The sequence below is a fragment of the Rhipicephalus microplus genome, chromosome 2, assembly GCF_043290135.1.
Source record: "Rhipicephalus microplus isolate Deutch F79 chromosome 2, USDA_Rmic, whole genome shotgun sequence".
Classification (NCBI taxonomy): domain Eukaryota; kingdom Metazoa; phylum Arthropoda; class Arachnida; order Ixodida; family Ixodidae; genus Rhipicephalus; species Rhipicephalus microplus.
This window is the reverse complement of record NC_134701.1, coordinates 271,700,208-271,772,296: the sequence shown is the minus strand read 5'-3', so window position 1 is coordinate 271,772,296 and position 72,089 is coordinate 271,700,208. Positions and strand designations below refer to the sequence as shown.

Below are 72,089 nucleotides of genomic sequence, written 5' to 3'. Positions count from 1 at the left end.
AAACGTAACACATGCTACGCACTACTACGAGGGATGCACGGGTGCCGCTTTAAAAAGCTTCGCCCCTGAAAATGGCTCCAAGGACTAATTCAAGGGCCTCCATTAAAGTTGTGCCAGAGTATGATGAAGATTTCCTTCAAAAAACTTCATTCAGTTCCGCTTCGCGAACATCGATGAATCAGCGAATCTGGTGGCGTTCCCTTCATCGGGCTATGGCATTTTTTATGCTTTGCATGTGTGTTTAGAAACAGTTTAACGATTCAGAGTACTTGGTACTCTACTATGGGAGAGCACTAGGCCATCCCGTGGGCCTCTCGTGAAGATATATTGTATGCTGTTTTTTGTTGCCGTGAGCTTTCTCCACCAAGGCAGATTAACTGTCGAGATAATGCTTCTACAACGTTGCAAGGAGCGCTGCCGTTCCATGATATATTCCTGGCGCCTTTTCGAATACTGCAACAAGTTATTCAATGTATTCCGCGGAAAGACGGTGTGCATTTAGCAATGGTACACTGTTCTTTATTAAACACTTTTTTTTGTTAAGCTTTGAGGCGCCAGTCTAGATTTACAGCATCTTGATCACTCCACTTTACTGCACAGGTTCACACGAAGCCTTCACTTAACATGTGTTGTATTGCTTCTTTTTATCAAAGAGTCTTTGTTAAGCTTTGAGGTGACAGTAAAGCCACCATCTTTTGTAACCGCAAGTTATCATGAGAGTTTGTTCTTTTTTTGTGGAAGTCGTGTGTGGAATATACGAAACTATAAAGCGGGTGGTAGGCCGCACATATTTTTGTGACACATAACCACATGTGTGGGGCAAACTGCTGCTTCCTTCATTGAACCGGTGGTGAGTTGTGGCACTTACCCAATGTCTGTAGAGCATATCCGTCTATGATGTCCACAAATACGGATCCTGTGCGTGAGAAGCTTGACCAAGAACACACACGCTACGTAGTGTTCCATTGCACTATTGCTAATACTATTATCTTTACGGCTACAAAAATAATTGTACACATGACAGCAGTTCCTAGCCACGCGTACAATGAGAATGGGTGGTGTTAAAGACTAGAGAGAGAAATTATTTACAGAAAAGCAGGGAGGTCGACCTGAGACACTTCCCTGTTGCCTGCTACTTTACGCTAGGAACAGTCGCTATGCTGTTAAAAACTAAGCAGCGATTCCAACACTCTGGTGCTGAGAAACACCAGTCACCAAAACTATATTTACCAATTTTTATTGATGAAACTTCTCGCACCGTCTGCTGCAACTTTCATTATGCAGCAAAAGGTCTGCAAATATAGAAAATTGTATTTGCTCTTATCTAACGTAAGATCTCACTTCTTCAACGTGAGCGTGCTATAGCGTAAAAATAACGAAACATACTATTCACACTAATGAAGATGCTATATTTTCAAAGAACTAATTAATAATTATATACACGACTGCAAACGACAAGCTTGAATACATAGAGAGAAGCAGTTTTTATAACTTTAATAGTTGAAGTTTGCTGAATATCGAAATTCTGACATTTCTCGGTGTTCGTGTTCGGCACAATCACAACTCTCGTACAAAAAAAGTTCTTTTTTCTGTTCTGTTTTTGTTTTGCAGAGTTTGATGTAAATCTGCATGAGTAAATAAATGCAAAACATGTGCAAATAGTGTTCATCTCTCTAGCGGAAATATGTACAAATAGATACTGTCTTTCCATGGGGTACCTTTAATAAGTTGTTGCAGTATTCGGAAAAGGCACCAGGAATATATCGCGGTACAACAGTACCCCTAGCAACACTATAGCAGCATTATCTCGACAGTTAGTCTGCCTTGGTGAATAAAGCTGACGGCAACAAAGAACAGAATACAGCAAAATATGTATAGCAATAAACGGATGCTGCATGAAGACATTTTACAAAGACAGACTTAAAGTCCCCGCTGGTGACAGGTGTAGAGGCTGCGTCGAAAGATAGTCCCAGACATCGCCATGGAGTTACCTAAAGGAAAGTCGACAGGCATTAAGTCTGCTAGAAGCTACCTTGCACGTCTAAGTCGTGTGAAAATTCTAGCGAGTCTGCTGTCAATTTAGGTTGCCGTCCTTTTCGTTTGAAAACCTCGTGCTGACAGTTTCACGTGTCTTGTTTGCTGAATGTATAACGCACTGATATATACTGCCAGCATTTCAACATTAGAATTTGCTATAACTTCGGCTGAAGTTGTCTGGCGGCTCGCCAAATAAATATGCGAAAGAAAACAAGCCGATACAGAAGAGACTGGAGTGCCGCATTCATTTGAATAATATACCTCAGCGGTTAAACTTTATCTTTATTTCAATCGTTTTAGTGGTCAAATATGAAGAGTTTCGAGCAATGTTTTTAAAGCAAGCTATTCCGAAACGCTGACCTAATATTGTGAAGAGAATGTAATAATGCCAGTATTCAAAACGTCGAAATCAAGTGATGAATATTTACAAATCAAGAAAAATATTATTAGAAAAAAGGAGTGCCAGATCTAAATACTCACTATGGGAACAGGCGCATCTACTAACACAAACACACAAAAACACACACAAAACAGACACGAACACACACACGTACAATCACATAAGTACAGACGTGAGTGACTTTGTGTGTGTGTATTGTCAGAGAAGCATACTTCTCTTTTTCTAATGACGCCTTATAAATGATATTACTTCAAGGCTCACTCAATACTTACGCTAATAATTCTTCGCTAAGAACACGGTGTAATACACGTCTATGTCTTGATCCGTAGCAAAGGGTAACAAAAACTGTATCGAAATACAAGTTTCTTGAATGATAGTCTCCTTGAACCTTCCATCCTCGTAATGGGACGAGTAAACCATTTTCTACGTCTGCGTTGCCAAGCAAAGCCTCTCAGCACGTAATACCGGAGTTGGTAGATACGCATTCTTGTTATTTCCGGAAGCAGGGGCTGGACAGTCAGAGAAACTTTGCATACACTGAGCCCAGTGCTGGTTGGCGGTAAGCCACAGTGTGCCAAAGAGCAAAGAAAACGGAGCATGAACGAAGTGCACGCAGGACTTGCGTGGGAGAAAGTCACCGTAAGCGTTTCTGGAGCGGCATTCATGAAGACCCGCCTGTCGTCGCTTTCTCTCTCTCTCTCTCTCTCTCTCTATATATATATATATATATATATTGCCGCAACATATTGCCTGCATTCAAACAACGCGCCCATCACCGCGCGCACAGGGACATACAAGCGCGCCGTCTAGTGTTGCACAGAGATGATGATGATAGCACGAGAACTCATCTGGCCCCGGCTGATGTGCGCCACGCGCTTGGGTCTCCTCTTGAAGAAGTAGAAGAAGGAGACATCTTTGGTGTTCTGCTGTAACGTGCTACGACCATAGTCCCTTTGAGTTGTGGGCACAGGTTCGCCCTTTAATAAATACGTTTTATTACACCCCGAGTCCTTCAACATCGTTACATTTCTGGTGGACGTGCTGGGTAATGAATCAAAGCCCTACGAACACAAGACAGCGTAGCCCCGACCACCAGCGAGTTGATCTTGGGGAGCTGACACCTGTGCATCAGTCCACTCCACTTCACGCCAAGGGGAACTCAGTGAATGGACGCCACCACCATGACAAGTCATGTAACACCGGCCCAAGTGGTGATAAATCAGCCTCATCAGCCACCAGTATTTCATGGCGACTCGTATGAAGACGTAGAAGATTGGCTCAACCTCTTTGAGAGAGTGGCAAGCTTGAACGGTTGGGACGAGAGAGAGAAGCTCCGCCGCGTATACTTTGCTTTGGAGGACTTCGCAAAGACGTGGTATTAGAACCATGAAACCTCCTTCACGATCTGGGATGAATTTCGGCGACAAGCTCTGGCGACTTATGCCAACGCGGATCGCAAAGAAAAGGCGCAGGCTGCGTTCGAATCCAGAAACCAACTCACCAACGAAAGTGTCGCAATGTATATCGAGGACATGATCCGCCTGTTCAAGCACGCAGATCCCCATATCACTGAAGACAAGAAGCTACGCCACCTTATGCGTGAGGTGAAGCAAGAGCTATTCGCTATTCTCGTCCGCAACCCACCCCGAACAGTTGCGGAGTGTCATACGGAAGCGACAGCCATCGAGAAAGCGCTAGAACAGCGGGCTCGACAGTACAATTGAGACATAAACTACGCACCTGCCAATGTCTTCTCTGGAGGCCAGCGAAGTGACATGGACGCCCTGCGAGAACTCATCAGGTCGGTGATCAGGGAAGAGCTCAGCAAGTTGCAAGCACCTCACACTACAGCTACACTGTCTGTCGTCGACGTAGTACGAGATGAACTGAGGCAGATAATACGTGAGCCGGAGCGTGCGCCACAGCCGATCCAACGCATCCCAACGTACTCTGAAATACTCAGACAACTCGCGGCGCACACCAATGCAGCGGTAGCGATGGCCTCTCCTTGCCCACAGACGGTACGCAGCGCACCTCGTCCACTGGAACCGACGGCTACCTTCCTGCCACGAGCCCGTGGTGTAGCTCGCTACATGGATCAAAGGCCCCGTAAAAGTGACATCTGGCATGACCGTGAGCGCAGGCCTTTGTGTTTCCATTGCGGGGAAGCAGGTCACCTGTATAGGTTCTGCCCTTACCGACAGGCAGGATTAAGGGGCTTTCCGTTGTACGCACCATGCCCTCGAAACGGTGAACGGCCAACGGAGATCGAAGAGTACTTGTCCACGCGGCAGAGCCCACTCACTCCACGCCAACATCAGCCAAGATCGCCGTCGCCCAGGCGTTACCGATCACCCAACCCACGTGCTTCTTCCGCACAGTATGGTCACCGTTCTACAAGCCCACACCCGGAAAACTGAAGCAAGCGACCTATGGAGGTGAGGCCGCTGATAACTACAGTTGCGAAGATCCTCCATTACGGTTTCCAGGCGACGATGCTATGTTTACAGAGGATAAGCGCAGCAGTGCGAAGATTACTTCAGATTTGCGGTTGAAGATAGACGGATACGAGCTAAATGCTTTAGTTGACACTGGCACTGATTATTCGGTAATGAGTCACAAATTGGCAAAGAAACTTAAAAAGGTTGTGACGAAATGAAGTGGGGCACAGATACGCACGGCAGGTGGCCACACTATTACACCGCTTGGCAGATGCACCTCAAGGCTCGAAATAAGAGGCTTTACTTACGCTACTGACTTCATCATACTGCCGGACTGTTCAAGGGAGCTTATACTAGGAATGGATTTTCTGCAAGGCAATGGAGCCACAATTAATCTGCGCAGATCCAGTGTAACGTTTTCGACCGAACAAGCTATGTCGGTGGAGGAATCGGAAAAGCGACGTCTTACTGCTCTGCGCGTTGTTGATGGCGTCACAGTGCCACCACGCTGTAGTGTAATGGTGCTAGTTGAAAATAAGGCATTTTGTGACCACGAAGGAATAGCGGATGGAAACGTAGAGCTCTTTTTAAACAAAAGAATTTGCGTGGCGAGGGGTGTTGTTCACTTAAGAAATGGCCGCTCAGTTGTCCTCCTTACGAATTTTGGGAATGAATGTCAGCACATCGCGCAACCTATGGCTATCGCCTATTTCCACGAGTTCTGCATGGCGACTGAACTATGCAGTTTAGTGACAACGCCAACCACTCCACAAGAGACCTGCAACGTCGACGCATCAGTTAAAGTAAACCATAGGCTCCCAGAATATCAAAAGAAATGATTGTTTACCCTTATAAAAGAATTTTCGGACTGCTTTTCAACGTCCTCTAAGGTGCGACGCACGGCTATTGCAAAACACAGGACTATCACAGAAGAAGCCACGAGACCGATTTACCAACACCCATATCGAGTATCACAAAAGGAAAGAGATGTCATCAAGAAACAAGTGGAGGAGATGCTTTCAGATGACGTGATCCAGCCTTCCAGCAATCCATGGGCGTCTCCCGTAGTGCTTGTTAAAAAGAAAGATAACAGCCTTCGATTCTGCGTCGATTATCGGAAACTGAACAGCGTAACGAAACGGGATGTATACCCTCTGCCACGTATCGATGATACACTCGATCGACTACGGAGTGCGAAATACTTCTGCTCCCTTGATCTCAAGAGCGGATATTAGCAAATCGAGGTGGATGAGCGCGACCGTGAAAAGACGGCATTCATAACCCCAGACGGCTTCTACGAATTTAAAGCGCTTCCATTCGGCCTGTGCACAGCGCCAGCTACGTTTCAGAGAATGATGGACGCTGTCCTCGCGGGACTGAAATGGCAGTTCTGCTTGGTGTACTTGGATGACGTTGTCGTATTTTCCGCTACGTTCGACCAACATCTAGAGCGACTTCGCACAGTATTAGAAGCCATTCGTTCAGCAGACTTGACCATCAAGCCAGAAAAATGCCACTTCGCTTTTGAAGAGCTTGGATTCCTCGGACACGTCGTCAGCTCCGACGGCGTTCGGCCAGATCTCGAAAAGACAGCTGCCATCGCGAAGTTCCCGACACCCAAAGAGAAGAAGTCAGTACGTCGCTTCCTGGGTTTATGCGCGTACTATCGGCGATTTGTGGAAATTTTTTTGAACATTGCTGAACCACTTACTAATCTAACAAAAGACGAGGTGCCCTTTATGTGGGAAAGTGAACAACAGGAAGCATTTGATGAGTTAAGAACTGCCTGCAAGCCTCTCCAATCCTCGCCCACTTCGATGAGACTGCCGAAACTGAAGTTCACACTGATGCGAGTAACGTCGGCCTCGGTGCCATTCTAGTCCAACGGCAAAATGGCCAAGAAAAAGTGCTAGCGTATGCGAGCCGCAAGCTTTCGAAGGCTGAGACAAATAAATCTGCAACCGAAAAAGAGTGTCTCGCGGTCATCTGGGCCATAAGTAAATTTCGGCCGTACCTCTACGGTAGACCATTCCGAGCAGTCAGTGACCACCATTGCCTGTGTTGGCTGGCGAATCTTAAGGATCCCTCTGGCCGACTAGCAAGATGGAGCCTTAGATTACAAGAGTACGATGTTACTGTGGTATACAAATCTGGGAAAAAGCACAGCGAGGCCGACTGCCTGTCACGCACACCAGTGGAGACGAGTGAGCCGGAGGAAGAAGACTTCCCGTTTCTAGGCGTCGTCCAGGCATCAGAAATTGCTCAACAACAACAAAATGATCCCGATTTACTGCCGCTTATACAGCGTCTCCAAGGACTTAACGTTAAAGTCCCGCGAACGTTATCCAGAGGGCTCCCTTCGTTCTGTCTTCGAGAAGGGGTCCTTTACAAGAGCAACTTCAAGCCTCATGGTGACAAGTTTTTACTCGTTGTACCTGCACCTTTTACGAAACGAGATTCTGCACGCATGTCATGACGAGCCAACATCTGGACACATGGGTGTCAGCCGTACATTCGCCAGAATTCACCTAAAATACTCCTGGCCAAAACTGTTATCATCAGTTCAGCGCTATGTGAAAACTTGCCGTGAGTGTCAAAGACGCAAAACTCCATCCGTGAAACCTGCAGGCCTCCTCCAGCCAATAGAAACATCGCATGCCCCATTCCAACAAGTCGGTATGGATCTCCTAGGCTCGTTTCCGGCATCGACTGCGCGCAAGAAGTTGATAGTCGTAGCCACGGACTATCTCACTCGTTCCGCGAGACTGACTCGCTGTACAATGCAACAGCTCTCGAAGTTGCCAAGTTCTTCATCAACAACATAGTCCTCAGACATGGTGCACCCAGCGTCGTAATTTCAGATCGTGGCCCAGCTTTTACTGCAGACCTAATGAAATGTCTGATGCGAAAGACCCATACAGACCAGAGAAGAACTACAGCATACCATCCTCAAACAAATGACCTAACAGAGCGCCTGAACAGAACTCTGACTGATATGCTTTCAATGTATGTCGACGTCGAACATAAATTGTGGGATGAAATATTGCCCCACATCACGTTCGCATATAATACAGCCGTTCAAGAAACAACGCGAGTGACACCATTTGAACTTGTATTCGGCCGAACAGTCGCCACTCCACTGGATGCCATGTTACCACTGAATGATGAAAGCAGCAATCCACCTGGCCCAGAGGACTTCCTGCCAAGAGCCGAGGAAGCACGACAGATGGCGAGATACAGAATACGCCGCCAACAGCGTGTCGACTCCTATCGGTACAATCAGCGTCGTACCGAAGCGCATTTTCAACCAGGTGACAAAGTATGGATATGGACCCCAGTGCGTCGCCGTGCACTTTCTGAAAAAGTTTTTAGCCGCTACTTCGGGCCTTACGAAGTACTCCATCGTGTAAGCGATGTAACTTACCAAGTCGGATCGGCTATACACGGGAGCTCAAAACGCCGCAACCCTACAGAGGTTGTACATGTAGTCCGGATGAAGCCTTACTATGAAAGATCACTGGAAGACCAGTGACGCCTACCACGAATCTATTCATTGCCTGACGCATTGGGACGATGCGTATGAGGAGGGGGATTATGCCGCGACATTTTGCCTGCATTCAAACAACGCGCCCATCACCGCGCGCACAGGGACATACAAGCGCGCCGTCTAGTGTTGCGCAGAGACGATTATGATAGCACGAGAACCCATCTGGCCCCGGCTGATGTGCGCCACGCGCTTGGGTCTCCTCCTGAAGAAGTAGAAGAAGGAGACATCTTTGGTGTTCTGCTGTAACGTGCTACGACCATAGTCCCTTCGAGTTGTGGGCACAGGTTCGCCCTTTAATAAATACGTTTTATTACACCCCGAGTCCTTCAACATCGTTACAATATATATATAAATATAAATATATATATATATATATATATATATATATATATATATAGAGAGAGAGAGAGAGAGAGAAAGAGAGAGAGAGAGAGCACTATTCATACTGCTAGCATTATTCATATTATTCGCCTTCTCACCTGTATATACAGGTCATCGCCGCTTAGATCTCGGCAAAGAGGCTTTGATTCAAGTGTGAATAAATAAGAGTTTCACCCAGTCCTTTCGCTCTTCCGCAGCAGCGCCCACGACGTCTGCCCCGACAGCACCTCCTTCCTGCTTGATCACCACGCCGCAGACGGACCCCCCGGTATTCGCCGGCCTTCGTGGTGACGACATCTACGACTGGTTGCAGGAGTACGACCGTGCGAGTGCTCTAAACCACAGGGATGACTATGCGAAGCTCACGCGCGCCTTCTTCTACCTGTCGCAAAAACTTGGTTCTTTAATTGTGAGCTGGACTTTATGGGTTGGGCCTCATTTGAACACCATGCAGCTACGAAAGATTTTTGCGAACGCTTTCATTCGCTCAGACATTGCGAATAAGAAGCTAGAGGAGCGTGTCTAGCAAAACGGTGAGCCATACACGTCCTATATTGAAGATGTCCTCGACTTTTGTCGTCGAGTGAACAACTCAATGACTGAGACCGACAAGGTGCGCCATCTGCTCGAAGGCATTGGTGCTGCGGAATTCAACACGTTTGCAGTACAGAACCCCGCTACTGTCTCCCGAATTGGCACAACATGTCAGCACCTTGATGAGCTCCATCTTCTACGTCTGATATCTGACACGCTTCATCTGAGCTCTGTAAAGGATAGGAGGAAGTTGATGATGGAATCCCACCGCTGCCGCCAGCTGTTAAGGGCTCGGAGGTCGATGGTAGGTAAGGCGGGTTCTCTTCAGGGTAGCTGGCTCCCCACCATCGTACGCATAGCTGACTTCGCCAGTGATGAGACGCGTTCGTAAGAGAGGTAGAACGAAGGTTTATTTACATTATAGAAGAAAGATATGAACTGTACAGGGATTCAGAAGATCCCTAAATATGTACAACAGAGATTCAGTTCATGATAACACACATGATTGCGCTCATGATTCAGAAATGATTTACAAAATGCTTCGGCTTTTTTAGCCTGCCGTCTCCTTTGCACCGAGATCCGAAAAAGGCGGTGAGCACTCTCGCCACAAATCAGGTGACGAAGTCGCAATGGTCCAATAGGAGCACGAGCGCACCACACAATGACGCACCCGGCCCCCGCCTTGAAGGCGCTGCAGGGCGATGAGGTAGAGTCCGGAGAGGGAAGGTTGAGCTCTTCCGGGGAGATGGCCGCTAACCCGAACATCAGCACTGGTCCATACTGCTTTCAGCTTCAGGCAGTCCAAACGCTCGATCCCTATGAACGGCTTCTTCGACGCGTTCCCACGCTTCCGGGCTGTCGGTGCGTCGAGATGGACTCGCGTAGATGGCTAAAGCCGAGAAAAGAGGTTGACTTAATGAGACCCACCACAGTGGCGCCATTCCCCCCCCCCCCCCCCTGTTTGATCCCGTTCAACAAAAGGCTTTTGTCACGAAGCTTTCGTTGAGACCCGACTGCTTCCTGGAACATCTACAGGGCAGTGTCTTGCAGAGTGGGCGCCGAGGGGGTTCAACCCCATCGGAGCCTCCCTAGTAGACCAGCTTACGCACAATGGCGTCTGTCCAGACGGATTGCCTGGTCAAACGTAACAGCACATCCTCTGACAGCGAGTTACGTGAATTGATCCACACCATCATACGAGAGGAACTTCAGACACAAGTTGTGCCTTCCCCTCTTAAGCTCCGCACGCCATCGCCTGGCAGCAGCCTCCTCAACATCATCAGGGAAGAACTTGTTGCCACGGGGTTTACCGAAGTCCCCAGACATGACCCTGTACCGACGCCAACTTAAGCACAGTTTGCGGCGCTGGCGCCTTTTTCTCAGGCACCACCCCATCCAACTTAAGCACAGGTTGCGGCGCTGGCGCCTTCTTCTCAGGCACCACCCCACCCAATTTACGCACAGGTTGCGGCGCTGGCACCTTCTTCTCATACACTACCCCACAATTCTCGAACTCACGGGTCGATGACTGCTCTCTCACCGTGACCATCAAACTCCTGGCGGCCACCTCGACCGGTATGCTATTATTGCAAAATCTGTGGTCATATTTCCCGCTTTTGCCGATGCCGCCAACAGTATGAGAGGCGGGGTTACGACTACTATGAAGGAGACAAGTAGCCTGATCCAATATCACTAAACAGTCGACCCCTACCGACGGTACGAACACCACTCGCCATCCCCGCAGAGCTTCGAAAGAGCCGATCCTTCTCGTTTTCCGCGTCGCCGCTCACCGTCAGCGATTCACCAATCCTCTTCGCCTTTACGACCAGCTACCTTGAGCCCGGGCCACCACCCGGAAAACTAAGAAGTGCCGCTTTGGGAAAGAAAACTGCATGTTTCGGGACAAGCCAAAGTCCTTCGCATCGGCCCTCAAATGTCTTGTTAGTATGTATTCAAGGTGTATGGACTGAAGCCTTGGTAGACACAGGTGTGGCGCTTCCCGTCATTAGTACTGAACCGTGTTCTCGGTTGCGCGAAGTGAATACGCCGTATACTGAACCTCCTCTTCGGTATGCCAATGCAATACTTCTTCGGCCCGTTGGTGTGGGCACAGCGAGAGTTTTTATCGATGGCATCCTTCATCATATTTCGTTTCCAGTGCTGTCGTGATGTCCACACGCACTTATATTGGAATGGGACTTCCTTTCCTCAGTGTCAGCCGTAATATCTTGCCATCAGCGGGTAGTTAATATGAGGCCTACGGAGTTTTCATCTGGTGACGATGCTCGCAATTGCATTTTGTCACGGCGGCTGATTATCCAATTCCACCTGACAACGAGAACGTATTGACGTTAACGTCCGATACTATCATTAATGGGGATGTGTTTCCCGCTCCATGTGATCGCTCGATATATGATGGGATCGTTATTGCACCTAGCTTGGTCAGGTTTAGGGACAGCCAAGCGTTGATCACTGCCCGTAACCCTACATCTTCGCCACTTCTGCCTCAAGGTACCCGGTTGGCCTACTTTGCTGACACCGAACCTCTTATCCTAATACCTCTTTACAACGATGTACCAGTGTCGCCTGTGTAAAATGAAGACCATGGGACAACTACTGCTTTAATTGCTACCATAAATATTGATCTCTCTGTGGTGCGAAAGTGGTATCTCTTGGCGCTACTTCAAAAACACCGTGCTTCTTTCGACGTCCACGCCAACCTTCTCGGGCACACGTCTATCGCAGAGCACCTTATAGAAGCAGATAGTAATTTCATTGCACGCCGCCGACCATATCACGTGTCTGCCGCGGAGCGCAAGATCATCGAGGACAACGTCACTAACATGCTGAAACATGACATAATTCGCCCATCGTCAAGTTCTCAGTCGTCGCCCAGTGTGCTTGTCCGGAAAAAGGACGGCTCGGTACGATTTTGCTGTGATTATCGAGCACTAAATAATATCACGCGCAAAGATGTATGTGCAATGCCACGAATTGACGATGTGCTTGACTCCCTCCAGGGCACTGATTATTTCTCAAGCCTCGATCTCCGCTCGCGGTATTGGCAAATACCTATGCAAGAAGCGGACAAAGACAAGACAATACTTGCAACACCAGATGGCCTCCTTGTGTTCAACGTAATGCTCTACGGTTTATTCAACGCTCCGGCAACGTTTCAGTGTGTGATAAACGCCGTTCTTCGTGGCCTTAAGTGGAGAACCTGTTTATGTTATCTGGATGATATCGTCAATTTTTCTTTCACTTTTTGACAGCATCTTGAGCGGCTAGACGAAGTTCTGAAGTGTCTTTCTAACGCTGTGCTGCAACTTAATACAAAAAAGTGCCTTTTCACCCACAAAAACATTATCGTCTTAAGTCACCTTGTTAGTAAAGATGGCTTTCGACCGGATCCTGACAAGTTGAAGGCTGTGACACATTTCCCTCGGCCTGACAATCCAAAGCAACCAAGAAGTTTTCTGGGTCTCGCCTTTTATTTCCGCCGCTTCATTCGCGGCTTCGCCTCCATTGCATCGCCACTAGACAAGCTTCTCACGTCCTGAACAACCTTCTCTTGGACAACCGATTGTGACATAGCTTTTAACACTCTTAAGGCAGCGCTGACATCTGACCCCGTCCTCTGTCACTTCGACAAGCATGCCCCTACCTGCCCGCACACCGATGCTATAGTGGCCATGGCATCGGTGCCGTCTTCGTACAGCGGGACACAACTGGTCGAGAAAGTGTAATCGCCTACGCCAGCCGCGCACTCACGGACCCGAACAAAACTACTCGATCACAAAACAGGAATATCTGGCAGTAGTTTGGGCAGTACAGAAAATGCGTCCATGGCTTTACGGACGCCATTTTACCGTGATAACGAACCACCACGCATTGTGCTAGTTGTCATCGTTAAAGAACCTGTCCGGACGCCTCGGTGGCTGGGTCCTTCGGCTACAAGAATGCACATTTGATGTCGTGTACAAATCAACAAAAAAAAACACACACACCAAGATGCCGCCGTCCTTTCTCATTGCCCTCTCCCGCTACCATCTAGCCCGAGCAAGGCTCTTCATGCCTCGTCACATCATGATGAGGCATCGCGTCAACTAACGTTATCGAAAGTGACCCTTGATGGGCCACTGTCTTCCACTCGATGCACTCTGTTGGGCTCCTGTCAACAGCAAGATTTCTGCTGCAAGCGCATTTTTGAAGGCCTGTGCGGCAAGTCTACACCAGCTCATGCGAGGCTGTGCCGACAGCTCAACCGATTCGATTGAAAGCAACGTCCTACACGGATACGTTTTCAATTATGATGGGCACCGCTGGCTTCTCGTTCTTCCACGTTTGCTTCGTGTGCAGGTCTTTGAGGCCTTTCACGACAGCCCAACAGCTGGCCACTTGGGATTTAACCAAACGTACAGCCGCATTAAGAACGGCTTTTTATGGCCTAGCCTCTCCACCTCTGTGGTAAGGTACGTCTCCTCTTGCGCACTTTGCTAACGACGCAAGCGACCAACTTCCCCTCCTTTCTGCTTGCTTGTTACGACCAATGCCACGTCCAGAAGAACCTTTTGATGTTGTTGGAATAGACCTAGTTAGACTTGTTCCAGTAACAGCTGCATGATATCGATGGGTAGTGAAAGCCGTTGACCACGTCACGCGGCACGCAAAGACCACTCCTCTACGCTCCAGTTCAGCGTCTGACGTGGCAACCTTCTTTATTGAAATCATTATCTTGCGTCACGGTGCAACCCGTGTCTTCTTAAGCGATCGCGGAAAGACTTTTCTATCCGCAGTAGTTGAAGGGAGGCTTAAAAATTGCGGTACAGTTCACAAGACCGCATCGGCATACCATCCTCATACGAACGGTATCACAGAACGCTTCGACCGCACACTAATATAAATGATATCCATGTATATTGGGCCAGCCCACGACAATTGGGACAACATTTACCCATTTGTGACGTTCGCTTTAACACCGCCATCCAACGCAATACTGGGTACTCACCCTTCAACCTTGTTTACGGTCGTCCGGCAACATTCACGATCGACGCTTCCTTCTTCTGCACACCAACCGTCACTTCGACTCCACTTCGACTCCAACCGCCACTTCGAGCTCGGGTGTAGTCTTCAAAAGTGTCGGCAGAGTCTTCAAAATTGTCGGTAACTTGATCCGCTTAGTACCGAAGCCAGTCAATATGATCGCAAGCAGCAGTACGACATCTCTCATCGTGACGTCTCTTTCCGTCCTGGCGATGAAGCCCTCCTTTGAACGCCTACTCGTGTTCCACGATGGTGTGAAAAGTTTCAGTCGCGATTCCTTGGACCCTACATAATTAACGAACAAACATCCTCTTTGAACTATCATATCACTCCCGTAGACATTTCTCCAGATCGTCGCTAACGTGGTTCAGAGATTGTCCATGTTTCCCGTCTAAAGCCTTTGGCGTGACGTCTCTCACAAGTCTAAATCGTGGCCAGGTTGGCCGCTTTGTCACGCGGGCCAATTAGTGTGAGCACTATTCATACTGTTAGCACCATTATATTATTCCCCTTCTCACCTGTAAATACTGATCATTGCCGCTTGGGTATAGGCAGAGGGGCTTTGGCCCTCTCATATATATATATATATATATATATATATATATATATATATATATATATATATATATATATATATATATATGATTGATCAGGCTTGAGCATTCTACTTCATACAGAGCGGAACTTCTTGATGCATCGAAGTAAAAACATGCACGCTAAGTAAGTCAATGCTACCAAAAGTCGTTATGCAGATCAAGATGTCAACATTGCATAAACTAATGAGCTTCTTGGTTAAACAACGCAAACGGGACGACGACAAGAAAAAAGAAACACAGACAGGCGCTGACTCGCTACTAAAATTTATTTGAGAAAGAACAGGATATATATATAGGTGAAGTGCAGCCTAACAGAAAACATACACACACGAAAAAATTTGAACAGCAAAACACCCAAACACGCCTCAAGTAAAGAAATAAACAGGTAAAAACATACATTGATATCATCTTCTGCGGGTACAGAAAGATACATCAAATCTGCGTAGTTCAACGAATTGCTGATTCACTTATCTTTCCTTTAGATGACTCACGTGTTCCCAGGAGCATCGACTACCAATCGCTCGTGTTTTCTGAGCACACTTGAACAGTGCTGCAAGGTCTATGTAACATCCATCATAAACCACTGTACAAGTTATAAACAATAAACCTCGCAGTTAAAATAACAAAGCAATAAAAAAGAAACAAAGTGATGTAACAGCGGCAGCAATCCTACTATGGCCCTGCTCTCAATAGAGCTTTCACCAAGGAAAAGATTGTTTGTTTACGTAAGGTGCGGAAGTAATTCCTTGCAGTTTTGAGGTGATGTTCGCGGCAGTTGATATGTCCACAGTAATTGAGAGTATCACAATACATTGCTTTGAGTTGAACTTTCGTAACTTTTGCCAAGGCTTGCTGAGCTATGGCTGAGAAGATAAACACTGCCATTCTTGTTAAGAAAGAGAAAGAAGATGACCACCTGCTTGTGACACAAAGTGACAAGGAAATCCGTGTGGATTTCTCAGAAAGAAAAGCCTCTTAGTTGCCGAAAACTTCCGCCTGGTGTGTCGTTTTTTTTTTTCAGCAAGAGATTTTTTCTGCAACTAAGCGGCTTTTCTTTCTGAGGAATCCGTTCAGATTTCTTTGTGACTTTGCTTTGTTCTACAAACGGGTGGTTTGTCTTCTTTCTTTTTCTTAACCCTTCTGCCATTTAGCGTGTTTCCGCAGAACTCATTTCAGGACAAAATTCAGAAAAAGAAAATAGGCATGCATGACACACACACACACACACGCACACACACACACACACACACACACACGCACACGCACACACGCACACACACACACGCACACACACACGCACGCACGTACGCACACACACACACAGAGAGAGAGAGACATGAGCACACACGTGCTTACATTGATTAAAATGTTCCTAAGTAAAAAATTATGGAACTAAAATGTCACCTTAATATCGGAAAGGAAAGTCAGAGCGGCTGTGTAAACTATTACAGCTGAAGAGAAAGGATAATTCTCTCAAGTAGCTGGCAAAGAGGAGCTGGCGAAAAGCTGGCAAAGACGAGGCCTGCGCACGTTACCCTGCTTTTTGTTGGTTGTTTCTAGTCATACGAAAAGCGCTGTAGAGCATATTGAGACGTCATCGATATTGAAAAAGCCAGTCGTTGTCAGTTATAATCATCATCACCGGCGTCATCGTCATCCTCATGGCGTATACGTGGGTACCCCGCATGTGGCATGCTGTGATGGCAGAAAGAGAGTGTGGGGTCTGGAACGTGCTTGTTCTTCATCGTCATCTGCATCATCGTCATCGTCAGTGGCAGCTACGGTGCACAATGCCGACAACAAACAAGCCCCGATCTTGGGGAGCTTCACCTTTAAAATGTGAAAGTAGGCTGTCAGCATGGGTGTGACATTGTTTGCGATTTGAATGCAGTAGCTGCCCATCTTTTGACCATAAATGCTGGCCTTTTATAGTAGTCAACGTCGGGCCCTTTAAAAGAGGCGGAAAGTTTAGGAGCAAGGTCTATAGTGTCTCAGTCGCGTGTGATGTAGGGGTAATTTTCCAACGGGTTTCTGCCAGTAGACGCGTGAATGGTTCGCTCTTGTAAGAGCCAATTGCTCTAGGAGAATGAGTTGGAAGGTTTGACAGTAAAATTTTCAACTGTCCCTCTGTTCACATATCTGTCTATACAACCCTGTTATTTAAGAGAAGCGGGAGGGTGAGTGGAAAAGGGACTATACCGCAGCATCAGTAAACTTTAGGTAAGGGTCAGCATAAGAAACTTGTTTAGAGAGAGTGGTTGGGGAATGAAGATAATAAGGATGCTATTTTCTGCCTCCCATCGTGGGGCATGGCTCAGTGTCTTAAGATATGCGGAAGGGAAAGCAAAGATAGGAAGGAGCTTCTAAGGAACGTATAAACTGAAACAAACTTTTTTTAAAAGAGGAAGGGCGTGAGGGCGTGAATGGGGCACTGAGGCTTTGGCTTGTCCTTGTTGAAATTGTCATATTTTGTGAGGCTTGCGCCTGTCCTTGTTGAAATCGTCATATTTTCTGTTCTGTGGTGCCGCAATTTTAGGAACTAATAATACACTTACTTCTGCTGAAATACACCAGACAGGAATATATAATCGGGGTAACTAAAATAATCATTTTTAACACGGGAGTGTTGTGCTTCATGCTGCAGTGCACCAAGGATTCACTGGCGCAATTGTTATGATGTTTAGAAGGTCGGTAAAGTGAACACGAACAGATGACGAATGAAAAAAAAGCAGAAGAAAAAGTTTCGATGACGCGAATGTCCTAAAAGTGGAAACCACCACGATTCTGTCTACTGCGGTAACTGCCGGGTACTCTGCCCACTATGATACCGACACACATGTACACAACGATAAACAAACGTGGCTTATATTTCCCACACGTTCTTGCTTTGAGTGCTTTGGTGGGCGGGATCGAGAACAGTCACCGCCTAGCAGTGGTTAAGGAAGAGGCGTCATAGACTTTAAACATGTTACGTTTTTTGCGCCCCCGTGTAGTTATGAATCCCGCAGTAAGTATTTACCACTGGTAATCCACTGGAGGGACGTACAAATATCTGTAATACTGAGTAGTATGGCCAGTGCCGAGCGCAATTCAGAGCGGGCAGTGAGGGAGAGGTCAATCATGTTGTTTTTGGTAATGCTCAAATAACAGTAAAAACCTCTGCCGTTGTTGACGGCTGAACCTGAGCACTATATAGGACCAATGCGATGTTCTACAAGCTGGGCTACGAGCATTGATGGGCTACTATATTAGATTTTGGCGCAACTGAATCGTTGTTTCTCTGGCCAGTCGTAGTGGTCATGGATTCTTTTTGAAACATCTTTGTTACTACATTCATGAAACTGCAACAGGTTTACAAACAACTGGCGAAAAAAAACTTCGAATGCCATCTTCAAGGCATAAAGTAGTTACTGCCTGTGTGCAAAGTATAAACAAACTAAAAAAAGCCAAATACAGGACAATGAATGAAGGATGTGCGTGACACCCGGAACAGCAAAGAAATGTACCACCAAAGCAATTTACGAAAAGAGCTCGCATTCGTATCGATACCTTGCATCAGTCAGACACTCAGTTATGCAATCCGCAACTTGTTACTTCGGGTGCGCCAACACTGTTGTCTAAAAAACGCCTAAAGAAAATCCTTCCCTCAGCGTTGTCTCGAATGAAGCTGGGAATGTTGACCTTGGGGTAAGGAATGAAGGAACACGATGGAAAAGAAAGGCAGGAATGTTCACCAGTCTAGGAGGACTGGTGAACCCTACACAGGTGGAAAATGGAAGAGCTTTGAAGATGCAGAAACGGAGAGAGGAGAGAGCACGCACACAAAATCACACTTCATGGTGATCATAACACATTAAGTTTATAATCGAGGGCGTGAAGGACCCCCATAGGCCCCTACTCTTCCCAGAGAAGTTCGAAATTTGTTTCCTGTCCTGTACTTTTATTTATATTTCTTGCATGTGTGAGTGATATATACAGTGGTGCATTAGTGCATTTTGCCCCTACCGCAAATAAGCACCTTTCTACAGTTCGAAAACGCCCGAGGGAACACAAGAACCGGAACAAGGCTTACCAAACCTACGCTGTGTGTGGTGGCTCCTGCCACGAGCAATATTTCTTCGAGCGGGCACAAAGGACCTTCCCCGCCGACATAACGCTTAATTCAATAACATGCGGCCAACGTTTTCAGGTTTTTTTTTTTCGGCGATATTGCTTAAACAACCAGCGGTTTCAAGGGCACTTACGACGCCAAGGCCAATTCAGGAAGACCATTAGAAATCTTGATCTGGCCAGCATACTGTACGAATGTTCCTTCGTCCCTGTTCATTCCTACCCCTCAGGCCTATCTGGACGATAAGAGGTATATAAAATTACCTTAAAACAAATTTTCACATATATGTGACTTTTGACTATGTAGCCTTGACACTTATGGTATCTGTTTATGTGATAATTCATAAACATAATGCATGGCTGGAGAACTTCACATGAAGGGGACATTATTCTTTGCATACTATAGTTTTGATATTTGAGACGTTATTATGGCAGGGTGTTCTTCAAGGTGTACATTGTATGTGCTGTGGATTTGTTACGCCAGAGGAAGCTCAATGAGCCCATAAAGAGGCCCGGCTGGTCAAATGTACTCAGTTTTATTTTGCCTTAGAATTGCCTTAGCGACAATGTGGGGACCTTTAGAAGTTCTTGGCTGAACAATACTGTTTACATTTTTTTTAGCAGGAAGAGGTTTCTAAATGAGCTCTATGAAAAATTCAGGCAGGTGTTAGGACGCGTTTTTCTTAGTTTTTCAGAGCACAGTATACTGTAGATATTACTGTAGTGTTATCCCCAAACAGCGATAAAAACAAGGTTAAACTCTGGGATGAAGTGTGGTGCTAGCATAATGTTCTTTGTCAATGTAAGGATTATAACTTATGTTGATGCGTATATTTCTCGACTAAATTATATTTAGTTTTGTTGTGTATTTATAAAATAAAAGGTTCAACTGCGTTTTTTTTACCGTCGGAGTTTTTTCCCGAGTGATTTCTTGTTAGGTTCTGTTCTGAGAAAGCAAAAAAAAAAAACATTTCGACTTGAAATGATCGCACGCAGTGAAACTGCCATGGCGCCGTTTTTACAAGCAAGATGGCCTCCCTAAAAACTTTGCCGAGACCTTGGTGTTACGCATGGCTCAACATTGTCGTAGGTCAACCTTCTAAAGCGTTGTACAAGGTTGCAGTCGTCGTGACTCGGTACAGACATAGCGCTCACTAAAAAAAAGGAAAACAAAACATACTTTTTAATACAATTATCTATTAATGGTGCACTTAATCATACATTTTTAATGAAGTCTCTATAGTGGCTTGAATGTGGACGATTTCTTCAATAATTGGCCACAGAGACAAAACCACTTGGCCACAGAGACAAAGGTACGCTTTATGGCAAAGGAAAAGACAGTTATTATATTCTAGTTTTTTTTTAGTTCAGCCTTGCACGTATACGACTCTTCAAAGAGACTTTTATGGTTTATACGACTCTCCTGAGAGAGCATAAGGATCTTTAAAAAAGAGTTCCCGCGTTTCTCTAAGGAGAGTAAAAAAAGTGGCAAGCTAGCACTCACATACAAATTTCACATTTTTTTTATTTATTTCTTTTTAAATCGCAGGAGTTGGCAGAGATGCAGAATTGATTTTTAATTATTGACACTTACGTGCACAGCAAAAAAAAAGCTTTAATAAACAAACTTAACAGGTTACCAATTTCGTCACGAAAGCTTGGCGCCTGGGTTCAGCGAGTTAGAAGCCCAACACATTGAGTAGGAATGTGACGTATTCAAATGCGTACGCAGATTTTTCGCACAAACGCTCCACGTGTTCCTGGCTTTTTTTTATTTTTTTATATCTCAAAGAATAACTTGCGATGCGTACAGAATGTACAAGCCTCACTCCGCCAACCCGATGCGAGCCTGGTCTGTTTGATATGCAAATCAGTACGCTTTCTTTGAGCTAGAGCATAAGATTTTTTTTTAAATCTCTATACGTGCGCACCGCCTTTTAACAAAGACGTGACAAACTTCGTCTTTTCAAGCTCCGGTCTAAGCAGATGGAGCGAAAGCCCGCAGAGAGAACGACACAATCGGCGACGCCGTTTCTTGGGAATTGGTAACACGAGATTGCTTGCACCGTACGGTAGAGGTTGGATTTCTGAAAGGCGGGAACAAGAAATATAAATGGTGCACACGTGCCGAGTAACGCTTGAAATAGGAAACTATAAATTTGAAAGGCTTAATCAGTGTAAATTATTTTATTCAGGGACAATAACAGACGTTGTCGAAGTCGGGATTTTATATATTTCCTTGCGTGATTTCGTAATTTTGCACAATCATACACACACACACACACACTTATATATCTATATCTATCTATATCTATATCTATCTATATCTATACCTATCTATATCTATATCTATCTATATTTATATCTATCTATATCTATACCTATCTATATCTATATCTATCTATATCTATATCTATCTATATCTATATCTGTCTATATCTATATCTATCTCTCTGTCTGTCCCTCTGTCTGTCTCTCGCTGTCTGTATCTCTGTCTGTCTGTCTGTCTCTCTCTGTCTCTGTCTGTCTGTCTCTCTCGCTGTCTGTCTCTCTGTCTGTCTGTCTGTCTGTCTGTCTCTCTCTCTCTCTGTCTGTCTCTCTCTCTCTGTCTCCCTCTCTCTCTCTCCGTATCTCCCCCTCTCTCTCCCCCTCTCTCTGTCTGTCTCTCTCTCCCTATATCCCCCTCTCTCTCCCCCTCTCTCAGTCAGTCAGTCCAATCAGTCAGTCAGTCAGTCAGTCAGTCAGTCAGTCTCTCTGTCCGTCCGTCTATCTATCTATCTATCTATCTATCTATCTATCTATCTATCTATCTATCTATCTATCTATCTATCTATCTGTATATCTATCTATCTATCTATCTATCTGTCTATCTATCTATCTATCTATCTGTCTATCTATCTATCTATCTATCTATCTATCTATCTATCTGTCTGTCTGTCTGTCTATCTGTCTGTCTGTCTGTCTGTCTGTCTATCTATCTATCTATCTATCTATCTATCTATCTTTATGAATATGGTAATCAGAAAATGCGAAATCTAAAATGGCATATTCGACTCATATTTAAACTCTGGCGTTTTACCCTCCCCCCTTCCTCATCATTTATATGTACGTGTGTTTAGGCGCACATGTAAAAACACACACAATTCTAACGAGAGATTGTACAACACCTTCAATCCTTCCCATTCATCCTTTCTATTCTCGAGCAAAAACCATTGAAATTTTGTTTAATACAAGCTTTTTCTACAGTCCTTCAAGTCTCCCTCAATTTTTTTTTTCAGTTTTGTTACTACGTTACTCCTCTGTAAGGTAAGACGCATCTTCGAAAGCTCTGTCAACATAAAGTGCACAGCTGCAGCGAAAAAAATACTTAAAATAGTACAGCAATAGAGAGCAGTGAGAGACTGCACTGCTAAGCGCAGACCAAGAAGTGCTACTCGAAGTCCTTCGGCAAGCCGAGGATGCCGCCAGAGCGCAAGAACTCATGGCCGCCACCTAGAGGAAGAATACGATTCTTCCACATCTTGCCGTTTTTTTTAAATAAAGTTATTCCCGCCTTCAAAATACAAACATCCGAAACGACAAAATTGTGAAAAGCATTGAAAATGAAGATATCCGCATGAGCTGTTTTCTGTTTGCCGCCTCTGCTTGGAACTGTGGATCGTGCCTGCCTCTGGTTATAGGTCATAGGTCTTCTACAAAATAGTTTTCTTTCTAGAGATGCGTTGTGGCATTCATGTTTGTCATGCGCTACAACTTTTAAGTAGCGCATGACATGAGGACAAAACAGAAATGGTAAGTTGTGCGATTTGGTAATGATCCACAATGTAACTGCGTGAAAACGAAAGGAAACAGGAAAGGCGAGAAAAGGAAAGCCTAGCGCAGTCTGTACTTTTCTCTCCTTTTTCGTTTCCACCCGTTTTTCGCGCAGTTACACATATGGACAAAAGGGACACGACATTACCTGAATGTTCATGTCCTCGTTACAGTAGTTGAGTTACGCGGTATGATGATCACTCGCTAACTCTCCCAGCTTTAAACACTATCGAACTTGCAAATAAAAGTTAACTTCAGTAATATCACGTCCGTGTCCTTTGCTCGGCATCTAACCGCTATTAATAAATAAATAAATAAATAAATAAATAAATAAATAAATATATAAAGAGATTTGCCACCGTATCACGTTTTTTTTTTTCTTGGAGTCTTGGATTGCCTAAGTAAACGCAACTCGTGCCAACTATTCCGCATATCTCAACGACGCAGTGTCACATTCCGAGACATTTCAAGACGCCGAACTGCACGCATAAGCCTGCGTTGAAGCTCGCATTATTGCACGTTCGTGCTAAGCTGTGCGTACACCGCGCGCCTTATCTTGTTTTTGCAATGGCAATGCATTTAGAGATAGATGTAAAGCGAGGAGCGTTCGCCGGAGAGCGGACCACACGATAGTGAGCGATGATGCGCTAGTCGTCTCCGAAGCTGAAGAGAATTAACAAGGGGGACAAGAAGAAGAAGAACAGGAAAAAGAAGAACCAGAACGAGAAGAGCAAGAAGTATACAAGGGAGCAAAGCGGGTGCGGTTGGTGTGAAGAGGTCGACGGGAAGGCGCAGTACATTAGGGAACATTTCTGGGCTGACTGGAATACTGAACTTTGATGCATTCCCAACGCTTAAGCGAAATAAAAACAAAAATAAGCACGTGCAAGATACGGAAATAAAAAGGCACAGTAAGAGGGCAGGCGGCTGGCGTGGCGCCACCGGTAAGGGACGACTCGACCGTGTGGAAAGCTTTCGGTCTTTCTTAATGTCCCTCTCTCTTCCTCTTCCTCCTCCTTTTCATCCTCCCTTCTCCTCCTCCTCTCCAAGTGTCCCGATCGGCGCAGCGTGGCGTTTGAGCTCCGGAGACTCGGTGGTGCACTCTCGCGGAACTTCGCACTTGAGTCGCACTCGCAGCGAGCGGACGCGTGCGTTTAGCGTGCGAGGCCGACGACGCGTCATGCTGCGCGCGGGGCGCTGTCCTGCGAGATCCGTGTCGCACTTCCGTGTACGCGAGTCATGGCACTGCTGCGCTCCTGTTGCTGCTGGCTGTCGGTGCGCAAAGGAAGCTTCGCCTGCGGCATCTACACTTTCGTGAGTCGGAGTCTTGGGACTCTCAGTCTTGTCGTCTGTTCTATACGTTGTGGCGGACGATTCGGGTAGTTTGGATTTGTGGTGGACTAGTTTCGTACCTGGTAAATATGACCGGGGATACGTTCCTTGTGGCACATCGAGTGGGGCTCTCTTTTTTTTTTTCTCGAGAGGCTTCTTCTTCTGACAACAGTGACATGTGATGCAAAGGCGTATCGTCGCGACCTGTTCTTCTTACTGCAGCTCACCATTGTCCGCTTGGAGTGATGATTGATATGTGGGGTTTATCCTCTCAAAGCCACCGTATGATTATGAGAGACGCCGTAGTGGAGGGCTCCGGAAATTTTGACCACATGGGGTTCTTTAACGTGCACCCTAATCTGAGCACACGGGCCTACAACATTTCCGCCTCTATCGGAAATGCAGCCACCGCAGCCGGGAATCGAACCCGTGACCTGCGGGTCAGCAGCCGAGTACCTTAGCCACTAGACCACCACGGCGGGGCATTGTCGGCTTGGAAGGTGCGTGCAGTTTACAGATTGATTATGTCTTGCGCCTAAAATTTATGACCAATAATGCGTAATGATGACTGAATGACTGCTAATTATAGCGTTTCATTTGCATGTCACCTCTACAAACATTGTTGTCTTTAGATACCCTACCACTCGGTTGATCAAGTTGCCTGCCCATGCTCCGGTACTGGGACGTCAAGCTTTGTTACTGGCAGGGTTGCCAATGGGTATATTTGAAAACCAACCAAATCTTAGGCTAAATGCAGCTGAAGTAGCCATTCCACCTGATTCCTCACCTAATCTGTGGGCTGCCCAAAAGTGAATTATGACTAGAGTTTTCATTATTTAGCAGTAAATATTAAAATTTTTAGTAAGCACGACCATAAAAATAAAAGCATCATATTTATCCCCATTGCTTGCTGTTTAAGCCACTAGTAAATTGAAATTAATTAATTTATCTCGGAAACATCGAGTAGTGTTTGGCTTGCTTGTTAATTTTACCCCCAATAACAGGAGTATTTTGAACAAAATGCGCCAATGTATAGGTACGAAGTAGAAAGAAAGTAGCTATGCAGCCAACCTGAATTTTTTTCACCAGAAAAAGAGTAGCTGCCAACGGGAACCATGCTATTCTGGCATGTTAAACAAACTTATTTCAGAGCACCATGTCTGTATTACTCATAAAGTAAGCTTGCTCTCAGTGCGTCATATATACGCTTAAATCTTCATTCGAAGTAAGAACGATAGCAGGAATACAAATGAACACGTGCAATTTTCAGTCAGGCTTCTTCTTAATTCTCGATCTATTGACGGAATTCACTTTTATAGATTGCTCTGTGTATCGTTTGCGAAAATTGGTGTATCAGTTGATTGATATCTGGAGTTTAACGTCCCAAAACCACCATATGATTATGAGAGACGCCGTAGTGGAGGGCTCCGGAAATTTCGACCACCTGGGGTTCTTTAACGTGCACCCAAATCTGAGCACACGGGCCTACAACATTTCCGCCTCCATCGGAAATGCAGCCGCCGCAGCCGGGATTCGAACCCGCGACCTGCGGGTCAGCAGCCGAGTACCTTAGCCACTAGACCACCGCGGCGGGGCAGGTGTATCAGTTGTTCCCCAATAAAACTTTTTCTTCAAACGGTGCACGGCGTCTGTCCTGTCCTTTTGTATGTTTATTAATTAGTGCGTTACTTTTAATTAAAAACGCAATATATCCACTTTTCTGTAGCTCAATAACTGATTAAGTGGACAAGACCTAATGTCGAGGACCAGAGAAAGCTGCTGAGCACATAAGTGCTTGATGTGAACAGCTATGCGTTGCTATATACAGAACGATGTGTCCATTTATATACTGTTGACGAAAATAGAAAGGTGTGCGTAGACACTTCAATGCAATGTGAACTCTTGCAAGCAAAATGTGCATTACCATGTTAATATAACATGTTTCAGCGTGGCATTTGTATGTTTCTTTACTTGTTGGTTTTTTATTTTGTGTTACCACTTTCCTTTTTCACTGCAGAACTAATAGAAATTGAGTGGCCAGGGTAATGTATACCTGAACCTCTCCACAGCAAGCAGGTTAGAACGAAACGCGGAACAGAGCTAGCCTATTAATCACTTGAAGCCCAAGATAATCCGGACTAAGGTGACCACCAACATCCGGGCAATATTATTTAATTCTCTCTATGTATATTGTTACCATCCTTGTACGGCCCAGAAACTCGGGTGATAGCAGAGGCTCTGAAGAAATAATGCTATCTGCGCTAAAAACGAAATGCTCGGAATGAAAGTGAAACAAGATGCTTTGTGCTAACATAAACACAGTCAAATAATTTAAAGGATAATGAGACCAGCGAAAGCATAAGGGCCATCAATTTTTTCGTTTTTATCTACAAAGTGTAGTAATACACGAATAAATTAACTGAGACGAAAAATCATCGTTTTTCCTGTATATACACACACACACACACACAGATATATATATATATATATATATATATATATATATATATATATATATATATATATATATATATATATATATATATATATATATATATATATAGTCCAGTAGATCCTCCGTGAGCACTCACAACGTGGTTTATTTCGACGTTTCGGCCTCGAGTCTGGCCTTCATCAGGATGATGAAGGCCAGAATATATATATATATATATATATATATATATATATATATATATATATATATATATATATATCGTAAACAAAACATTCCGTCTCACCAATCAAGCTGTCTCTTTATGCTGGCGAAGAGTCTATAAACTTATCCACCGTGCTACTGCCTCAGTGCGCTTTTCGTAAACAGTATTTTGCATATATAGCTGTCACGCGACCGAAGACCGCTCTACACGGATTTGCGAACTCTGTTTCAAGTTCAAGGTCGCGTGTATTTGGCTGGTCGAAGCGGTCGCATGTGGATAGTGAAATACCTCATTGAAACATTTTTGCATTCTTGCGCGTTTGTATATTGAGGGACTTCGACCTTTATGCGGAAAGGTTTCGTGCATATGTAATTTACTGTCTACAGTTCATCTTACTCTTCTATTGATACAATGCTTGCCTCAGCGCTTAGTCGTTTGTAGCGTGTTGTGTTGGAATAAATTTTCTTCCACGCATAAAAACTTTAGAAATAAGCTGGAGATAAGAGACACCCTTGAGACATGTGTAGACTTTTTCCGGTGTAAGAATTGAGCCACTTTTCCAACTGAACTCTCTTTCTCCTCTCTAGAGCTAAACTTGTTTCCTACGATTTCCCCAGCAGTGTTATTGCCTATAGCAATAAATGCCTATGCTTTAAAGGTAATGATTTCCTTCTTCTTAGGACAACTTTTTTCAATCTGAGTGATAGAAAGCTAAAGCAGTATTTGTTTTCGCAATGCAAATGAAAACATTATCACTAAACTAAGTACACTTTTCTTGACGTAGAAGCAGGTTCTGTTGCTTCCATGGCGCTGTAAAAAAAGTTGTTGCCAACTATAGCGTCTGTAATAACCAATCTTATGGCGGAAGTTGAGGCTATTTCGAAAAGATCGATTTTGGCGGCTCTGCCAAGAAACTAAGAAAATAAATAAAAACCTGCGTTATTCAGGAGGGTCCTGCTTGTTTTCTGTACAACGGTCTCCAGTAAGTAACATCACCGCCCCAAAAAATCTAAATAACATTTTTTTTTCGTGGCATACTTCGACTCAGCAAGAACGAACGAGAGCTCGAAGTCTGGTGAACCGCGAAGTGCCATAAAAGTTATTCAATTATCTCGCAGGTCAAAAAAATACGGAGTAGCAGTAAAAAATTCTCTCAGTAAGCCATTGTTTGAGATAAATGCGCAGAAATTCCTGCACTTTAATCAATTAGAAATGGAAAAACTATATTCGTATTCTTCTCAAACTACTTTCTATATTTGAAGACTACTTCGTCTCATAAAAGTCGTGTCAGAATACTTTGAGCAACTTGAGACTGCTTTGCCTCATAACATATGTCTAAGCCTACTTTCAGTAATCTTAGGCAATGATGTCTCGTAATAGACATATTAAACTACTTGTACGCCCCGCCGCAGTGGTCTAGTGGCTAAGGTACTCGGCTGCTGACCCGCACGTCACGGAATCAAATCCCGGCTGCGGCGACTGCATTTCCAATGGAGGCGAAAATGTTGTAGGCCCGTGTGCTCAGATTTAGGTGCACGCTAAAGAACCCCAGGTGATCGAAATTTCTGGAGCCCTCCACTACGGCATCTCTCATAATCATATGGTGGTTTTGGGACGTTAAACCCCACATATCAATCAATCAATCAAAGCTATTTTGTATAATGTGGGACTACTTCCTCTCAAATTGGAGGTCTCGAACTGCTTTGAGACTACTTCGCCTCTTATTAGAGGTTTCAAACTACTTTGACTAGCTAAAGACTACTTTGTCCTATTATGCAGGTCTCAACTATTTTGAGTAAGTTTAGACTTCTTTGGCTCATCATAGATGTCTAAACCTATTTTGAGTACTTTGAGGCTATTTTGTCTCATAATAGACCACTCTGACTACTTTGTACAATTTACGAACAGCGTATCTCACTCTAGAGGTACCAATATTTCTTTAGTATTTTGAGACCGTTTTGTGGCCTAATGGATGTCTCAAACTGTTTTAAATAATATAAGCCTACTGTCTCTCAAACGAGAGGTCTCTCGCAGTTTGAGACTGCACTGTCGCATGATAGCGGTCTCAAACTGCTTTGAGTACCTTGAGGCTGCTTTGCCTCGTAATAGAGGACTCAAACTACCTACTTCGAGTAATTTTAGAATACCTTGTATCAAAAAAGAGGTCTCAAATCATTCTGAAGATATTGAAAACTCTTGCGCCATAGAAAAAAAGGGGAGGGGGAGCTTGACGTTTACCTCAGTGGTCTTCCTTTTACACCAGTGAACCCTCTGACCACTGCCACCGAAAGACTTTGCCGTCACCGACAGGTGACCAAAGTGCACTTTGTAACTGCTTGCTAGGTTACGCTTCGAGCTTTGCGGGACTCATCAAGCGCATAAGGCACCTCGCGTTCAGGCATTTCACTAGACAAGGAGCTTCACACGTCAACACTCCATAGTGAGCCACACCATTTTCCTCGCACACTCCCCAAAATAGACTTCAAGTGTGTCACGTTTGTACATTATTAGACTTCAAGTGTGTCACGTTTGTACATTATTCTGTATGATTCTCTTCCTTTCTCTTCTTTTTTATTTCTAGTTCCATCTCGCTTGAAGCACTTGGATGTTTTCACTGTTCAGGCAACGTTAACTCAAATAAACAAGTGTTAACCCGATTAAACAAACGAGTCCGCTGGTGCAGATAGCTAATTTTTACACTGCCTGCAGTAGATTAGGCAAGAAGACTGGTGGTGATTATATGATGAATCTCAATAAAATATTAGCTTACGAGAAAATTTATTTTGAAAATTTTAAGCAGTAATCGTGGGGCACGCGTACTTTGATACCACTGAATACGGCTCGTTCTTTAAATACATTTATTTGAAGTCAGCTATCAAACTTTCATTGCTTTTAAGATAACCACTCTTGAAATTTCACCGGAATAGTGCTGTTTTGCGAACCTTTTGTTCTTTATCTCTTTTTCTCTGCTTGTCAACGGCATTTTTGTTTGTAAAGTGTGGCTGCAGTTGCGTACTAAATATCATTGTACAAGACAACGGTACATGTGCCTATTTACATCATTTTGTATAGGCAACTTTGCTGGGCGTCAGAAGTAGGTTGCGAAACGGGCAGTTGCCCACTTCTAGCAACAGCAACATCCCCCCTCCCCCATCAAGCGACACGACCGCTTCCTATTCCTGAAATTTGGAAGAGGAAAATCGACGAGGACAGAAAGGAACACAGAAACTTAACACAGGGCGTTTCTATGTTCCTGTCCTCGTCGATTTCGCGCATCCAAGGCTTAAGATTACGAACCAACTAGCCGAGCGACGCATTCCTTTGAGCTCGCCCCACCGCGGTGACCTAGTGGCTAAGGTACTCGGCTGCTTACCCGCAGGTCGCGGGTTCGAATCCCGGCTGCGGCGGCTGCATTTTCAATGGAGGCGGAAATGTTGTAGGCCCGTGTGATAAGATTTGGGTGCACATCAAAGAACCCCAGGTGGTTCAAATTTCCGGAGCCCTTCACTACGGCGTCTCTCATAATCATTGCGTGGTTTTGGGACGTGAAACCCCACATATCAATCAATCCTTTAAGCTTGCTATTCCAATCCGCCGCGATGCAACACGGCTTTGCACCCCACAACACAAAAACTGCTGATCCCCATGGCAACTTTACATTTACCGATGAGTTTCTGGTTAAAAAACACTGATTGGCATTGTCAAAGTTAAATCTATATCCCACCATTTTTAAGTTGTCGAATGGGTAGGATTGATGTGGCACCCTATGGCAAACTCTTCTAGCACCGTTATATTCATTTATATGTGGGGTTTAACGTCCCAAAACCAACATATGATTATGACAGACGCCGTAGTGGTGGGCTCCGGAAATTTCGACCACCTGGTGTTCTTTAACGTGCGCCGAAATCTCAGCACGCGGGCCTACAACATTTCTGCCTCCATCGGAAATGCAGCCGTTACAGCCGGGATTCAATCCCGCGACCTGCGGGTCAGCAGCCGAGTACCTTAGCCACTAGACCACCGCGGCGGGGCTATAGCGCCACTAGAGGAAGCCATTTTTTGTCCCATTATTATTATTATTATTATTATTATTATTATTATTATTATTATTATTATTATTATTATTATTATTATTATTATTATTATTATTATCTTGATGGTGTTGCAGTTGTTAGGAGTGGAGTGAATAGAGGTGGACAGGGAGTACGTTGGCAGAGATCAAACACCCCCCGAAAAATTTACTTTGCATGTATACAGACGCACGCGTACAACCATACATACTATCATGCATAAGGGAAATGAGTTTTTGGGCACCACGCCTTTTCTAGTGGCACCCTAACTGTATTCACATTCACTTTGAAGAGAACTGCCTTTTTTGTATGCTACAACTATAGCTACGCCAGTCAGTATTTACGAATTTATTCATTGCGGCAGTTAGAGTCGTTTGAAGCACATAACAGTATTCGACTAGTTTCGTTGGTGCAGCTAATCTGGGCTTCAACCAACGCTTGAACAAAGCAGATGACGGGAGGACGCCACTCGACTTGGTCGTGCTATTCGTTCTATAACTTTCAATATCGCATCAGCCTGCAAGAAAAAGCTTGGTCTACAAAGACAAACGTGAACGAAGGGATTTCTCACTCAGAGCGTTGAAACACTATAGCGTACACGGATATTTTTGCGTTACACTTACGCTACTGCAAATTCCTACTGTTCCGCCTTTTGTTAGAGATTGGGGCCAAAGTTATCTATTTATTATCGCACATGTTTTTTCGCCAAACGAATTTTCGTTCTCTTCGTGTTATTTTCCCATTCATGAGAATTGAAGAGAGCCTACTGAAAAGATAATAGGGGAGACCCAGATTTCACCAATTTTTATGGGGATTTAAGCATGCTTAGTGGTAATGGTTGTTCTATAACATGTACGTTAACCATTGCAGATATTCTACACCATGCTGGTTGCTACAGGAGGATCCCACGTCAGTTCCATGTTCCACTCGCCCGGTGAGAAACAGCTGTTTTTATATAGTTTGGAAACAAAGAGAGAACATACTTTTTTCACTCGTATTGCCAAAAAATGGAGTGTGAATTGCAGCATACACAAGGCAAGGCTTAATATATGGTGCAAAGCGTGCTAGTTGTCCAGCTGTGAAAACAGAAGGAAATAGTTGAAGTAAAAAATGTAGTCAATGATGACCATCGCAAAAAACTAAAAGTGGAGATAAGTTGGTAAAAAGAAAACCAAAAGTGTCATGGAGCGCTGTGGGGCTGAAAAATTGTTGGAAAATATCCTCCTCCATCCCCCCAAAAAAAATAAGCCGCTAGTGTCAGAAAAACTGAAAAATAAGCATCACAGAGCCCTTTTTAAAAAGTATTTAGGTAACGGCTACACGCACCCTTACAGGGTACCCACTATGCCATAAATCATCATAATTTTTGTGTAGTAGGCAAGCATTCACTACGCCATTCTTGAACTCGTACAATTTAATGTATAACCTGCATTGACTTATGAATTCATTATCAACCATCTCCCTCAGGAAGTGCATTAGTTTAATATACAAGGCAACGCCCTATTCATGGCCTATCCCGCGGAGTTAATTGCACCAAGATGTTAAGGAAGCAACCATGTAGTTTCTCACAAAAGTTGTGAGAATCTTTATGGAACCAACCAACCGACCTCCGTGACCTCCTCTAAGCAGCGTAATTGACCTCTGGGCCGGTTCCCTCTTTTGGGAGAAAAAAGTTTTTGATCCTAATCATCATTCTTCGCACAAGTGTGATACCTGCTACACACTTGCAAGAAATTTCGTGCGTCTTTTATGCTGTGGCTGACAAAGATAGAGAATTATGCGTAGTGCTATTGTGAGGGAGGTTGTACCTTTCGACCACCCATTCATTATGCAATTAGCATTCTGTGACGCCTGGCTGTTCCTTCAACACATTCCTGGAATGGGTTAAAATTCTTGCAGGCTTAGCGACAGGCTGCAAAACATAGCCCGCCTGGCATGGTGCTTATGTGCATTATTTGTTTGGGTGAAAACCCCTAAAGCCTCGTCTAACCGAAAATGTACCATCTGCCTCCCTCTGCGTCAACCCGAGTGATGCAAATAATCGTCACGTTATGACGTCGACACACGACGTCATCATGACGGCACCGAAATGTGTGACGTCCTCATGACGTCAATAGCCGGACGTCGCATGATAACGTCATCACATGACATCGACGCTTGCTCAAACCTGGGTGGATCAGGAAGACAGCGCACAACCAGATGATGTGCAGCTGGATGGTACAATTCTGGTTGACCTCCATTTCTTTCTCTCAACTTATTCTCTTTCTTTCTCTCCTTGCAGCGCATTCAATCTTAGAGGCAATAAACAGCTCAAAGTAGCCAGCCGGTGTATACACTGTTCAACCTCTCTGCATTTCCTTCTTTCACTAATTCTTGTTTACGTGAAAAGCTATCGTAAAACATTTGCGCAAGCCGGAATTAATTTTCTTTTTACTGAGTGCCGTGAGTAATCCTAAATATTTGTTGTTTCTTTTCCTTTCCAGTGGGCTTCTCATTGATCCTTGTGCTCCTGAGTTTTTCCGGGCTCTGCATTGTTGTTTCAGTGGTGCTTCTCCTCGCCTTGGTTTTTGTAAGTTATGCAGCATACGATCGCAATTTCACGTGTTAAGGTCAATAGCTCACACTAGTTCACTGAGTGAACTTCTTCCGTGAATCAGTTTGCAACTTGAATTAAACAGCGATTTGTCTGCTGTCCTCATCACTCCTCCTCTGAAAGCTATGAAACATCCGTGAAGATAAGGTATCGCTAGAGTCAACATTTCAGCATGCGGACTTGTCTTCTTTACATCTGCAACTCTGAAGACAAGTCCGCTTGTCTGAACATAGGGTCAAGAAACTCCTCGTGCTAAAAAAGTCTTAATATATTGCCTAATGGATTACCCCTTTAAATTTTTGAATGGGTTATTGAAAGAATGCGTGAAGTATGCATGGGGTCTCTCAAGGCAGCTGTCGAGATGTAATAAAAATGCAGCATACTAATGAGATAACAATGTCTAATAGTAAACGAATAACGAAAAACAGTATACAAGTTTCGAATAATGCCTCATTATAATTTGTGGAGAACAGTATAACCCAGCCTAAGTTAAAGCAGCCGCTATGATTTCTATCTGCGAACACGCTTAGTTCATATTTACCTGAAGTGCAATCAATCAACCAAACAATAAATAAATAAATAAATAAATAAATAAATAAATAAATAAATAAATAAATAAATAAAGTGCCGCCATATCCACGAAGTGAATGATGATGAGTGGGCGAAGCTCCGGAGGTAAACCTGGTAAACCATGAATCCTCTGTACATTTTGCCCACTCGATTTTATTACATCGCTCCCCCTAGCGTACGTCGCCGCACTAAATCGATCGATTGCCTTCAACCAATGACACGCGCCATATGTGACATCATTCCTATTTTATAAGATCTCGCGTCTTTCATCAACTACAAGTACCGCTGTCTAGTTTATAACATCTTGCATCTTTTCATCATCAGCTACAAGTACCACCATCTAGTAAACACTACAAGAACTAAACGAGAGGTGGCTACATACAGGAGACGGTACCGCCATCTAGTGAACACTGCAAGAACTAAACTAGAGATGGCTACATACAGGGGACGGTACCGCCATCTAGTGAACACTGCAAGAACTAAACTAGAGGTGGCTACATACAGGGGACGCACAGCCCACGCCCTAAGGAGCTTCGCCCCTAAAATGTATTTTCACTGTCTCTTACTCGAAGTGAAAAATTGTAAGTGTTAGAAAAGCCGGAAGTTTCTTGGACAAAGCTCCGAAGACAGTGAAGTTCGTGCACAATAGTAAAGAGCATGTTACAACGTATAGCAGAACACAGTGATAGAAATAGTTGTTTGCATAGCATAGCAACGGAAGATAGCATAAAACGGTACATACAATAGTACACAGCATAGCTTTTTGCCAACCGAGCCAAAGTTCGGTTAAACTCCCTGCATTTCCTCTCCCTTTTTTCTATCTTTCTTTTTGTTATTTACTGTCGCTTTAACATTGCGTTATGATGTACCTGATTCGGCATACTAACAGCTGTATATAATTGACCCACCACGATGGCCTGTAGTGGTTATAATGCTCGACTATTGAACTGAAGATCGCTGGATTTTTCAGGCCAGCGGTGGTGGCCACATTTCAATTAAGGCCGAATAACAGTGACCTCTGAAGAGATATTTAGGTGTACGTTAAACAATACCATATGGTTAAAATTTCAGGAGCTCTCCCCTACGGTGCCCTTCATAATCATATCGTGGCGTTGAGGCGTAAAACACCTATAATAACTATTATTGTATTATTAAGACATAACTGGCCCTGCCCCTTCCAATGTGCCGGTTATAAGTGCCACAATATTTCGATCTTTGTTGCAGGGAAACCGGCTGCTGCTAATTCCTTGGTTAATAATCGTGCCCATCACAACAATGTTGGACGTCGCACTGTCGCTGTATTTCATCAGAGACCTTGTAAGTACGTGTTGGATGTTGTGTGATTTGCTTGATAGCTGCCTTCCGGTACAGTGGGATCAAATCAGTTCGCGCTGACGGTGCATTGAATTGCAGGAAGCGGATTTTTGCGCCTATTTCTAAAATGAGACGCTACAGTACGAAAATTGATGGCGACAACGTGAACATGCAAATGTCATGATTAAGTAGTGCTATTCCTTCGGTGAAGCTGTTGTGTACATGAATCCGCACATTTCCACATGTTCGTTGATGCAAAACAGCTGCGATGCTTGGCCAAACAAGGTTAAAACAGAAGAGTGTCTTACAAGTTGAAGGCTTTTACTTATATTAAACCTTCGCTTGTCGTCTTAGTGCCATTTTTGTCGTCTCGTTTTTCTTGATTTTTTTCGCACGCGGTGCTCCCACTGAGCTACCCACCCACAAAGCGAAAAATCTAGACATACGTAAAAGCAGGTTCAGGAGAACGGGATAGCAAAAAAAGGTGCACAGCTTCCTAAATAGAGTATATTTAAAACGCAGCAGCAAAGTTGAAGGCTACATGTCCCAAATAAATGATATATTTATACTAAAGCTGAAGTGACGAACACAAGTCTAGTGTATTTTTTTCCTGGTTATGTTCGTGTGTATATCCACCAAAAATCTATGTATGTGCACCGAATCTCATCAACAAAACTTGTACTGGGGTGTTGCTATCGACACGCGGACGTGTGCGCGGTAAACGAGCATGTCCATCGAATCGCAGATGAAGTTAGCGAGCCGACGGTACTACATCCGTTACATGTGTGAGTGTGTTGGGTTCAACAGTTCCACGCTAGGTACGCACTATTAACGTGCGCAGTACTTCTCGCGCGCAAAATGTTTACTAACTCTTGCAAATCCCCTTGAGGTTGCTACGAAGCTTCGCTTTTTTCTTTACATCAATGTGCAGGCGTGAACATAAGTTTACAGACCACGGGATCGCGTGGCCGAATATGACCGAAGGTATCGATGCGAAATCTGGCAACGAGACGCCTGCCGCTGTGCGCATGCACTACCCGTCGTATCAGTTGGCCTCTCATGTAGCTTTCTCCGACGCGCTCGTAGCCAAAACGACAACTGGGTGTCACGATCATTGCTCCATCAAACTTGTTCCGTTTTCTCCCCCCCCCTTTTTTTTTACTTAGTGGTTGCGATGGCGCTGGTTCCAGCGCCGGGGTGGCGTAGGTATTTATGCCGGTTGATTGATAACTAAGCATAGCCAGCCTCGCAAAACCTGATGAAGCCAAGCCCACAAAATAAAGTTTTTGTCACCACAGTTTGACTTTGTCGCGTTAAGGCAAGCTGAACTCATACAAGCGTAGTTAGTGAACGTAAGTGTAGCCGAATCTAATCTATAGCTTAATTGAGCGCAGTATCACCTGATAAATTCGGGCGTAAGTAACTCAAAGCCCAGTCTAGGATGCTGTTTTTATCTTAAACGTAGCAAAGCTTCGATGCGCCCAGATGGATGGAGAAAATACACCTACAGCCAAATTTATTTAGCATAGTTGATTAGGAGATTAATTATATTGCCGAGCAAAATTATTCTAAATGAGGCAAAACTTATCACGGTCTATTAAACCAAGTCGACTTCCCCATGAGCCCAGAAGCACCAAAACCTGGAAAATACTAATTACTCTTTACGGACACAATATAATTAAGCTCTCTTATGCCTAATTAGTGTCAGTCAGGACGTGTACGATTTATGGCTGAATAATTCGTCTGATATCTTATTACACACGAAACACACTAGAATTTCACATGTCATGATCAATGCATCATCAAACTACCCTGATAACACATATGTGTAATTAAACAAGTTTTAGTAAAACCCATTTAATGTAATTGAACTTGAATTTCAATGAGCTCCGAGAGTCCAAGCTGAGGAAGATACTAATTGCTAATCACTGAGTCTAGTTTAACTAAGCTAAATAAAGCTGATTAGCCGTAAAATTTTTCAAATATTCCTTCGTACTTATTGCGCTTGTTTCATCATAACTAGGTTCATTTAGGTTCAACTTGGCCTAACGCGAGAAAGGCAAGCTGAGCTGAGAAAACTTAATTTTGTGTGCTTGGCGTTATCAGGTTTTGCAAAGCTGGCTACGCCTAGCTATGCTAAAAAAACCAGTATAAATAACAACGCGAGCCCGGTTATGGAACCGGAGCCGTCGCAGCCACTACGTAACGAAAAAGAAAACGGCACCAATTTGATGGATTAATGACAGCGGCACCCAGTTGTCATTGTGGCTACGAGAGCATTGGGAAGAGCGACATGAGAGGCCAGCTGATACGACGGGTAGCACATGTTTACCGCAGCAGGCGTCTTGTCGCTAAACAGCGCGTCGATGCAGTGATGTTCCATACTGTCATGTCTCTGAATTCCCTTTCATAGACATGACCATTCTCTATTTCAGAAACTTTTTCCTGCAAACGTTGACGAAATTCCCAGCATATTTTCCTACATAACAGTACTAATTTACGCCCCCATCAACGCACCCACAGACTATATTTACGCGTATCTCACGTACTGGTGACGTTTGAAATCATCACTAGCCTCTCCACGCTTCAAGTCTAACACCACTAGTGGACTAGAAACGGCTCCACATAAATATCAAAAACAAACCTCAAAGGCTATGCTTGCGAAGTGCATGCGCCAGAACCGATTACAGCAGATGAAGGCGCACGGTGACCGCTAATTATCGGTCGTCATAGGAGAATTTAACTATTCCTGAAATTTCCTGTTATATCACGAAGATTCTCTTTTTTTCCTTCGGCTCAGAATGACAGGTGAAAATTCCTCGAAAACGGGAAACTTTCCTGCACGGAACATCACTGCGCCGATGCCTCCGGCCACACGATCCCATTGTCTGCACACTTAAGGTCACGTCTGTACTTTATGTTGAACTGAGAAGTTGTTTTGGGTTTCGTTGTGGACAAATATAAGAATTTTCGTCGTGGTAATACAATGTGCCCACGTGGTCCTTCACAGTACGTTGATTCGCCAATTTCAATGATATAATTTGTTTGTTTTTCTTTCACAGAAAGTCAACGCTTTTGTGATCGTCATGTACATTGTGGACTACACATTATGTTCCATCAACGTAAGTCGTCACCAATTGTTCAGTTGTGACATTTGTGCGTATTGTGTTACATGAGAGACAGCGAATCGAGATAAACTTCATAGTTTTAGCATGCTATACCAAATTGCAATACGGTTAAACTGGTTGCAACTCGATATTGAAGTTAGCCCCCGTATTAGAAACAGGCAATATTAACAATAACTACTCACCTACTCACCGGCAACTTAGTTTACGCCGAGAAAGTGCATACGAGCTAACTAAAGTGCAAAGCGCAAAAGTATTTCAAGAAAAATAAAATATCAAAGAACAACAAATGTATCTTTCATAGTACAGCTTATGCAACTTTTTTTTTCTTGTGAGTAGTCAAAAATGAAGCCGCTGTGAAAAATAAGATGGTGTTGTCGCACTGCAGACAAAGTAAACACGGTACCAGAAGGGTCGTATGAGTACTTCTTCGTAGTGTCAAGTTGGGTAATATGCTGCTCAGAAAGAAACATGAAACCGGTGCAGTTAGGAGCAATAGGAATGTCAGAAGCCGAAAACAAGTGAAGAGAAAACAGCTCACCCATGAATTTGTTTCCGCATTATGGGTACACAGCGTCCCAATCACCAGAGCAGTCAATTCGTCGAATATTCTACCTTTTGTGTCCTCCGGAGGAGATTACTTCGATGAACGAAATTGTACGGGTTGATGAAAGCTGACCGTAAAGAAGGTGTTTTATTTTGAGCGACACACGCACAGAGTGAAAACTGCCAAAAAAAAAACCGATGAATTCGAGAGCATTGTGTCGTGTTAACACATTGCATGCTTCTTTGTTCGTAGCGAACTGGTTGCGTACTGCGCAGGCACTATGGAGGAATAAAGAAAGGCAGGAAAGGGCACCAGAGACTACACTTTTTCCTGTCTGTCTTTCTTGCCTCCTGTATGCTTGCGAAATACGTCACCAGTATAGAGTCAAGTGCGCGTGTTTCTTTATGTTCGATTGACTGTCCCAAAAAAATGTATGCATGTTACCACCCCTCGGCACTGCTGGCGCTAGAATGTTTTAGCAACGCTCCCTTTATTTTATCAAAGGCAGCCAGATGCACCCGATCCAGCTGTTTACCACCCTCTCCTGTGACCTTTTATTGCTCTCACCCAACGCCTAGCCTTCGCGTGTGCTTTGCATTCATGGGGGAGAGAAGCCCTCATTCAGTGCCTTATGACGAAAATCATATGGAGTAATTTTTTGTTCAGTCTTGTACAGATCCGCGAGGTGGCATCTTGCATTCCTCGTGTTCACAATATTCGCGGTCACGCTGGCGCTGTAGAAGATACGTTGTTTTGAGATAGTGTGTCGCCGTTCGTGGCACTACGCGGTCAGCCAATGGGGAAGTGTCACTGCAACGCCAGTGCACGCGCTGCACTGTGATGCAGCGGCGGCATATCTTCGAGCTACAAAGAAGGAGCAAGAATGAATAAATCTGACCGACGTATGATATCGGAGTGGGAAACACGTCTATTGCATCTCCGAAGGGAAGCTCTAAGAAGCACGTGTGATGTAAGCAGCGCTACCCATCATGTAGGGTCGCATCACGACCACTTCCTGAACTAAGGCAGACCGAGGACTCCCGCTGAGAAGCGCGCGTTTGCACTGACATTAGAAGACATAAAGAAGGCGTTGGTTTTAGAAACTCCACACTTGTTTAGGAATAATTGATAAGGATGCGAGCACGACACGAATATGCTGAAGCAGAATCGCGATTTGGGTAAGTTTGGGTATGTTCTTAGTAGAATATTTTACAGCACAAGGGGTGCCTTCTCGGACGGTATCTAACGTGTTACGCTGTAAAGTATTCTATGACAACGCAGATAGTTGTCTCTGTTCTGAAGCTGATGCGATCACTAGCGATAATGTGGGAAGGTTCAATCCGGAATGTAAAAGGCGACGTGTTTTTCAGATGAATGACCGTGCTGACCGCTGTCATTGTCCCGCTATAGCACTTTCAGTGTTTCGTTCACAGGGAAAAGGTTTGCCCCATAAATAATACAGCATATTGCAGTTATCTTGCTAAGGTTCGTCACCGTCAGAGTCTTGGCAAAATAGTAATGTTTTTTTTAGTTCTTATAGTCATCGTACCGTGTTGTTTGCTAAAAAAATCACGACGGACAATCTCCTTCAACAAGGTGTAATTGTTAGCAGGGTATCCTACCATCAAAGTAAAGCAGAGTTTTTTGTGCAGGTGGTGAAAACGATCATTAGAATATAGCGAATGTTGTTTGCGAGATATGGGGGTGTAGTCCTGATACTGACCACAAAATTAAGAGCTATCCTTGTCCCAAATCACGACGGACAATCTGCTTGACCGAGATGCAATTGTTTGCAGGGTAGCCTACCATCAAAGTAAAGCAGAGTTTTTGTGCAGATGATGAAAACGACCATTAGAAGATAGCGAATGTTGTTCGAGAGATATGGGGGTGCAGTCCTGATAATGACCACGAAATTAGAAGCTATCCTTGTCCCAAAGCTTTTCTTTCTGTGGGTACTGTATTCATTGCAACTGTCATCAAATTTAGCAAGTGAAATTCCATATAGTGCACTAAAGTATACAGAGGGTCTGTTTCAATACTCACCCTCGACGGCTACATAGGAAGATAAAAGGACAGCCCATTACAATTCTCAGCTAAAAACTGGGACAGAAGTTGTCGAAGACAGTATCAGAGACAAACACGACGCCGGCTACATTGCTTCTTGAGCAGGATGGCGGCTGAGCGTGATGCTCCGATACCTCATATCTCAGCGGATATGGAGATCTTCCCACAAGTAGACGCTTTCCGGCACCTTTACTGCGAACGACTTGGTTCTTCTATATTCGTAACAGCAAAAACGTTTTTAATACAAGTTAACGATTACCTTGTTTTTTTACAGCTCTCTCTTCTCGACAAGAGGTCGCGTCACTTCACACAGACGCGTTGGATTTTTTTAAGTATGGACTCGGACTCGATGCTGTGTTCTAAGCCTTCAACGCAGAATCTCTGCGATGCTGTCCAGAATCAGAGCCACATAAGCAAGAATGTTATGAGCCAGAACGTTCAGATAACTTCAATACAGAACCAATTACATGAAGACCAGCGCAGCTTCGATATACGCCTGGTTTTCATTCCGAGACCCTTAAAGACGGTGCATATCACTTTGAAAAGAAAGTCCCGGGCGTACCACCATCGAATACAATAAAGGGACGGCTACGAAACCATCCAATTTGGCTTTCACAACAAAAGAGTAGGGTTGTGGTTTATTCTTACTTATTAAATAGAGAACCAATGAGCCGATGAATGGCTGTGTTGGATGATTTCATTTTTATTTTCCCAAGTTTCGCGGACTTCTTCAAAGCTCATGGCTGCTCAGAGCACACTCCGAAGCTTTCATTGTAAGGGAAAAGAAATTAGACTTGTCGTTACCCTGGCAGAAATATTTACCCTTTGATCTCTGGCGACTCATCCGATACTTGTTGGAGGTCATCCAATATATCCTGATATCTGAAAGCTTTCTTTCTTCGGCACTGACCTTTAAAACATTCAGAGTGCTTCTTGTAAACTTGTTCATTATTACTATTTTTTTATTTTTCGCAGTCTGAGTGGTCGCTGTTGAGGGCACACGTAGCTAAAGGATTTTGAGGATATTACTTGAACTTCTGAATGCTCGCGGCCTTGTTTTCTATACGTGTCGCACGTCCAATATTTGAAGTATTTTTGTCTGAAGTGCTTCAATTTGCATACATTTATCTGAACAGTTCCACTTGCCAGCTTTAGCTTTCTACAGACCCACCCAATCTCATCAAGTCAAATCCCACTTGAAAAACAATCTGGTCGCCATCGTTCCTTCTTTTTGTACAGTTGTTTGCTTCTTAGTTCTAGAAGTAAAATGAGAATGGAAAAGAAATAATGGCAATAAATTCAAAGTACCGCAGTCAACTCAAGGCCCATGGCACACGTTCGGAAATAGGACTTTTCACAGATTGCTTTACAAAGCACCAGATCAAAGCACCTGCCCGTTACAGCAGAATCAACTCCGAAGAAGTTGCTGAAACTACTTCTTGAGCTTTTTGAACAGTATCGTGGCGCAAGTAAACGCACACACAAAAAATGATTATGAACACAAGCACAAGTGCCTTTATTGTGTTTCCGTGTAATTGCGCTGCAGTCATAGGCGTGCCCTCAGAGAGGGAGGCATGGTGAAAGAGAGCAGTCACCTCCTTCCCTCCCCCTTTTCCGTAATACTTCGTATTGGCGCTGATAATGCCTCGTTTTCACTCTGATGGCATATGCCTCCGTGGGCGGGGGTTGAAAAGATGAATCAGGGCGAGCACTGCGGCAAAACTTCTTTTAATTTCCTTCTACAAGAGGAGTAATCCAAACACGATACAATGCTATTTAAAGAAACCTTACCAACATTCCCGCATTTCTAATTAGTAATCGCAAACGATCGGAGTATATTTTCTTAAAATCGGGACGAATTGCAATTTGTCAGCTGTCACTTTTCTTGAGAAATCAAGTGTGACTTAAACCGAGGCTGCGAGTATATAGAGACCTTTTTTTATCCGCCAACCATGAAATGCGTAAACTGAGCTGCCGCCGAATAATCTCTGATCAAAATACGTATATTTGAGTTGATATTTCTGTCTAATAACTGAATAACAATACGCGAACTCTTACTGTAGAAACAGGGGCGTAATTATGATTGATATGTGGGCTTTAACGTCCCAAACCACCATATGATTATAAACAGGGGTGTAATAAAGCACTAGACTATACTCTTGCCAATTATGGCCTGCCCACGGTTGGTGTTCATTTTTAAGCATACACACTGTCCCTGTTTGGTGTCTTCGTGACTTCGCATAATTCAGTAATGAGTGCGATGGAAGTTAATGTTTACATTACACGTATTGCAAAGCATTTATTGAGAGAATTGGGGCCGTTTCAAATTAAATCACGCTGCAAACTTTTAGCCGACGTTGCCAACGACAAAAACATGAAACGACATTAATCTTAAACCATTAGTCTATCTGAAGGCTTTGGCAGCGTACGCTTGGTTCACACGTACGCTGCCCAAACGCGCTGTGCGTGTTCTGCAGAGGCTGCGCTTGCGCCATGTAGCAACCAATTCAGACTGCCTTCTTTTGAATGCGAAGCATTTCTTAGTGAACTATGCTGACTTTGAGCATATCTATCTATCTATCTATCTATCTATCTATCTATCTATCTATCTATCTATCTATCTATCTATCTATCTATCTATCTATCTATCTATCTATCTATCTGCTTACGTTTGAGTGCTCTCGTGATCACCCCCTTATCTTGGCGTGAACCAAAATTAGCATGGGAGGGTAAGAGGGTTGGACGAATATGACGCACTGGTCAAGACATGAATAATGTCATGAACCCGTCGCGTACATCGTCAAACACTTCCCGTCAAACAGTGGTACATACACATGGGTGGGTATGTGCCGCTGGTATGCGGGTATGTGCCACATGTGATTGACACTTAGTATCTACCCAGGAATGACGAGAACACACATGGGCAATTCTAACGCATCAGCGTTAAGCAATACCCGACATCTGTAGCGTCGACCCAACTAAGGCATAGAATAAATAGCTTTTTTAAGAAAAGCCTGACATTGGCAACGCTGACCCTCCGACGAATGCAAATAATAAACTTCAGGGTCCCAGCATATATCGAACCCAAGCATTCTGCGTGGCAGTCAAGCATTCTACCACAGAGCTACGCCAGGTCTTGGAACTACTTTTTAAATAGACGCTAATTTTCTTGAAACGTCAATAGTGGTTGCAGTACCGCGTACCCAATTTTATAAACATTACATATGTACTTCTTTGATGCAGCCGTCACGTTAGGTTAATGTCAATTGTGATTAGGTGCCATGCGCTGATGTTGATTTATATAGCAGTGTCCAGGGCCAGCAACAGCGCTTCATATCATCTTCTGGTTTTGCTGATACGCATGTCTCAGGTACATGGAATTGGCTGAATGTTTCATCTTGGGGCATATTTTACGTCCCTACACACAAGTCCGACCACAGACATAAGTGTTCATTTACCAGCACTATTTGCATAGATTTCGCCGTATCAAAGCACTACATGAGATCGATTGACTGTATCTCGCACGAGGCGTCGTGCACATCGTAGCGAAATACACGAAACACTCTATAGCAGGTGCTCGTGTTCGTCAGGCCATGCTTAGTATTTTTAAACAGCTTTAACTTGTGTCAGATGGACAAACGGAGAGTGGCATACTAAAGCAGCACTCTACGGGATCGTGTCGTTGCGGATCTGACCTGTTGGTGATGCACGACGTGTCGTGCGCGCGGAAGCGATGTACACTATAGCCTGACAGTGCTAGGTGGTCATGTATGGCTTTGTTCGGTACGAGCTTGACTTACACAGAGTGGTAAACTCTGTATTGATAATGTTGAAGCTAATAAACAGCTCAATACTAAGCGTCACCTGCCCATTCCTGCCTGATTGGAGCGAGCGAGCGCTGGGACACACTTGCGCGCCTATTCGACCATTCCAGCGACTATAGGCGGCGCAACGGTACGTCAAAATGGCGGACGAGACGGTGATATCGCGAGCGTGCACGTCAGCGTCGAAGAGCATGAAGACGCCTTCATCGGTTCATGACTACTGAGAGACCGAACTGCGTCGCCAGATTATCACTGTGTGACAGCTTCGGAGCACAGCCACATGGCGCCGCCTGCGTCGCTGGAATTACCGAATAATGTGTGGGTGGAGATTGTCATTTCTTGCGAGTCTCGTCCAAGCGCCCACATCAGCTTCTGCTCGCGCTAGGGCAGCGGACGTGTGGTTCGGCCTTGATTTGGTCACTTATAGAGGTCATGTGCGAATAAGCGCCTCGCAATGTAACCTTGTTTCGTTCAAGGATGTGTTCACATGATATTTGACTCGGCCGTTTTTTTTTTTCCGCAGGTCTACTGCATATTGTGCATTCTCTCCCAGTACCAAACATACGCGATTGAAAGGAGAACCTCAGGCCAGGGAAGCCGGCTGTCGCTGAGTTGTCGGGATCAATAAAGTGAAGAAGGAGGCAATCAAGTTACTTACAACCCTTCAAATTGATTATTTTTTTTAACAGTTGGAATTCGTCTCACAATTAAAACTGTGCTTAAACAACTCAAATCCTGTGGGCTATTGTTTTGCAGCTGTGGCCGTACTATTTATGTTTTAGTCAGCCAACTAATCAATTAGCGTTCACTTTACTTAAAAACACAACCTAGAGACAAGAGAGTTAATTCTCTGAGCCCCCTCCCCTACGCGCGCACACACGCATGTGTTCGTATGTTTCAAAAACTAAATTAAATAAAAACTTATGGAATAATAATTCACGTTTTAGTGGAATAGACCATGAGTTAGATTTCACCAACCGCATTGTACCATCATGAATGGATCTAAACGTTAATCCATGGCTAAGACCACGTTTTCATTTAATCGTTTTGCTGCAGAACCAGCTGGTGATCTCGAGTTTAAAACGCCATGCCATAGGTGTGTTGGTATTGTGTTGGAACTGATCCGGTAGTTTTAGTTCACTGTGCTCAACAGCAGAATGCCATAAACACAGACAAGTACAACAAAACAAATTGAGAGCCTCGTAATGGCTGATACTTTGACATGATGTAAACGAACGTCCACGTAATCAAACTGCGCTGTCAAGTTCACTTTTGTTCGGCCCATTTCGTAACACCTATCGCTGAATGAAACCGATGTTGGTCATATCGTACACCTAGAGCTTGGCGTGAAACGCTGAAAGGCGCATAATATTAAAACTGAAAATATCAATAAAGTGGTCCTAGCATTCTTAAACGGGCACACGAGGTTCGGTGGGCGATGTTTTTTGATCCAACTGAATTTGAATGCGCTTCACCGAGGACGTGAATTGAACCCACCACGATGGCTTAATCACTATGGTGTTGGGCTGCAGAGAACGAGGTCACAGGTTCGATTCCCATACGCTGAGAGCACGGCATCGAACCCGCGACCTCGTGCTCCACACTCCGTCATCATGGTGACTGCGCCATCGCGGTGTGTTTTTGCTGGATGCCTTGTGACCGTGAAGGATAGTTACGCATGTTGGGTGCGTCGGCGGTGTTCCGCACGATTTATCTTCTGAAGTATTCCCGATTTCTTGTGAAGGTGAGAGATTGTGCGGTAATTTTTGCAAGAGTGCACTTGATAAGAGCAGTAATCACTGAAATAACTCTCACCCCATATTTAACGGTTATTAAAGTTTTGTCATTATTTCGCAAATGCAAGACTGTCAGACAGCTTTTCTTCTTTTAGAGACATAAAACGCAGTCAGCCATACAACTAGTACGTCTAAGTTAGCACAGGGCCTTCAATGACGCACTTGTAGCTACGCCCCTGGTTTTCGGTAACGTCACGCGATGACATCATGCGATGACGTACCACAGTGCGTTCTCTATACAGCATAGTTACTGGCTGTGCACGTGGCACTATAGTAGTTTTCTCGGGATTCCTCTCAAGAAAGCAATCGAGACAATGTGCTGCGGTGACATGTTAAGATTAGCTGGGAGCATTGTGCGGGAATTGAAAAAAACGCAGGCTCATACGCGCAGTCACCTCTAGCATAAAGCTGCTCCCTTTTACTGAAATCAGTCGATTTGATCTTCACGGAGCGATGAATTGGGACAGTTGGAGGGGGGGGGGGGTCATGATTTTTTGTTGCTTGCGTTTTGAATTATGAGATGACGAGACAAGGACTGCAGGACAGGGCAGCACTACAGGACTGCAGGACACAGAACTGCAGGACAACAGCACACATAACTACAGGACAGGTGGTGCTTGCGGATGACCTGTTCTGCAGTCCTTGTCTCGTTCTTGTCTAGCAATCCGAAGCGTAAGAAGCAAAATCGCGATCCTCACGCTGATGTTTTCCCCACCTTCCTCGCACGAATAAAGCCAAAGAACGCGGCACCAAGACGGCATCACAGCGCCTCGGCAATGGCCGCCGTTCCGCGCAACTCGAGTGGCAGCAGCCGCAGCACCTTCAGCCGAATAGCGTCGTGGCCCAGCCGGCGGATCTCGCGCAAGCCGGCTTTCCCGCAGAGCGGATCACGTGTCTCACCCTGCCGCTTCGTGGCCCTCACCGTCCCCGCTGCCACAGTGACCACCACCGCGACGGGTAACGTGGACGTCTCTTTTACTGCATTGTTGCGTGGAGTCTGCCTTGTTGATGGAGTGCTTAAGGTGCTCGGCTGCTGAACCGAAGGCCATGCGTTCGATCCCGGCCGGGGCGGTCGCCATTAGACGGAGGTGGAACGCTGGAGGCTCGTGTAACGTCAGTGTACGTTAGGGAGTTCCAGAAGGTCCGATATTTAGGAGCTGTTCACTATGACGTGCCTCATAATCATATCCTTGTTGTGGCATGAAAATTAATAATAATAATAATAATAATAATAATAATAATAATAATAATAATAATAATAATAATAATAATAATAATAATAATAATAAAATAAAACAGGTGCAGATAAACCCCTTTGAAAGTGCGCATTCTTTCATGTAAACACAAAAATCTAGTTACGGCCCTTCGAAATTATCTATGATAAGCATAGAGCTGCATCTCTACTTTTAGTATCACCCTTTTTTTTTTTCAAATGCTACGCAGCATTTTGCACGAACAGCTCTCTACAGGAACTTGGTCGGCACACGAAGTTTATTCAGCACCTTATTTAAAGCGATAAGGATGTATGATTATGAGAAGAGAACATGCTGTCAAGGCACTCGTGTCGAAAAAAAAAATCTCGGCATATCCATGTAGTGAATGATGATGAGTGGGCGATGCAGTGGGATAGTTCGATGCTGGCATGAAACACCCGTGATATTGGTGATATTGACCACTCACGCACGTATATGAGGGACAAGGCTGGGTACTGTTATGTACAATATTTATTGATCATAAATGGTATGTTCTGTTCGGTTGCGAATTTCGTTTTGACCTCATTATTTTATTTTGTAGTATCGAATATACCCTGAAGTTGCCAAATACGAGGTCGGTGCACGTTCCCCTGGTGGTTCTTAGTTCTTTACAGTCAAACGAAATGCATCGTAGACAACATCAAGACCTCATATACTGCCCAAGCCAGGCGTTCTTCGAGATCATCATGGTGATCATCTTCATCGTTATCAGCGTCATCGTCATGACTTATATTGGGTCCCATGCTTGTAGGATATGCCGTGATGCAGAAACAGAGTGTGTGGTCTCGAACTTAGTTTTTTTTTTTTTTTCATCGTTATCCATGTCATCGTCATCGAGGAACGATGGCGGACATGGCTTGATCCTAAGGAGCTAAGCTCCTAAAATGATTTCGGTGCACCTGAACTCATTGTCAGTGCAATAAGTATTTTGTGGCCTTTTTTTTCTGTGTCTGTATTCCCGAGCGTTCTTACTTGATAGCTCTGACTATACAACACTTTTGGGTCAACGTCACCGAATGCAAGCCCCCACGTTTACAACACTTTTGACACGTCAAACGCACGAAGCAGGCCCTCCAAACACTGAAGTTTCGGAGATAGATAGATAGATAGATAGATAGATAGATAGATAGATAGATAGATAGATAGATAGATAGATAGATAGATAGATAGATAGATAGATAGATAGATAGATAGATAGATAGATAGATAGATAGATAGATAGATAGATAGATAGATAGATAGATAGATAGATAGATAGAATTCAATGATAATTTTCGAGATATGCAGGCGCAGTCACCACCCGGCCGTGACGTACAGCCTGCGTAAACACACCCCAAGAAGGTTCTCGTAGCGGCACACGAATGACATGCACACCTATATATCTGCGTTTGCAGATGCGAGAGGCGGCGTTACTTTTTCATGGGACCTACAACTTACAGAGCAACATCGCCTTTCTCCTTCTCTCTTAATGCCCGGTAGTCATCAGACTCATCACTGTGCGAAGCAGCTCTGCCACTGAATTTTGGACGAGGCAGTCGGCTCATTAGGCGTCCACTTGTGAGCTGTGGGGCAACGCTATGAGTACGTTGGACTCTCCCGCAAGGCTCGTTAGACGCGCTTTTCGCGCAAACACCCGGTCTCCTGCTGGGGTGTGGCTCGCTCCACCGACGAGTTTCTCCCGACTGCAGATGCTATTTTCTCACCCGGGGTCGTATCCGAAAAAGCTAAACAGCTTTGGGTAAATGCAAGTGGGCGTACGTGCACTGGCTGGCGTCAGAGTTTTGTGAGAGCGTAGAGTCCACTTGAGCAAGAACACTGCTACTCTACTCTATGGCGACACAACACTCAAGGAAGGCTGCATTCACGTGAATAGCAGCTGACGAGGGGGAGACCAAAGTGCAATCTGAAGACTGCACGCAGGGTTATAAGTACCGACAACTTGCGGGGTGCCACTCAAACTTGAAGTTGAGTGCCAACCCAGGGTAGCCCCAAACTCAAGTACTGAAGTACAGCATCTTCTCATATTCGTTCATCATTACAAATCATCATCATCATAAACATCATCATCATTGTCCTCACCGCCATAGTCGTCATCAACATCATCATTAGCTTGACTAAGCCCTCATCACACCTTCAGAACAAAATTTAGAAAGCGCGCAGGTTGCACTGTGACGCAAAGCTGGAATCATCAAAGGAGCTGGTGTTTGACCCGGCTGAAACTTTCTAGCAATGCCAAGCTTTTGCCAGAGTTGCTCAGGTTCCGATACAGTTCTGAGTACGGCTAGACTTGGCTAGACGCGACTACGTGACGCTGTTGGGCGGCGTTCGGATTTCAGTCACGTTCGTATATGTTTCGTAGTTTCTGGGGGGGAACATGTTGTTATGTGGGGTTTAAAGTCCCCAAAATCCCCATATGATTATGAGAGACACTGTAGTGTAAGGCTCCGGAAATTTCGACCACCTGTTATTCTTTCACGTGCAACCATATCTCAGCAAACGGGCCTACAACATTTCCACCTCCATCGGAAATGCAGCCGCCGCAGCCGGGATGCAATCCCGCGACCTGCGGGTCAGCAGCCGAGTACCTTAGCCACTAGACCGCCACGGCGGGGCTCTGGGGGGAACATAGCAGAAATAGTTGATGCGCCTATGTTACGTGGTTTCAGTCTTGTGATGACATGTTACGAGACGTCACATGATTCTAGTCACGGGACTAATTTTACGTGATCTTACGTAAATTTTTGCCTCTTAACATACTACCTCATTTTTGTCACTTGACATACTAAAAGCTGGTGCAAACCGGCGACTAGCTGCGGTCGCGCGACCATTTGCGACTGGTTGCGAACAGTCGCGAACGGTCGCAAATCGACTGCTTTGGCTAGTCGCTTCCTGACCGATTTTTCAGTCGTGCGACTGCAGTCGCAAACCTGCTGGAAAAAATCAGTAATGCTCATTTTTTGTTTTTTTTGTTTTTTTCATTGCGCTGGCCTTCTGCCGCCAGATACGAACGAGTGCGTTCCTTTGAGTCTGTTGCACCATGGCCACCACGGAGTACTTGGCTTGGAGATGGCGGGGCACAGCAGCTCGAACAAAGTGTCGAATTTACGTGGCGGCATTCGCAAGAAGCTAAACACCGTCAAAGTAGAGAGAAAATAAATTGTGCGCTATCTTTCCCCTGTATTCAGAATCGTTTTTTTTTTTTGTCTTGAACTTGACTTTTTACCATCTTCAATGCAGCGGGTTTGGAACGCGTTTTGCTTCATGCCTTGGCAACGACTTAAGACACCACGTTCGAGACGCTTTTTTGCTGCATTGGAGGCTGTGGCAAGTTAAGATAAATTCAAGAGCGTTTCGGAATACGTACGACTCTCGGAAATACTCCTCGTCGTCTCGGCGCAGCTCGGGAGGTAGGTGGCTTGCACGGCCGGCTAACTCCCGCGATCGAAGGGCGGTCACACCCACCACCGTCTTTTAGATGCGGAGCATCTAATACTCGAGGCTTGTAGTGCGGTACCGTCCGCAAGCTTCCTCCTCCTTCTTCCACCATCTGTACATCCCTTCCTCCTCTACACACCGCGCGCGCTTCACTCCTCCACCATCTGTGCACCCTTCCTCCTCTACACACCGCGTGCGCTTCTCCTCTTCACGAACATTCGCTAGCTGTATAATGTAGCGCGCATGCGCCGTCACGCTTCGAGAACATCGGCAGCTGACGCGCGCGCATGCGCCGTCGCGCTTCGAGAACATCGGCAGCTGACGCGCGCGCATGCGCCGTTGCGCTTCTCTCCCTTCTCGAGCATTCGACAGCTGACAGTGCATGCGCCGTCGCGCTGTATATATACTCAAGGTCGGCGCTCGCTCGCTCAGTTGCCGCTCGTCGGTTGGTTTGTACGGCGCGTCGACGTCCGAGGTCGCAATGATCGACGTCCCTTCGACCAGCGCCGGCCAAAGTGTTGGCGGAACCGCTCAAAGTTCGTCGCAATAAATAAACACCGCCCTTTCGCATACGTGTCGTACGTGTTCACTCATTTAACACCCCCCCTACAACCACGTCAACCAATTTAGCCAGCGACCCAAGTAAGTCGCAATTTAACACCCCATTTCACAACCACGTTAACCAATTTAGCCATCGACCCAAGTAAGTCGCACTTTAACACCCCTTTAACCAATTATATGCTCCGCATCCTCCTCAGTGTTCCCCCGAGGGAAGCCGCGGGCAATTTTTTTTCGGGACGAAGCTCCTTAAAGCGGCACCCGTTCGTCCCTCGTAGTAGTGCGTAACATGTCTTACGCTTTGACCTGCGAGGTGGTGCCGGTGGGAGATTTCTCCTGTGCGTTGTTGAACAATAAAAAAATTCGCAGCGTGCGCATCAAGTAAAAGCCGAATTCTCCTGTCTCTCATTCCCCATTAGCAGCCATTGGCATGTACATTGAGCACTATCTGACAAGAAAGGGTTGCTACGTAATACTCGCTGGGCGTAACCTCCTTGGTTTTAGAAAGGTTTAGCGAGCGTTGGGCCACAGTGCCATGAATACAGTGGAGTAGTATATACCATGAACTCGAGGTGGTTAAAGGTGGGAAACAGACACGAAGCGCTAGCCGCAAAAAAGTGTGCGTGTGCCACCTCTCGTTTAGTCCTTGGAATGTCCGCTGGATAGCGGTGCTTCTATATACGGAATATATGATGAAAAGATGCGACATGGTGGTACTTGGAGTGTTGACTAGATGTACGAACGGACACACAGACAGATGCGTGGACGCACGGATGGCTGCATGGACGATGGACGCATGGACAGACGCAGGGGCGGATGCATGGACGAACTGAGGGACGGATGCACGGATGGACGCACGGACGCACGGACGGGTGGATGGACGCACGGATGATCACACAGACGGGTGCATGGACGGGCGGAAGCAAGAACGAATGGACGGACGGATGCTACGCCCCACTCTCCATCATTCACCCCATGGATATGCTGCCATTTTTTTTAAGTGTGAATACACTTTATAAGCGACCCCAAACCATCCACCGCCGTCGGCGGCGTCCGCAGTCTTCTCTCTATCTTTAAAAGAAAGAGGACTTGGCGGGCCGCAGCGCGACGCTCTACCGAATAAGCCACGGACGCGACGCTGATATCGGTGTTAGTAACGCGCCTTATACCCCCTCCCCCTTCGCTCGCTCCTCCACTCTCCTCACTCGCTGCAGCTGCGCGCGCACCCCTCTCTCTCGCGCGCCCGCCTTCTGTCTCAGTCTCCCGTCGAGAGCGGGTCGTGCGATGGATGTCCCGGAGGCAACGCTACCATCAACAACGAATGCAGTACAACCGAATGCCAGCACTGCACCCGTCGTTGGAGGTGACGGTACCGCGGTGGTTTCGCCGACGTTGGAAGACAAGGCGGCGCTGCGAAGGGCTCGTGAGACCGAACGTAAGCGGGCGAAGCGTGCAGCGGATGCCGAACTGCGTGCTCGCGAGGCCGAGTGCAAGCGGGCGAAGCGTGCAGCGGATGCCGAACTGCGCGCTCGCGAGGCCGAGGACAAGCGGGCGAAGCGTGCAGCGGATGCCGAACTGCGTGCTCGCGAGGCCGAGTGCAAGCGGGCGAAGCGTGCAGCGGATGCCGAACTGCGTGCTCGCGAGGCCGAGTGCAAGCGGGCGAAGCGTGCAGCGGATGCCGAACTGCGTGCTCGCGAGGCCGAGTGCAAGCGGGCGAAGCGTGCAGCGGATGCCGAACTGCGTGCTCGCGAGGCCGAGTGCAAGCGGGCGAAGCGTGCAGCGGATGCCGAACTGCGCGCTCGCGAGGCCGAGGACAACCGGGCGAAGCGTGCAGAGGATGCCGAACTTCGCGCTCGCGAGGCCGAGGACAAGCGGGCGAAGCGTGCAGCGGATGGTGAACTGCGCGCTCGCGAGGCCGAGATGAGGCGTCAGCATCGAGCCGCGAACGCGGCCCAAGAAGCGGAACGACAACGCAAGCGTCAGGCGGAGAAGGGCGATGAAGGCCGGCGTCAAGACGCCGCTCGCAATTGTCAACGGCGAGTGGACGTTCCCGAAGCCGTTACAGCCAGTGAACGTGCCGCGCGGGAGAGGGTGCGAGCCCTGGACTTTGCTCGTCCGGACGCGTCGTGAAGTGTAAATAAATAATACTTCGTATATAATGTATCTGTGTACAAATGCTTCATGAAAAACAACACTTAAATTCATTAATTACACTTTAATCATCATCATCATCAGTAATAAAACTCCCAAGCATTTCCCCGAGGGTGAACATGGTTAAGTGCGAATGCACGGGGTGATGCTATGAGGGGGAGTAAAGTTAAAATCCGTTGGCATTCGCCAGTGAGTTAACGTAAACTCCCCCGTGTGATCAAATTGCGATTCCCAGGAACCATTTCACCATAAAGGCACCATAGTGTGATTAATAAATATAATAGTGCGAATTAATAAATACCCCTCATAGCATCACCCCGTGCATTCACACTTAACCATGTTCACCCTCGGGGAAATGCTTGGGAATTTTTTCATTAGAGGTATCTGTGCTGCTAGCGCTGACAGGGGATTGAGGCAGGGGAGATAAAAATATGAGTGACAGGTTCCTTAGCATGCTGTATATAGCACTGGCCGCAAAATAATTTGATTATCTTGGTGTGCGCATTGTCGTTTTGTAATATTTTGTTGCTCCTGCGCAGCAGTCGTTCCCGTGTTTTGCTACATGAGTAGTGGTAGGATAACAGAAAGTTAAGAAGTCGGTTCGCCGTTTGGCGGACCTCCCAAAAGGTCCGCCAAATGGCAAACCACGAATCGCAGTGCCTGTTCGTCTTGTCACAGTACATAAACTTCAAGGTTGAAAACTTCATTTCAGCAAGCCTATATAGTGAAAAGTACGAAAAAAAAAGAATATTTTTTTAAATAATAGCGGCTGTAAGAGTGCACGGTTTTGTTGCGCAAATTGTAACAGCGGTGCCTCGGCTCTTTGCACTCTCTTTTTTTCCATAAAGCTACCAAGTTTTGTTGAGCGAGCACTTTCATCACAGCCTCACGTCATTGAGAGCTTTCGTAAGATGCTACGTTCAGACCCTATAATTTCTTAGGCTTGTGGGCCATAAGGAACGATCTCAGCTTTCTTGGTTTCCAGCCAGGCATGCATACTTTATTCCTCCTCGGTGCTTCACTTAGCGCGCGTATTTTCTCAGAGGACGTATATATTAGCGTTCTTTACTTTTTTAAAAGCTTCGCTTCGCTTGGGGTCTAGAAATTTCGCTTTCTTTCGCTTCCACCCCCTCTTCTTCGAAGCTGTCGCACATCATCGTGTTTCATCGCTGTAAATGTTGAAAATTTGGGGGCGCTGCATATTTTGCGTGCTAAAACCCGTGAATACATAAACGAACACCCACAGCACCATTCTTTCGAGCATTCGGAAACAAAGACAAGCTAAAGGGGCAAATCACCGAGGCTTCTAAGCGCAGAGCACTTCAGGGGCCCAGACAGTCGTAAACTATCGTATGCCGTTGTACGCTGTCGTTTGCTGCCATGTCGTCTCTTGGCGTAACGCAATCGAAATAATGTATAGCCCAGCCATGGGAGTATAGTATATACAAAGGGTGTTTGAAGAAATGTGTCCATTATTCTTAAATAATCAGTTAAATGCTATATTTGCTTACTGTCTTCAGAGTTGCTTTTTATGTAGTGTCAGACATCTTAAGAGGGCTGAAGATGTTATTTGGAACGGTAACTAGGAAAGTTAAAATATTTAACTTTTTATTTAGTGGAACTAGGCCGTCGAGTCAAATAAGAAAATTGAAGCCCTTGATACGAAAAACCAATCGCCGCTTTGAGATTTTGTAAAATCGGCTTCCAGTAATAACTGCGAAATAATGTTTTTCCCCTAGTCGGTGGCGTAACTGAAACCGAAACGCGAAAGAGCGCAACTGAAATGGGGCAGCGTTGTTGGTTCAACCATTAACCGACTTTGTTGTGTGGGCGTGCGGGCTGCGCTCACAATTACATCACGCATGACGCACATACGTTATGAAACGGAGAAGAACTGCACCCCTGTAACCGCTGTTTTCAACGGCGACGTCATTATAGTCGTCTGCCTGTTGAGCTCTTGGTTCGTTGGTTTTGGCTTTGCCGCAGAATTCAGGAGAATTTAATAATTCGTTGATATGGCTGGAGGCCGCTTTTCTGTAATCTAAACGCGGCAATGGGGTCTTCGCATCAAGAACTTGAATTCTCCCATTCGACTTCACTGCCAAACTCTGCTAATTAAAAGTTTATCAATTTCATTTTTAATGACCGTTTCAAGTCATGTCTGCAACCTTCTTAACATGGCTGCTGCTACAGAAAAAGCAACTGTGAAGACAGCGAGCAAATGCCGTCTTTTGCTGATTTTTAAACAATATGGGACACATTGCTTGAAACAGATTGTATATAGCAAGGGGTTAACGTGAAGGAAGTAAAGATGAGGACGAGAGAAGTGAGGGGGAATAGGAAGGAAATGAGAGGAAGAGGGTAAAACATAGCACAAATCTCTGCAGTACAGCGTAGCAAATGGTGTGAATGGATAGTAAGGGCGATTGAGGGGAAAGGGAAGAGGACGAAAGTAGAGCTTAGAATAGGCATGTGTATTACAGTAGAGCAAGTGAACGGAATAGAAAAGTGAGAGTGAGAAGGGTGGAAAAGAGAAGTGGAGAGGGTGTCACTGCATCACCAACGAAGGTGGTTCCTTTCCCGGCATAAACAACGAGAAGGTTGTACGTTTGGAATGTCACCGCTTGGTTGCCCGTGAACGTTACCATCACTGAAGGACAGGCGAATCGTTGATCCACACCTCCCAAAGATTTCACGCTGAGTACAATGCCATATATTAAAGAAAAACATGTTTGCTTATTGATCAGCAAACATACAACTTAGGGAGTAAGAATATCTCGATAGATAGTTTGCGCAGTGACGTGCAGTATCTTTGTGATGTTTACTAAGCATGATTTGGTTTTCTTATGTACAAGCACAAAACTTGTTTGTTCTTATAGACAAGCGGACGCATAGAATTGTTTTACAGTTTGAAAGAACTGAACACGCAGGCGCAATGTTTTCTTTTGCTTCGCCTTTGTTGCGTTGAAAAGTCAAAATCGCCTCCAGGGTTCTAAATTGAACCACTGCTTAAGGCAGGCGCTTGTCCCGCCTGCTTTACCTTCTTTCATCTTTTTTATTTCGCAAATACCCCCAAAATGTATTCATAGAGGCGCTTACCTAGAGAGCTGGTGAATATAAACATGATGTGCGCTTAGTACAATAGTCGCGGCTAGTATAGCAATAACTTGTGCAATAACTATAAGTGATGGATTAACAATAAGTTGACAAGTAAGCTAGTACAGATAGCATAAAATGAAAAAAACATCCTAATAACGTAGCATTGAGAAGTATGCATGCAGCATGTCACATCAAAAGGAACTCCTAATGATTATTTAGTGTAGGGTATATAATATATTTGAATACCATAAAAAAGGAAGCGCTGTCTTTGTGCCTAAATATGCTAACGAAAACATACAAGCTCACTCAATTTGCACTTCTTTTACGTCAAGTGCCTTTGTGATGGCTCCATTTCTTTTCCCTGAATATGATTTCAGGCAAGACTACAGAGGATGTCAGCATACCAGCGCAGGAAAACTCGCTGACTCCGGAGAACGCTGTGGAGTGCGTCTATGGCGTCGACGACACGTCGAGCGCGCTGCACTTTTCCACGGCTGAGGCGTCGCTTCAGCATTCCACTGCAGAGGCCGAGTTGCCAGAAACATTCTCTATTTGGTAAGCAACTTCCGATGAGAGATTAGCTACGAGCCAGATCGAGCCTGCTTTCCTAGAAGAGCGAAATAAATATGCATGCGGGCTTCTACCCGCGTGCTTAGTTGCTACACGGAGAAGCATAAGCTTTAACTATAGTCGCAATAAGTACGAGCTCAGACCAAACAACCTTGGCGCGCTTGTCGATGCCACTTATGTCAGTGTCAGCTATGCAAGAGAGTCATGCAAGCTAGTTTCATTTCACTTCATTCTTTAGTTTGACGTGTCACATCTCAGCAAGTTACATGTCGAGGGATGATACGGCTAAAAAGAGCTTAACTGTCTGACAACGGCCCTACCACCCAGGCACTGTTCAACAGAGTTTTGAGCATATCAAAAACTTATACAATAAAATAGAAAGCGGAAACACCAAGAATAAAAAAGTACGATGCATAAGTACCCCTTCTGTGCTGATGGAGCTGCCATACATATACACAGGTAAGTGTTCGTCATGCACACCTTAAAATATGAAACTTTTGGCGTAACAATGATGCCAGAAACTCTGATTGAGATTGCCAGGCCGTCGACGTTTTAGAGTTAAAACTAGTGGGAAGAACATGTGTCTGTGGGGGATCACTGCCCCTCTAAACCACGCGGAGTGTGTCTGACGTCGTGGAAATTAGCAAATATGATTGAATAGAACGTCTATGCCATTTCTCTGTTGGTGGAACGGCGATGACTTTGGGCATAGCGTATGCTTATGGTTAGGTTGTAGCCGATTAGTATTAATCTAATGTTAACTTGTGAAAGTTGCGCTGGTGAGATTAAATTTGAGAGAGTAAGTTAGCAAAATTTGCACGTCGATAAAAATAGCGTGGTGAAAGAGCCCCACCAGTATGTCTCGAGTCGTCCTAGGAGAACACGTAATAGACACTTAGAAGTTTTTTTTAGTTTTTCTCAGTGGCCTGCGATAATCTAGTGATGTAGGCAGGGCAACATTACTATTTAAACATTGCTCTTTTATGCTAACTTTCTCGCTTGACTCTGTTTTTTTTATTAAACTCTGAACGAGGGCGAATTGAGGGGGTGGGTAAGAGTTCATGATAGAAAAACTAGGAGTATTGACACTTCTCTGGAATGCGTATAGCTTCCTATGTCACTGTCGATTGCCAGTTTGTCTGCTGCTGAACAGAAAAAGCAGGTCATAAAGAGATGAGATGAAAATTTACCCGAAACAAAACGAATGTTTCTAATGGCATAATCAACACCGGCTCCCTAATTTTGTGCGTACGCGCTCGAAAAACTCGAAGTGCCGAGCTACTGTGTTAGTGGCTCATGTGGGAGCCGCGGAATCGTTAGTATTTCTCGGTATACTATTTCCGCAGAACAGTGCGGCAAGCACCCCCGCCGTAGGAATGCGATATACACGGTGGTCACTTAATTGAATCTTCCTCGTCTCGATATTGGCTGTGGAGCCACTTTCCATATTACGTGCGGGGAGCTCCCATTGAGCGAGTTCGCGTGTGACTTGCGGTCACGTTTTTCCAGCGCTGCCGATCCACGCTGACCGTCGATATCTGAGCGGTTCCCAAATAGCTTACGTGCGCCATCGCGAAGCCAAACACGTCTTGCGCACTTGATTACGACTCGACGTAATGCAATTTCGCTGTCCCGTAGATTCCTTTTGAGTGACAGATGCGAGCTCATGGGAAGTAACACCGGTAACACGACTTTCGGCTCGCTATGTCCCCCTTCATAATAACGTCAACTCGATTGCCTACGGAAAAAACCGATAAGTGTCTGGACACTGTCAATAGTTTTCTTTAGGTGTTAGCGTTGAAAAAATAAACACCTCGCAATCTTGTCAGACACGTAAACACTTCCGGAACTTGCTGTTTCTAAAACACAAAGAAAAAAGTACACGCTGAAAAAATAAACACTTTGTCAGAGCCCATGATGCGTGAGTTGGGTATACGCGGTGACGATTATTATAGCTCTCAACTTTATGTCGGATTAATTTAGCATAATCTATCTAATCCCAAAAGCCGAGTGGGCTAAACAATTCCGAGGAAGGAATCAGAACTGTTGTTCGAAAAAAGAAAATTAGATGTGGCTGCACGGTCAGTCATAGCCTAACGTTCAACCAAATACACCCCAAGGAAATGAAAGTGGTACTATGACTTGTTTGTGCTTCGTATTTAACTCTTACAAATATAACTACTTTTATACAGACACGCTTATTCTGTTCTGAGCCCCCATAATACGCACGTCTTTTCGAAAACAAAGTTAACGTAACATATACTCGTGTCAGAAAAGTCAAAGAGCTTTTTTTTATTGGGATGTATTGTATGGCAGTGCTACAAGAGAAAAGACACACATACGCGCAAATTATTTCCGTTCCTTCTAAAGATGAAAACATGTTTACTTAATGATTAACGAGTTGCAAAATTTACGTGTGTGCCAAAGTAACCTACTACGTGTGAGTTAAGATAGACACAACTCAAGACTCGCACGCATGGTGAAAAGAAATAATAAACGCAGATTAATTCCTTTTAGAATGTTGGCGGTTACTCGACTTCGCGTTGCACAAATTAAAGTTCATTCATTGAGCATATAGGTTGGTCTATTCTTCACATTTTTTTGTAAACCAGAGTCTTCATTTTCAGTATTTTATGCCGCACAATAGTGAATGTAAGCGTATCACTATTGTCTCTGTGCTTTGTTCTTATTTGCAGATTTCAACCACCGAATGGCTTCTTCTATTGTCGCCGAGAAAGAAAGAAAAACTCAAGACAAAATTAGTTTCGAATGACCTTACTCGGCAGAGTGATTGATATCTGTATGCACGCGTGGATCATCGAAAGCACACCTGCGTGGAGACACGCACCCCGAAATCGGATTGACTCTTCCATTGAGAAAACGCGAGTCTGAGTACATGTATGCGCGTACGTGCGTGTGTGTCTACTGCACCTATGAAGAGAGAAAGTGACTTCACGCTTGAAAGTGTTAAGCTTTCTTCCTCATGGTTAGAAAAAAAAATCTGCCACCTTGTTGAAGCCTTTCGAGTCACAGTATTTTCCGATAAAAAGAAACTATGCGTCTCGTGTATGAATGTACGTCATAGGTGGAATATGTGAAGACCACGTTTATCCAGTGAAAAGTGCCTGAAGAAAGTCACAGTGCTAGCTGAGCGGCACACTTCCGGTAGTCAGCGACGTGCCACAAGCACCCGTGGTTGTGGTTTCATACCCCAGCTCCTAATTTCTCGGTTGCACTGTCAATTGTATTCGCGTGTGTGTTCTCGATGGGTTTAATTATCAACCGCGTGACCGTGACCTAAACTTGCGTTACCGACTTGCGCGCATTCGCTTTATGATGTTGCAGGCGCGCTATGATGACGAGTGCACCCACTACTAGTGTACAGAGTGCAAACTCTTAATATTTCTTCCACTTGGTAGAGTAGTGCAGCTGGTGCATCTTTCTTTTATGTCTACATATTTATCTCTATAGATATTCATCACTGGGTTGTGACATTGCGACGATGCAGCAGTTGGTTGCCATACCACAGATTCATGGCCAGCGCTAACCATCAACTTTCTCGGTCAACGACCTGGTGACTAAAAAATATTTTTCTCACCACCATATGTCTATTCTTTAATATGCATATTTGCTAAAGCTACAACATATCATGGCAGGTGCTTACGTAAGAGCATTTTGTGAAGTATGATTTTTAGACCACCCACAACTCGCTCTCGGTAAAAACGAGAGTTGTCAGTGCCGCTTGTAATACGTAGACTTTGAACTTCTGCTTTCACCGAGCCGTTTGTAGAATTTTCCAGTCACATTTCGAGTTTTTTTCGGCTTATCTGCAATTTTCCACCGAATATAGTTAATTTAGTGATCACTACCTTCTCCAATAGTGTGTTTGGCGTTCAGAAATGATGCATTATGACTTGGCGTAGTTAAGTGTTGAAGCCAAACACCTTAGAGGAATCAACAAGTGACGTTGATAATGCACGGGCAAAAGGGCTTTCAACCGAATTATTATATTGTTAACTCCTGAAGACAATGTTAAAAGCATGGAGGAAAAAAAGGAAGGGAGGCAGCAGGACGTCACTTAAGCAGCTTTGGCAAACCGTGCCGTTTCGAAGGCAGCGTTATCGGCTCAACACGTGACGTTTTGCGCAAAATCACGCCAGCAATGAGACTTTCCGATACGTCAGAGAACGGCGCCGGGTAACCTTTAATTGAAACGCGTTGGTTCGGCACTGACCGGCTGGCTCACGCAGGTGGTTCAAAGACGTAACAGCACCAAGAGCACTAAAACCTACCACAAACTCTGACTTTTTGATCACGTGTTGGGCCGACAAGGTGCGCTTCATTGGTGTGACCTAATGACCCCTCCTTTTGTTTTTCTTCCCTCATGGTTAAAAGTAAGTATATGCTTTCGTTGTTATCTGTGCATATTGAGCTGTTTACCGCTTGCATGTGTTCGGCACGTGACGTCATGACTGGTAACTGGGCTACTGTGTGCGCTGAGCTACCCTTACAATGTGGTGTCCATAGGAATGTATATTATCGACCGGCACAATAAAAGGGGGCAGTTTTTTATTTGTGTCACCCAGAGCGTAGCCCGTTTACCTTTTATTGCGACACGCATACGCGTGGTGCTCGTATGCAGAGTCACTGCACATATTTCCGCTAGCTCCCCACCGTTTGTGAGAGATGTTTTTATGATTAATAAAGGTATTCCAAAGATTGTGAAACTTTAATGAATGTACGCTTCTTTTGGTGTCCTTTCGTGATGGCGATTTGCTTGTTAGCTTGGTACTATCTGGCAACTCTGGGGAAGACAACAGAAAGGGTTGTTAGTTTCGTAACTTATTTATAGAAAACCTGTACAGCTACCTCCTGACAGATCATGATATCACACCGCGAGAAGCATTACATCGCGTTGCTGTGCTCCGACTCATATTTACTGGTGTGCGTCAAACTTCAGAACAAATGCTAATCTATACACTTAATCTGTACATGTGCTTTCTTGAAGCATCTACACGAATGTAGGTTGTGTTGGGGTATTCACTAGCGATGGCGAAAGTTGTTGCTGAGGAAGCGCATCTCGGAAGTCCTAGGCATATTCTCAGTGCTTGAGCTTTATTTTATGTATGTATGTATGTATGTATGTATGTATGTATGTATGTATGTATGTATGTATGTATGTATGTATGTATGTATGTATGTATGTATGTATGTATGTATGTATGTATGTATGTATGTATGTACGTACGTACGTACGTACGTACGTATGTATGTATGTATGTATGTATGTATGTATGTATGTATGTATGTATGTATGTATGTATGTATGTATGTATGTAAAACCCTTCCCTCTTAGTCTGCGCCAAGGGTGGCATTGAGGGGAATGGAATAGGAATGTTTTGAAAAGAGCAAATTTCATTTAGCACACGTATCTATATATGAAGCAACAACCTCTAGAGGGAGAGGGAAAAGTGTTAAGTGCACGCTTTTAAGCATGTAGGAACCAATAAAGCTTGAGGGCTGCCGCAAGCAGTCACGTACTGCGTCATTATCTGATAGTCTAGGACTGACAAAGAGGGAGGGGGGAATGAAAGCTTGGTAAAAAAAACAAGGCAAGACAACGTCCTCATGCACGTGCCTCTGCTTAAGCTTGTGAGCAACGCTTATATATTGCTTACGATTCTATGCTATTGCCTCATGAATGTAATGAAGACAGACATTGAGCCGTTTGGCAGCACTGCACTGCCTCTTTTATGGCTCTAGCGTTTACCTAATGATCAGAGACAATCTGGGAGGCACAGAAGCACGAGCCCCTAATGTGATAACGAAACAGAGTCCCATAAGGGAGTGGTGCAGGTGACGGCAAGTCTCAGCAGGCTGAGTGCCGGGAATGAACGCTTCGTACGCCAATCAGGGCTCTCGCGACCGCGGAACCAACGGCACTGCTCCAGAAACAAGTTATAGAAAACCCAATGTCGGCTATACGTCTGCGCAATGACGTGTATAATGTTCACGCCTTCGTTAAAGCCGTCGCTACCTCCATCTGCTCCCAGCCGCCGCCCGTGTTGCAACGTTGCTCAATCGGGCAAGACACGCGGCGTAATGCTGCTTTCAAGCTGGTCAAAAAGCACAAGACCACACGCTCATGGGCGAACCTGAATTTGTGGACGCTTTCTGTATATATTTGAGTCAGGACGCCCCTCATACTTATTGCATACAAATACATTTAATTGATATTTGCCACGACACAAAAATGATTGTTTGGTGAATTATACAGCATGGAAGTAGGTACATAATTTCAAATAGTTTCAGACGTCGTTGTAAACAGAATTAAGAGCTAACCCTGTGTTTTTGTCGTGGGACTCTGGCACTTCCCACAGCACATTTCATCGGTGATATGCACCATTTTATTGGCTTAAGTTATTTCGCTATAAGGTCGAGGGTCGGTGAACTCAGTTCGTGCGAAATTATTGTGCGTCAAGGCGATTACGGATCGCAACACCGTCAATTATGTGCAACTCAGATTCGGCTAGTGACCCCGTCTGAACCAACTGTATGGGCGTCTTAGTTGACGACTGACATACGTTGTCTGCGAAACCGCACGGTCTAAATGAAAACAGCACCGGAATATTCCGAGCACACAAAACAAATGTGAAAACAAGCTTGGTTACTTAAAATATATTACGTGTTTTAAGCGGTAAGTAAATATGCATCTGTACCGTCATGCCTAGCTAGGACTTTTCAGTTCTCGCAGCTTGAGGTGTGCACTCCGTAAAAGGGCCATAACACCCAATTTTTGAACATAATCTTTGTTATGCGGATTAATCCCTTGGCGTGCACCAAGAATCTCGCGAAATTTCAGCATATTTCATCTAGCCCTCAATTTAATATTGTATATTTTTATAGCATGTGAGAGGCCCGAGAGTCTGGCAACAATGGCGCTCTTATAAGACATGTCGTAACAAATTGCTCGCTGTATGAGTACGCATGTGCATATGCACACGAGGAATAATTCTGGTTTGTGCTCAGCTGCGCTTGCAATCGAGCTATTTGAAAATTGTTGGGACTGGCTTTGAAAGTGAACGATTTAAAATAGTTGAAACTTTGGTGAAAAATGGCGGCTACACTCCATGCAGCATATGAACTCATACATGCCATCGAAAATTTGCGGCCGCTGGCAGAGCACCCTTTACTTCTGTTTTTCCCTGAAAGCAGCAAATTTTTGAATGACCGTGTCATGACACCTTTAATCAGTGTTGTGGTTCTGTGGCACTGTAAATAAATATGCATCTGTACCGACATGGCCAAACAAGCAACAGTTGAGTAAATTAGACGCATTCGCGTTACCTCTCGAAAGTTCGTTCTTTGTGGTGTGTTTGTTCGGTCAATCCCACACTGGTGTAGCGCAATTTAAGTCAAGGTTCTAACTTCCAACCTCAAGTCTGCAGTATCATCTAGCCGAAAAGATATCTCACACGTCATGAGTTCAACATTGCATGTATTTCAAATATTGGTGCATACTGCAGTCGGTGCACCAACTGGGCGGATAAGTGTCACAACTGAACGACCGATGCCAGAGACAGTTATCACGCACGCTGTGAGCTCGTTGTCGCGGCGGCTGCTCGTCCAGACAGGAAGGTATAAGTGATTGCGAATCTTTGAAAAAACTTCTTGCTGGTACAGTTGGTGCTGTAAGCCCGACAAACAACATTTCGTAATGAGCATTTGAGACTTGTTCAGCGATGAGAAAATCATTCTGCGCGGAATGTTGTTAGAACGAGCCTTTCGACAAGAAGGCGTGTTGCTGTCAGGGCAACAACGAGCCTTCTTGTCAACAATAGGCCTTCTTGTTGTTCACCTGTCGAGACATTGGTGTGAGTGGCATTCTCTGTTCATGGGTCGCTCCTCGCATCAAGTCTTAATGTTATCCCGCAAATCTTTCACTACAAAACATAAATGTATAAGTATAAATATAGATTTTGATGTCGGTATATCCCGCAAGGTTTTCGTTAGAAAACAAAAAAACACAAGTAGAAATATGAATTGTATAGTCGGTATGTGAACAAATGTTTACTTTCAAGAGAAATGTAAAATAGGCATTTACATCACGACAACTGCAAACGCAAACTTACTCAAGCCCAGTTTTCTTTCGTCTCTGTTACCCTGATGAATATTTGACAGAAAAATTCACGATTTGCGATGTGAGGAAAACATTGGCCCACATACTATGGGAATGTTCGAGTTTAGGCTACAAAACAGACAGAAGCCACGAGGATACAGCTTCGAAACGAAGGACGTGCTGCGGGGTGGAGGGGGGGCGTGCTTTGTTAAGCTCTGCATTAGAATAAGAACTGTGGGCCATCCAGCTAGCCAAGAAAGCCGCCCCAGTGCCAGGGTTGAGTACCGCCCAAAATCAACTTCGCTGTAGAATTAGTAATGAACTTCTTTCTTCTTTTGGGAAACAGGCCAACAAGAACAACAAAATAGCCTGAAGCTCAGAAACGCTTGGCTGAGATAAATACCAAGGTATGGTAGATGATAACAGACAGAGTTATCAGATTAGCGCAGTACCTCGCACTTCAATTGCACTCGCCCCTACACAGTATGGTTCAGAACACAGGTCGCACCAAGATTATTATCGTGGTCATAATCTACACACTGCAAACTGCAGTTTAAACAGCTGTAATACCTTTTCTTCTGGACAACAGGTTGACAAAAGAATGTGGACCTCACTCACACTCATACTCAACAAATACCTTTTGCATTTGCGACTCACTCGGACTCAGACTCAACAAACTTTTCGTCAACCAGACTCAGTAAGACTCAGACTTACAAAACTTTTTGTCAGCCTGGCTAAGTCAGACTCACTTAAACAAAATTCTGGGGGAAAAAACTACTCCTTGGACTCGCTTAAACAAAGATTGAAGGCTTGATCTGAGTCTCAGCGAGTGTTTTGACATACGCGTCCTTCATAAGCACGAAAGTGCCTCCTACCTTGTGCAATGGGCTTGTGTGATCAGTTGTACTGTGCCATGCTGTCCCGTACGCATAAGTTATTTCACTTTCCCTTCTCTCTCTCGTTCCTTCTCTTTCTTTTATTCCTCTATCTCACGGTAACCGACCATAGGCATTTTGGTTAACCTTCCCACCTCTTTTGTTTGAGTACACATCTTTCCGTTTGTTTGGTGAAGAACATTTACGTTAAAAGCATGCTTTTGTAGTTTGAATGATCTGTTTGGCCCCGAAGTTTCCTCCACTGAGAGTGGTCTTTTTTTAAAGCACTGAGCTTATTTCTTTTTTCTTAGCCGAGAGAATGTGGATGCTGATTCTTGCTTGTTTTCCCTAGTAGGGAGCTCCTGTCTAACTTCGTTTTTCTCTGAGAAATGCGAGGTGTTGCCCAAACGCGCGCTTTGATACGTTTCCTTTTTTTTTCAAAATTACGGTATAGCTGGTATGTACACTTACATGTTGAAAAATGTTAGTCGCATGACTGCGATCATCGGTCGAATTATACACAATGTCGACAGCGACAGCTTATGTCCACAGCCAGCCCCGTATATATATATGCCAAGGATTTTTTCATATTGGGAAGAGTGCACTTTCTTTTTTGTGGTCGTGTTTGCACTGCAGTTTGGATGAGGAATTACACTACCCTATTGTATAAAAAGAAAGACACACGAAAGTAGGATGCGTTTGAACTGGTTTCAGTGAAATTATGGTGTGGCTGCTCGGCACAAAAATAAAGAAAAAGTGCCCCCCCCCCCAAAAAAAAGAAAGAAAAAAAGGAAACACGGCCATTATCACTTTTGCAGTCTTCTATTGCACTGGTCCTATGATTTGTTTTTCTCGCCTACATTTTCACATTTTTGCGACCTGCATACTGCTGAATCTATTTATTTCTTTAGAATAGACTGGAGTTCCACGAGGGCCCAGGAGCACATAGGCAGCTGGTGTAACGTAAAGGCTGTTTATGCTCGCGAAATCAAAGGCGGGGAATGCAGAGAGCCCGATCCCTCACTTCACGCTTCACGCGTGCACAACTTACCTGCACGCCATGCGCACTGACCCCTTTTGTGCCCAGCCCCTGCCCCGCCGCGGTGGTCTAGTGGCTAAGGTACTCGGCTGCTGACCCGCAGGGCGCGGGTTCGAATCCCGGCTGCGGCGGTTGCATTTCCGATGGAGGCGGAAATGTTGTAGGCCCGTGTGCTCAGATTTGGGTGCACGTTAAAGAACCCCAGGTGGTCTAAATTTCCGGAGTCCTCCACTACGGCGTCTCTCATAATCATATAGTGGTTTTGGGACGTTAAACCCCACATATCAATCAATCAACCCTTTTGTGCCCACAGCGAGGCTTGCGGCAATGCTGCAAGCACGTTACGAACAACGCTGCGAGTGCGTGGAAAATGCAAGTGGCGCCCTGACTGTGTAGCTGTCGCTTATCGGAAGGCGCCAGGCGGGCCAGCGTTGCGCCACCGACTGTGTTCTCGAGTGCACACGTTATTTGCACCTTCATAAGCGAGCCAGTCAATCGTGTCCGCACACTCCATCCGTAAACTGTATTCTGACGGCTGCTTGGCTCTGCCTTCAAGTCTAACGACACTTGAACTGCTGGAACCGCGATGATTCGTAGTGCAGTATTTAGCGTGTGCTCACGAAGGGGCGTATACGGGCTGGTGAAGGATTGAACTTTGGGGACTATGTATAGCTCATGGCGATCGTTAGCGGAGGTAGCGGTGATTGGTGCGAAATTGTGTGGACGATTTACTTGTTCCGAGTCACTGTGGCGTACTATGCTACGTAAATTGTTTTCAAATACGTTTGATTGATTTGATTGATATGTGGAATCTAACGTCCCAAAACCACCATATGATTATTAGAGACGCTGTAGTAGAGGGCTCCGGAAATTTCGACCACCTGGGGTTCTTTTACGTGCACCCAAATTTCAGCACACGGGCCTACATTTCCACCTCCATTGCAAATGCAGCCGCCGTAGCCGGGATTCGATCCCGCGACCTGCGGGTCGGCAGCCGAGTACCTTAGCCACTAGACCACCGCGGCGGGGCTCAAATACGTTTTATGTCACTTCATGGCTCGTACGTTTGCTGCACTGGATGCGGCATCAATAGGCACCTGAATGGGGCTAAGTAATGGTAGGGCTCCAGCTTTGTATTAACTTGGTGTCACTTTAGGCCGAGGCCTCAGCATGCTTTCAAAGCCATGGTACTGAGTCCCCAGTATACAACCTATTTTGTCCGGCTATATTTATAGGGTTTATTCATTACTATGCAAACAGGTTGCAGGAATATGGTAAAACATAAAGTTACCTTCAGTAAGTATTTATAGGTTGTTGTTTTACCGGATCACTAATGACAAATAGTGCAGGCCAAAAAGCGACTAATACCATTGCAACAACATGCTTGTAATGCGTGACTTTTTGTTGTTACTTGCAGTCTGCCTCAACATTTGATTACTATTTGATTTGCTAAATTTTTCTTTGTTCCACTCCATATTGTGAATGCAACCACGCTGTAGTTGTAGTTAAAATTCTACTGGAGTATCTGGGGTTGAAAAACAGACGTTATTGATGCACAGTGTGCGATGTACGCAGCGGTTGATTCGGCAGAACTGACAGAAACCTGTACTACCCGCGGCTTCTGTCTTCTTAACCAAAAGCAGCCAGAGCGATAACCGAGACGTCTCGCAGCAAAGCAAGAAGACGGGACGTAACATTCCCCACTTGGTTAGCGTTGTTTCGATAGTCCCAGGAAAGAGCGTCGCATAGTTAATGCAGTGATATCCAGATTTGCAAGCTGCCTGAAGCCCGAACACTGCTTACTAAGGGGCTTGTGCGGGATGGGGACAGCTTCCAATACGAAGCGTGTCTTTGGAAATTCCCTCCAGCTGGAAAGGCATATTTGTCTTACACAAAACTCAGCAACCGCTGACAGTCAGCCCAAGGTTCTTGGTTGTCGTGCTGTTGATTTAATGGTTGCGGAAAGAGATGCTTATTTATCTTTCTTTTGACAGTGAATGTCACTTATTCCTGAATGTCACTTGCACTCCCACTTACTCACCTTGACCATAGACTGAAGTAGTCAGCGACTATCTTCAAACGCCATCCTGAAAATGCATCGGCAATGAAAGCAACGAAGGTGCTGTTAAGACAGACAGAGAAATAAATACAAGAAAGAGATAGGGAGGTTAACCTAGGAGAACTGGTTTGCTACCCTGTACAGGGGTTGGAAAATAAGGGTCAAAAAGAGCATAGAGATAGAGAGAGATAAACTAAATTAAAAAAAGACACTACACTGGCAAAAGTCACTGTGCACTGAGAGGGATCCCGTATACCAACATCAAGCCACACGTTTGCCTGTGGCTAAATGTGATCAACAAAAGCTTTAAGTAAGCAAAGTGGCTACATCGCTTATCTTCCCCCCATGTTTATCGACACTTGACGTGCGTAGCTTGCGAAGTGGGTGACGTTTGTGGCAGTTAAACCACGTGCTTAGGCAGCATGCTGTTGCTACAGTGTTAGAAACAAATATTTCGTCAGCTCGAGATGTAATATTTGCTCCGGAACGATTTCCAAGTTATGATTTGTACATTAGTCACGCATGTCCTGTGTCCGCAGTGTGCTTGTTATTATATAGTTAGAAAGCAATTGAGAAACTGTTTAGTGTCGCTGCATATTGATGGAGAAGGCCTTCTTGTTTTTTGTGACACCTCTTTTAATTCTCAAAATCAGAGGTTTGTTTGCGCCTACGCTCGCTCAATAGTAAATGAAAGGGAGACTTTTACCCTGTCATTAGCTTTGTTGCTCTACACTGATAGATATTCGATCGTGCTAAGAGATTTCAATTGTATTAAGAACTCTATAGGGATCGCTCATATTTCAGAAATCGTTATGATGCAAGTGTTGTTTTACTGCAACAGTTAATGAATGACAATAATCTAATAAATGTGGGAGAGCAAGTGCCTTCGTCAGTGAGGTTTACGCACTTTCAAGGCGTCTCTCATGCTCGATTTGATCGTGTGTATGTCTCTATAAGCCTATAGTGTAAGCTTACGGCATGACTGCTCGTTCTGCGCAGGCTTGGCGGATTTTTTCACAGACCATTGTTTAGGGGCCGTTTCATGGAGTCCTACAAAATTTTGCAAGATTCATGTAAACTGGAAATTTTGGAAGCTAGACGTAAAGCTCTAACATGAGGAACGTTTTGCAAAAATAGTCAAAGAATTACGGCAGGAGGTAACGCAGTATTGTCAGCTGCCAATTTATGCTCAATGGGTAATCTTCCAACACAAAGTTAAGAGCGAAGTGACTAGTGTTCCACGTGAGCTATTCTAAAGAAAAAAAAAGAGCACGGAAAACGTTATTGTTATGATTGCTTTATTAAGCTGCATGCTTTTAAAAGCCAGCAGCCGGGGCTCTATGGGGATGAATTAAATACTGCTCAAACACAAATACTGAAACACGATACAAAAGCATACTCAGGGGCGATGATCCATTATGCTGTTATTAGTTATATTGAAGATTAACCCCCCGAAAGATATCTTGGGGATAAGAAGCGATACGCGAGCTCCAAGCAGATGTTTTCAATTGAATCGCGCGGCTCCATATACACAGGCACACAGCAAATCGCAGCCGCATTTGAGGATCATTACAATGGTGCGTTCCCCACGTCTGAGCTTCTGGATGATTATGATGAAAAAGTTGACTATTTCATAAATTTAATGCAATATTTACAGGAGGATGATCGGATCACCGTTGATAGACGGATAACTGAGGAGGAAATTAAGTTTGCAATCAGAACTTCACAGAAAAACAATACTCCAGGCCCAGACAGCCCCAGCATGAATTTTTACTGGAATTTTAAAAAACTTTTCACATATTCTCTTGAGTCAGTTTTTAAAGGTGCCTATGAATTTGGGGAACTTCCTCATTCCTAGTCTCAGGGCCATGCCACTTTGATCCCGCATAGTGTAGATTTAAAATGAGTAAATCGAAATAGTCCTATTTATTTATATAACGTTGATTATTAGAAATTTGCAAAAATCCTCACAAACAGGTCGCAAACAGTGACTACTGAATGTTTGGGGCCCCATCAAACATGCGCACTTCGAGGTCACTCTATAGAAACGAATACTTATATAGTGCGATCACTACTTTACTTTTAGTGTATTATTGTGAACATGAATAAGGTAGCTCTTTTTCAGAACGACCTTGGT

General features: G+C 44.8%; 2 protein-coding genes and 1 long non-coding RNA gene across 3 annotated transcripts; all 3 read left to right on the top strand.

Annotated features, from left to right (window-relative positions):
* The first annotated feature begins 24,056 nt into the window (after positions 1-24,056).
* Positions 24,057-36,375, top strand: LOC142794946 (uncharacterized). Its single transcript, XM_075885960.1, has 5 exons — positions 24,057-24,216; positions 31,832-31,895; positions 33,445-33,530; positions 35,349-35,441; positions 36,370-36,375. The coding sequence occupies exons 1-5, from the start codon at positions 24,142-24,144 to the stop codon at positions 36,373-36,375; spliced, it is 324 nt and encodes a 107-aa protein (XP_075742075.1). The 5' UTR covers positions 24,057-24,141.
* A 2,130-nt stretch (positions 36,376-38,505) lies between these two features.
* Positions 38,506-45,731, top strand: LOC142788217 (uncharacterized). The gene is made up of 2 exons (XR_012889286.1): positions 38,506-38,560; positions 45,522-45,731. It is a non-coding gene; the product is annotated as an uncharacterized LOC142788217 (long non-coding RNA).
* Positions 45,732-47,495: 1,764 nt separating this feature from the next.
* On the top strand, positions 47,496-62,522 carry LOC142788213 (uncharacterized). The gene is made up of 3 exons (XM_075884789.1): positions 47,496-47,751; positions 57,668-57,845; positions 60,557-62,522. Coding segments are annotated over exons 1-3 (360 nt in total). The 5' UTR covers positions 47,496-47,570; the 3' UTR covers positions 60,558-62,522.
* The last annotated feature ends 9,567 nt before the right edge of the window (positions 62,523-72,089 follow it).

Bases quoted from the DNA above. Each gene is read 5' to 3' on its own strand.
- LOC142788213 (XM_075884789.1), top strand. From the start codon at position 47,571: ATGGCCGCCGTTCCGCGCAACTCGAGTGGCAGCAGCCGCAGCACCTTC. The intron at 47,752-57,667 runs GTAACGTGGACG...ATATGATTTCAG, and splicing joins AGTGACCACCACCGCGACGG to GCAAGACTACAGAGGATGTC.
- LOC142794946 (XM_075885960.1), top strand. From the start codon at position 24,142: ATGGCACTGCTGCGCTCCTGTTGCTGCTGGCTGTCGGTGCGCAAAGGA. The intron at 24,217-31,831 runs GTGAGTCGGAGT...TAACCATTGCAG, and splicing joins CCTGCGGCATCTACACTTTC to ATATTCTACACCATGCTGGT. The intron at 33,531-35,348 runs GTAAGTTATGCA...TCTTTGTTGCAG, and splicing joins TTCTCCTCGCCTTGGTTTTT to GGAAACCGGCTGCTGCTAAT.